Source organism: Jatropha curcas, chromosome 8, assembly GCF_041381405.1.
Source record: "Jatropha curcas cultivar XTBG-Jc1 chromosome 8, XTBG_Jcur_1.0, whole genome shotgun sequence".
In the NCBI taxonomy this organism is placed as follows: Eukaryota; Viridiplantae; Streptophyta; class Magnoliopsida; order Malpighiales; family Euphorbiaceae; genus Jatropha; species Jatropha curcas.
The window spans coordinates 7,817,502-7,889,590 of record NC_143158.1 but is presented as its reverse complement, the minus strand read 5'-3'; the positions used below and the strand labels follow the sequence as shown (position 1 = coordinate 7,889,590).

The 72,089-nt window shown below is 34.2% G+C and overlaps 4 protein-coding genes across 4 annotated transcripts; 2 read left to right on the top strand and 2 right to left on the bottom strand.

Annotated features, from left to right (window-relative positions):
- Window positions 1–28,005: 28,005 nt before the first annotated feature.
- LOC119369685 (uncharacterized) lies at window positions 28,006–32,982 on the top strand. The gene is made up of 16 exons (XM_089724568.1): window positions 28,006–28,304; window positions 28,392–28,449; window positions 28,539–28,660; window positions 29,002–29,052; window positions 29,141–29,260; window positions 29,590–29,709; window positions 29,795–29,930; window positions 30,568–30,738; window positions 30,930–31,070; window positions 31,217–31,323; window positions 31,434–31,515; window positions 31,633–31,774; window positions 31,896–32,055; window positions 32,142–32,258; window positions 32,386–32,512; window positions 32,591–32,982. The coding sequence occupies exons 1-16, from the start codon at window positions 28,192–28,194 to the stop codon at window positions 32,828–32,830; spliced, it is 2,007 nt and encodes a 668-aa protein (XP_089580694.1). The 5' UTR covers window positions 28,006–28,191; the 3' UTR covers window positions 32,831–32,982.
- A 9,708-nt stretch (window positions 32,983–42,690) lies between these two features.
- LOC105634333 (hypothetical protein) lies at window positions 42,691–46,391 on the top strand. The gene is made up of 3 exons (XM_012217178.4): window positions 42,691–43,228; window positions 44,896–44,971; window positions 46,076–46,391. Exons 1-3 carry the CDS (start codon window positions 42,872–42,874, stop codon window positions 46,195–46,197), a joined length of 555 nt encoding a protein of 184 aa, XP_012072568.1. The 5' UTR covers window positions 42,691–42,871; the 3' UTR covers window positions 46,198–46,391.
- Window positions 46,392–47,421: 1,030 nt separating this feature from the next.
- Window positions 47,422–49,235, bottom strand: LOC105634334 (large ribosomal subunit protein eL42). The gene is made up of 4 exons (XM_012217180.4): window positions 49,096–49,235; window positions 47,975–48,154; window positions 47,747–47,821; window positions 47,422–47,640 (listed from the first exon to the last, which is right to left on the bottom strand). The coding sequence occupies exons 1-4, from the start codon at window positions 49,096–49,098 to the stop codon at window positions 47,581–47,583; spliced, it is 318 nt and encodes a 105-aa protein (XP_012072570.1). The 5' UTR covers window positions 49,099–49,235; the 3' UTR covers window positions 47,422–47,580.
- Window positions 49,236–52,545: 3,310 nt separating this feature from the next.
- On the bottom strand, window positions 52,546–54,181 carry LOC105634335 (uncharacterized). Its single transcript, XM_012217181.4, has one exon. It carries the CDS (start codon window positions 54,100–54,102, stop codon window positions 52,807–52,809), a length of 1,296 nt encoding a protein of 431 aa, XP_012072571.1. The 5' UTR covers window positions 54,103–54,181; the 3' UTR covers window positions 52,546–52,806.
- Window positions 54,182–72,089: the final 17,908 nt, after the last annotated feature.

Below are 72,089 nucleotides of genomic sequence, written 5' to 3'. Positions count from 1 at the left end.
CTACTTTTCTAACTAGGTTAATGTTAAGGGAAGACTCTAATCAAAGCTTTTGGAAAGAAAAGTTTTTGGCTGGACTCCCTTATTTCCTAGGAGAAAAAGTTAGGAACAATATTAAACAACAATATGGTCAACCTATACCATACAATAAATTAACTTATGGTCAATTAATTAGTATAATTCAAAAGGAAGGTTTGCAGATTTGTCATGACTTAAAACTTCAAAGAACAATAAAATATGAAATGCAGAAAACTAAAAAAGAATTAGGATCATTTTGTAAACAATTTGATTATAGTTTAAAATCTCCACAGAAATGTGATGGACAATGCTTGCGAACACATAAATCTAAAAAACAATATAAAAATAAATATCATAAAAGACAATACAGGTCTACACCTAGTCAAGATAAATTTTATTCTAAAGAAAAATATAAACCCCATAGGAAGTCTAAAAGAAAGCAACAAGCTAAAAATTTCAATAAAACCTCTTATAAAGATTTAACTTGTTATAATTGTGGTAAAAAGGGACATACTTCAAAATTTTGTAAATTTAATAAAAAGTTAAATGAATTACATTTAGATGAAGAAGTGTTAAATAAAATCCACGAATTATATCTTGATTCTGAATCTTCGGCATCTGAGGTTATAGAAAGTGGAAATCAAATTGATGAATTAGGTACAACAACTAGTTCATCTAATTATTCTATAAATATGTTAACTAAAGATCAAAGTACGCTTTTAGAAGTAGTAAATTCTATAGATGACCAAGACACTAAAGCTAAACTCCTTCAAAAACTCATTAAAAGTTTTGAAGAAACCCAGATAGTAAAAGAAGATATAACTCCTAAAATTCAACATAATACTTATGATCTCACAACTATATTAAATAAAAATAAGCATAAAAAAGTAGAAGCAGAAAGTTCCACTAGTAATTTAAAAAATGAAGTTAGAAATCTAAAGAAGGAAGTTAGTGAATTAAAACGACAATTTCAATTTCATGATAAACTAATAAAGGTATTAGAATCTCAACTTATTTCTAGTTCTTCTTCTGATGAAGCAGAACCAGATAAAGATGAAATAAATCAATTAGATGAAGATGTAAATAGTAATTTTCTAAATTTATTACAAGAAATAACTTCAAGAAAATATTTGATAAAAATAAACATTCAGGTAAATGATTTTGCGATAGATGCAATTGCACTGTTTGATACAGGTGCAGATTTAAATTGTATAAAATCAGATTTAATGCCTAAAAGATATTGGTCAAAAACTAATGAAAAACTAAGTACTGCAAATAAATCTAAATTAGAAATTATAGGTAAAACAGATGCACAAATAGTAAATCAAGGTTTAGAAATAAACACAGTATTTTTGTTATCACCTCAAATAAATTATATGGTTATATTAGAAACCCCTTTTATAAACCTAATAACACCATATTCAGTTAAAGAGAATTGTATTAAATTTAAAATAAGAAATAGTACAGTTAAGTTAGAATTCACTGAAAAACCTAAGAAGAAGCAATTAAATCTCTTAAAAGCTCATTCAATTAAAATATTAGAAATCAATTCTTTAATTAAATCTAGAGAAGAAGATTTAAAAGATGCAAGAAATAATATGTGTTTAAACAAAATTAAACAACAATTAGAGACTAAAGAAATACAAGATAAAATCACAACATTAAAAGAATCTATGGAAAAGGAATTATGTGCTGATCATCCACATGCTTTTTGGGATCGTAAACAACACATAGTAGATTTACCATATGAAAAAGATTTTGATGAAAAAACTATTAAAACTAAAGCTAGACCAATTCAGATAAATCCTGAATTGATAGAGCATTGTAAAAATGAAATTCAGGATTTACTCAATAAAAAATTAATATCTAAATCTAGAAGCCCATGGTCTTGTGCAGCTTTTTATGTCAATAAAAATGCTGAAATAGAACGTGGTGTTCCGAGATTAGTAATAAATTATAAACCATTAAATACGGCTTTAAAATGGATTAGATATCCAATTCCTAATAAAAATGATCTTCTAAAAAATTTATATAAAGCAAATATTTTCAGTAAATTTGATATGAAATCTGGATATTGGCAGATTCAAATTGATCCTAAGGATAGATATAAAACTGCATTTACAGTTCCATTTGGTCAATACGAATGGAATGTAATGCCTTTTGGACTAAAAAATGCTCCTTCTGAATTTCAGAGGATTATGAATGATATTTTTAATCCTTATTCTAAATTTTGTATTGTATATATTGATGATGTACTTATTTTTAGTACAACTCTTCATGAACATTTCACACACTTAAAAACATTTTGTATGATAATTCGGCAAAATGGTTTGGCCTTAAGTAAAACTAAAATGGACTTGTTTAAAACTAAAATCAGATTTTTAGGTCATTATATTGAGCAAGGTAAAATTCAACCCATAGAAAGAACTTTGGTATTTGGAGAAAAATTTCCAGATGAAATTACTAATAAACTCCAATTACAAAGGTTTCTTGGTTGTTTAAATTATGTCATTGATTTTTACCCTAATTTAAATTGTATGTTAAAATTATTGCATGATCGATTACGAAAAAATGCTAGTCCTTGGACGGAAAAGCATACTCAATTAGTTCAAAAGATAAAATCTTTAGTAAAAGAAATACCTTATTTATATATTCCTAATCCTACAGCATTTAAAATTGTTGAAACTGATGCTTCGGATATAGGATATGGTGGTATTTTAAAGCAACAACTTGATAATAAAGAGCGCATAATCCAATATACTTCAGGACATTGGACTCCCGCTCAAGTTAATTATTCTACTATTAAAAAGGAAATTTTAAGTATAGTCATTTGTATAAACAAATTCCAATCTGATCTTTTAAATCAAAAATTTTTATTACGTATCGACTGCAAATCTGCTAAAGATGTTTTACAAAAAGATGTTCAAAATCTTGCCTCTAAACAAATTTTTGCACGATGGCAAGCATTATTAAGTATTTTTTATTTTGATATTGAATTCATTCCTGATAATAAAAACAATATTCCAGACTTTCTTACTCGTGAATTCTTACAGAACAATGGGCAAGAAAAAGGATAAGGGAAAAGCCATTAAAGAAGAATTCGACTCACCCACTAAAGCTCTTTCTGAGCATTCTGAAGACCTCACTAAAACCCTAGCCTTAAACACTAAAACCTCTAAAGATCTTCAAAAATGGATTGAACAACTTAGTCAATCTCCTGAAGTTTTAAAGGCGTTGCAAGGTATAGCATTTTCTTCCACAGAGGATGCAGGTATGTCTTCTAAACTTAAAACGATCGTACCCGTTCATGGTACGGCTAGTCTGTCTCAAACGGTAGACAGTAAAGACTTATCAAATCCGTTGATGGCTGTGGATTTGCCAAAAATCCAGTATACTCCTCAAGTATACATAAATGGTTTGTTAAAACTATTTTTGATTATGAAATTGAGATCGAGGATGGGTATAATAATATTAATCCTTGGTCAATTTTAAAACACTATTACCCTGAGGATTGGTATTTTACTCCAAATGATCTTTCAAAACCTCAGGACTATTCTCATAATATCTTACTTGATACTGACTCTGTAAAAATTAAACATAATTTTGATCCTAAAAATAAATCTATTATTTTGTACTCTTCCATAAAAATCCAAAGAGTCATTCATCCTAAAGATTGGCCAGCTCCATCCCTTTATACTCCAGTAAAATTCAAAGTTTTATATAAGCATGTGCATAGTACTACTTATAATTATTTTGACTATAAAGAAGCATGGGAAAAAGTTTTCTATATTCAAAATCCCACTGCTACTCATTCGTGGTTAATTTATTTTGATCAGTCTTTTCGTACTGATTTAAAGATTCCAAACTGGTTTAAAAAATGGTGGCAAACAAGGGGTTTATCTAATGATATTCTCCCTCCTCCTATCATCTCTTTATATCAGTACTTTAAAGCCCATTATAAACCTAGACCTGAAGAAGCCCATATTCCATCCTTAATGTACTATTGTATGGCCTTCTTTACGCCCTGGGTATATCAATGGTATTTGGACACTCAGTATGCCATAGGAACCCAAATTCCTATGTTGGAAAAACGACACAAGATTAAATGGTGGGGCTCTTTCAAGAACTCTACCACTGAACTTAAAATCGATCAATGGATTAGAACTAAACTTTCTGGTACACCTGCATTAACCTATGCTACAACTCTTGCTTTAAAGGATCAACCTACATTTGGAATCCAAAAAGCACAGTGTCAAGCCAGGTTAGCAGCGGCTAAAACACCTGATGAGTATAAAAGAATTTGCCAGGAAATTTTCCAGCAGCTTTCCACAGGTTCAGATTCTCCAATAAAACCCTCATCAAGCAAACCGCCAGCAGTCTCTTCAGATAAATCGTCATCCAAACCCAGTCTTAAAGGCAAAGCCAAATGGGCAGACATGGCGTCCTCATCTTCGTCAATATCATCATCTTCCCTTGTTTCAAGTAAAGATAGCAATGATGATATTCTTCAATCAATAATAGTAAAAAGTAAAACTGACAAAAAAGAAAAAGGAAAAGCAAAGTTAAAACAAAAAAGCAAAGTGAAAAGAAAAGAAAAGAAAAAGAAGGACACTTCGTCCTCATCTGATTAAAAGGCAGAAGAAACCTTATTCCTTCATGTGTCTCTACAGTAAAAGGCAAGCTCCTATGGCCGACCAAGCACTATTTCTCTACAGTAATTCCGTGGTAAACAGAGTAATGTGCATCAACAGTAAAAATAAACAGTCTACTGGAAAGAAGATTCTTTGTTTTTTCTATATAAAGGGAGCCTCTCCCCTTGTGAAGGCATAAGTTTAGTTTTAGTTATTAACCATAATACCTCTCTCCTTCAGTGCTCCTAGTTCAAGTTGTAAGAGTTCAAGTTGGAGAAAGTCTAAATCTAAAACGCTTGTAAGTTTTAAATCTTGTATTTATATTTTATAAGTAAATAAAGTTTGTATTTTATATTAAACTGCTACGAATATAAGTCCGTGTTTACGGCACCTTTCTCTTCTCCCACCACAATCTGACTTAATTCTGGGGATCCCAGGTTAAGGTTGCAGGAACCCTAAACCTTTGTGCTAAATTGTTGATTAAATTTGTCATAAGTATGCTCTGTGGATGCAGCTTAGTCTGATCTTCCACATTAGAAATATTGTGTAAACTGTATGTTAATTCTGAAGTAAAATCATACTTAATGAATTATATAAGTATTCATATAGACCCAATTAATCATAGTATTTTAGTTCACAGTTATAATTTATCTTTAAATATTTGTATCTGTATTTATTTAAATCCTAGTAATAATCTTAGCTCTCTACATATGTATGACTTGTAATTCTTCAGTCTTAAGTCTTTAGTCTACTTTAAAGTCATTAGTCTTTGTTTAAAATTAAGCCTTAAAGTCTTTATCTTTGGTTTTATTTTCAAAGATACGATAAAAAGGAAAAAAGCATAATTCTTTAGTTTAAAAGCATAAGTCTTTAGTCATAAAGTCTTTAAGTCTTTAGTCATAAAGTTTTTGTTGGTCATAAAGTTTTTGTTGGTCTTTTAGGTTTTAGTTTTTGTTGGTATATATATATATATATATATATATATATATATATATGAATGAATGAACCGACCGAATCAGGAGATACTGGCACGCCCTAAGGATAGACTGGACAATGCTCCATAACGTCATTCATCAACATGTATGAGGCCATGCAATGACGAGTGACGTATCTCACCCACTGCATATCCTCGGATAGTAAGTCTGGTACCACGGAGGCAGCAACCCTATGGCTCGTCCCAAATCTCGACGATGATGGTGGGCCCCGTTCCTGCTCCACTTGCCTAGTCGGCGGTGAAGGATAGGATGCATTCACGCTCCGCTCAGAATCGCTAGCGGGGGAGTATGAGGATGAAGGTACTTGAGAACCCATATTGATAAGATTTGGGGAAAGGAAACAATTTGCCAAAGCAAACGACAAGGAACAAGGAAAAAGGTATGAGTGGGGTAAATGGGCCACCACCACCCTCCTCCCCTATTTATAAAATCATAATTTTTCCAAAAATATTTTAATGGTCCCGCTATACAACCTTCCATTAACTGAACCCAAGACACCAAATGCTCCATTTTGATCGCGCATAAACCAAAAATAATAAAATTTCTCTCTCTCCTTACTCTCTCATCCCTCTTTCAATCACGACACCTTCCAGCGACTGAATCCATCTTTGTCGAAATTTTTTTTTTGTCATCGATGGCTGTTTATGAATGAAATTAAACCTTCTCCCAAATCTTTTGCTCATAGGACCCATTTTTATGGAGATTTCTATTTCACAAATTTTCCTCTCTCAAGTGAGGGTTCATAAATACTTTCATTTTCGAACTTTTTACTTTAATCAATCAAACATCTCCTTACTTTTATCTTAATCTCCATCTTCGATCATTTACAAAAATTCATATCCTTTAATAATCAATAGATTAAATAGAAGAATCAATTTGGGATTTCTAGATTTTCTATTTATCCGATGTGGTGTTTATGGCTTTGTGATGTTTGAGATTTTTTTTATTTCTTCATATTTTAAGTAGGCATTTGCTTTTGGTGATGAATAATTGTTATTATAGAAAGAGTGAGAGACAACCGATCAAAACGAAGGCTGAGAATAGAGTGCTTATTAATGATTTATTAATTTAATTTAAAATTAACTTCTAAAAAAAAAAACAAACTAGTTTACATTTATCTGCGTATTCCATGACATTAGGGTTCATATGATATTATATATATGTATTTTTCTAGTATTATTCACTGAGTTTAGCATTCATATTCACAACTATTTTTTTCACGGTCAGCAGTGGCAGAACCAGAAAAAGTGATTAGAGGGGAGAAAATTTTTTCTCAATATTTAGAAGGGGCGATATTGAAAAAATTATTATATTATAAGTAAAAGGTAAAATTTTCTATATTTTATAAGGTAACTTTCAAAAAAAATTAAAATTAGGGGGCAGCTGCTGTGAACCCCTTCCCCAAATGTCATAAGCATGTGACGCATATGATGAATGAGAAGAAATGCACGTGAGTGTGTGAGTCGCCACCTTGTTTAATTATTTTAGGGTAAACTAGGAAAAAACCCTAAGTGACTCCAATTTTAATTAACCTAGTTACTAGATTAATTATCCCAATGTTTAAAGCACAGTCTGCGAACCCGAGATGGATCCCGAGACTATGTCATGCTGATGAACTAACCGATGGATGAATGCTTTGCAAGGTGAATGATGTAATTGGACCAAATGAAATGTTTATGTGATTTTGACTTGCCACCCGGGGTGAAATCCCGAACGTGCCTACGTACTTCCGTTTGGATGGAAGATCAAAGTCAACGTAGTTCGATAGGCCTTTTTAAAAGGGCTTTGAAGGTGTATGCTTAATGCATGAGTGCGTATGCTTTGTGCATGAGTGTGTATGCTTTGTGCATAAGTGTGTATGCTTTGTGCATAAGTGTGTATGCTTTGTGCATGATTTAGTGTATGCTTTGTGCATGATTTAGTGTATGCTTTGTGCATGATTTTTGTTTAGGCATTTTGCCAAAAGATCGATTGATTCGATTAGGCGTTCATCGCCAAATGTGTTGGTTTTAATGGCTTTTAGCCAAAATGATTTTGATTTAGGCAATTGTTGCCGAAATGTGCGATTTAGGCGATTGTCGCCAAAATGGTTGATTTTAAGGCCTTTGGCCAAAATGTGTTGTTTTAGGCAATTAGTTTGCCAAAAATGTGCGATTTAGGCGATTGTCGCCAAAATGGTTGATTTTAAGGCCTTTGGCCAAAATGTGTTGTTTTAGGCAATTAGTTTGCCAAAAATGTGCGATTTAGGCGATTGTCGCCAAAATGGTTGATTTTAAGGCCTTTGGCCAAAATGTGTTGTTTTAGGCAATTAGTTTGCCAAAAATGTGCGATTTAGGCTTTAATGCCACGATTATCAATTAATCGGGCGTTCGAGCTTAATCACAATTTATTGTCGAAACGTGATCGATTAAGGCTTTTAGCCACAATTATTGATTAATTGGACTTAAGCCAGATTTATTCGAAATAAGGCAATTGAACCATAGTTATTAATTAACTAGGCTCTTTTAGCCAATATTGTCGGATTTAAACTTTAATACCACGATTATTGATTAACCGGGCATTTAAGCTTAATCAAATTAATTAAGGCAGTTTATTTACCAAAAACATAATGACGTGGATGCATTTATGCAATTGTAGAATTATTAAGAGTAGAAGAGAAATATGCATGAAGTGCTAAAATTAAATAGGCAGAGTTTTGTTTACATACCTGATTTAATCGACGACCGCTTCTTAACTCCAGATTAAGCTCCTCGCTTAGGAAATATTAATTAATTTTAATTTGTTTAATTTTAATGTCCAAATATCACAATAAAAATTAAATTAAATGCAAAAAGCGGTAAAGAAAACGCAAGGAGCGTGAGAGGGAGAAGGATTCGTCCATCAACACAGACAGGGGTGTCGAAATTGGACTGAAAATGGTCTATTTATAGGCCATTTTCGGGTCCACGGCGGCAGGTGCCGCCTGGCTCGGCGGCAGCTGCCGCCCAAGAGGCTGGGCGGCAGGTGCCGCCTGGGAGGGCGGCAGGTGCCGCCCAGTCGGTGGGGCGGCAGGTGTCGCCCATGCTGGGCGGCAAGTGCCGCCTGGTAGGGCGGCAGGTGCCGCCCAGTCGGTGGGGCGGCAGGTGCCGCCCATGTTGGGCGGCTGCTGCCGCCCAGGCGGTGGGGCGGCAGGTGCCGCCCATGCTGGGCGGCAGCTGCCGCCGTAGCTGGTGGTGGCCACCATGTCTCGCTCCGGGAGCTTTTTTGGGAGTTTCCGACCTCCAAAAATCATTCCGGGACCAGTTCTGCGATCCTCGTGAAATTCCGGACGTTTCAAGTACCATATTGACATATTTTCGGTGAACTGTCCAAAATGGCCTTCGGTCCGGCCGGACTGTTTGCAGTCCGGCATTGACACTGTAGAAAAGTCAAAGTTACTGTAGCAAGGTCAAAATTTGAGTATTCACAGTTGCCCCCCACTGGCTATCATAAAAATGATTTATGAGAGCCAGTGGCCGTCTGAAGGAGCAAATTTTGAAGGCGAAACTCGGACCTTGGGCCAAATTGGGATTATGGGGCCTTGGGCTGAGTTGTGAATTTTCGGACCCTAGGCCGAGTTTTGAATTTCCGGCCTTAGGCCGAATTGTGAATTTTCAGGCCTCTGCGGCCGAATGTGATTTTTCGGGCCTCTGTGGCCTGAATGTGATTTTTCAGGCCTCTGTGGCCTGAATTGTGATTTCTCGGGCCTCCGTGGCCTGAATGTGACTTTTCGGGCCTCTGGGGCCTGAATGTGATTTTTCGGGCCTCTGGGGCCTGAATGTGATTTTCGGGCCTCTAGGGCCTGAATGTGATTTTTCGGGCCTCTGTGGCCTGAATTGTGATTTTTCGGGCCTCTATGGCCTGAATGTGATTTTTCGGGCCTCTGGGGCCTGAATGTGATTTTTCGGGCCTCTGTGGCCTGAATTGTGATTTTTCGGGCCTCTGTGGCCTGAATGTGATTTTTCGGGCCTCTGTGGCCTGAATTGTGATTTTTTTTTTTTTTTTTTTTTTATGAAATGATCAAATGCATGGAATTATATTTGCAACTTAAAGATGTTTTAGCCTCTTTAAGGAGTTAAAAAGAAATTTTGCCTCTTAGAGGACTTGAAAAGATGTTTTGCCTCTTAGAGGGCTCGAAAAGAGATTTGTTTTATTTTTGTGTTTTTTTTTTTTTTTTTTTTTTTTGAGAACCAAGGGTCCACCTAAAGTCGAAATGATCAAATGGCTTGGTTTTGGATGAAGAATGGTTGGCTATTGGTTAGGGTTTCACCCGAGGTTTTATGTAAAAAGAGGTCGACGGTAGTTGGGTTTCACCCTGGGTTGTGTATGTTAACACTTGCCCCTGAATCCGACCTGGAGGATTTCGCCCCCTGTTTGATGCCTTTATTAGCTGAAATAGAATTTCTTCTTAATGAAAGACTAGAAATTCCGTGATTACTTCTGTGATGGGAGAATGGTGAAGGTTCTTATCACTTCTTGCCCCCAGAATGGTGCTGACCATGGAATACTTCAAAACATTGGTGTTGTACTTGTCCAATCGATTGAGGAATCAAAGAGAACAAAGTCACTTATATGACTCGAGGAAACAGACAATGTTGATGACATCGCTCGTCTGAAAGGATCGAAGAAACGATGGTCCGAGTGGAGACGAGGTATTAAAGAATTACCTCTCAAAGAGTGACGCTTTCAAAATGAACTTTTGAGAATGACTCAATTTTTTGTTACTCCTTGTGGAATGACCACTGGTGATGGAGACTTGATTTTAGAGACTCGATTTAGAGACTCAAATTTTTCTTGTAGTGAATTTTGACTCGAAGGAACTTAGTGTTCATCCTACAAAAATGGACTCTCTAAAAGAATTCATGAAAGCACTTTTTTTTTTTTTTTTTTTTTTACCTAGTAGCCACCCTTTCGGGTTTTCGACTCTAGCAGGCTCTTTGCCCTAACTTTTGCCTAGACCGCCCTTTCGGGTTTTCAGCCTAGCGGGCTCAATTCTTGCCTGAAGCCGCCCTTTCGGGTTTTCAACTCCAGCTTTTATTTTTTTTTCTTCGCTTTTTTATATATATATATATATATTTTTTTTTATATATTTTTTATATTGGCAAAGAGAAAATGCTTTTTATGATGCAAACTTATGTTTGTGACCGCGCCTTTGTGGCTGCCTACGTATCTCCAAGAACTCTTCGGGGGATGGGGAGAATCAGGTCTTTCGTAGTTCCTTCTGGGATGCGAACTTCGTGCTCGGCTGGTGCGGAATTCATCTCCGACTTGATGTTAGTGCGAAATTCCTTTCCGTCTTGGTGCGGAATTTATTTCCGACTTGGTGCGGAATGACTTGCTGTTGGGGCAAAATTCAATTCCGACTTAATGCTGATTGTGGAATTCATTTCCGATTTGATTTCTTCAGGATTCCTTCCCGGCTTGATGTCTTTGCAGGAGTCCTTCCCGGCTGGATGTTGATGCAGAATTCATTTCTGTTTTGATTTCTTCGCAGGATTCCTTCCCGGCTTGATGTCTTCGCGGGATTCCTTCCCGGCTTGATGTCTTTGCAGGATTCCCTTCCCGACTTGATGTTGATGCAGAGTTCATTTCTGACTTGATTTCTTCACGGGATTCCTTCCCGGCTTGATGATGTTGAATCAACTTATTGACTCGAGCTCGTATGGTAGTGATGACCCTAGGCGAATCTGATTTTGTTGTTGTAGTGGTTTTACCACTGGTTGACTGAAATATGACTTGTATTCATCACAAAGAGTTTTGAATACCCACATTGTGGTGGTAACTTGAGTGGCTTGAGTGTCGAAGAAGCTTTTATGCTTTTGTGGCTTCGCCATGTTTGAATTCTTGAGGTTAATTTGAACTTTATCTTCCTCTGAATTTGAAACTTATTTCCTTAATGGTTCTCCTCTCCATAAGGAATTTTGAGGAGACTCTTCCTTTTCCTTGTTTTGAGAAATGACCCTTGTTTATAAGGACACTTATACTTGTGCCATGCTTGGCACTTGATTGTCAAGGCGTTTGTTGTCATCCAATTTGTGGAAATGACTGCTTCTTTTAACTTGCTTTTTCAAAAATGTGAGCAGCCGCTTGGTCTTTGTCCTTATGGCTGAAATGACTTGTCATCTACCCTTGATGGGTTTGAATTTAACGGAGAACTTGCAGTTGACTCGTTTTTGACAACTTGATTTCCTGTAACTTTATCCTTGATTTCTTTCTTTTGTGCAGAGGTTCCTTTTGACCCTTTTTTTTTTTTTTTTTTTTTTTTTGCTTACTTAGAAGCAGCCTCTCCATAAAGAATTTCGAGGCAACTTGATTCTGAGATGACTTGAGTAGTATATGGATAGCATTGCGACTTCGTGCAGACCCAACCCAATTCCAAGCATAACTTCTTTATTCTGTTGCTTTTAAGCTCAAAATTCAGACACCTCTCTATCGGAGCATCTTCCATTCTTGGGTTTTCGGAGAAACCATTCTGGCCCTAACCCCTTCAATCGGCTTTGTCTCAGTACTGTTTGAAGTCTTGCGTACCCTTTGCTGGATCCTTTCCATGATTACCCTTCAAAACTTCCCCTTTGATGGTGCTTCTTAAGATGCCCCCAGCTTTGATTGATGCAGAGCAAATGAATGGATGAATGCATTTTTCTTTGCCAATTTTTATTATCTTTTTTTTTTATCATCATTTTTTTTTTCATTATTTTTTTTTGATTTTTTTTTTTTTTTGCTTTCACAGGAAAAGATAGAGAGAGAGTATAAACATGATTGGAACGTAAACTGATCCCTCTTTATTGATAAGACAAAATTTGTGTACAAAAGACACTTAGATTTACAAATTTGAATTGAATGAAAACTTGAATGGAAATGAAAATGAAAAGAAAAAAGAAACTAGGCCCTAAAAGATAGACTCTAGGTGGACTATGATGGACTAGGATCGGATTGACTGTAGTGACTTTGTTCTTCTTGATGCTTCAATCAATCAGACATGTTGTTGTTGGTCTTGAACAATTCTTTTGTTCTTTTGGAGGTTTGATCTCAACCTTCTCAGACACAAACTTCATTCATTTCTAAGAAAAGTTCGAAAGGATCGAACGATTCTTGTTCAGCAATTTTTTTTTGCATTAATCCCATGGTTAGGCAAGGGATTGGTTGTTATTCAGCTTGCTCTTGGGGATGATAGATCCATTGTCAACCAGGTCTTGTAGACGGTTTTTCAAAGTCCAGCATGATTCGGTCTTATGCCCATGTCCTTGATGGTACTCACAGTATTCATTGGCTTTGAAATTCCGGGGCAGGGGGTTTGGTAATGGCCTTGCTTCTAAGGGCTTCAGTAAATTTGCTTTCATTGCTTCTCGGAATACCAAAAGGATTGGTATGCCGAGATCAGTATATTGCCTCCTTGGCTGATTGTTTCCCAAATTCCCAACACGTAAAGGATTCGTGGGGATTATACTGGCTATTTCATTTGTCTCACTAGACCCAGCATGATTCTGCTTCTTGTATGAGTCTTCTTTGAGCTGACCCAACTGGATTAAGTCTTCCACCTTAGTTGCAGTCGCAATGAGCGATTGGAACGTAGGCAAGTACTGTGTTTGAAGCTGTGACTGGTAGACAGACAGTAAATTCTTGATTATTATGTCAACTTGTTCCTGTTCAGAGGGTCGGTTGATCATTTGAGCAGCTTTGGCTCTCCACCTCGAAAGGAATGAGGAGAAGGGCTCATTGTTCTTTTGTTTAGTGGTTTCTAGCTCCCTCCGGGTAATATCCACTTCGGTATTATAATGGTATTGCGTGTTGAAAGCATTGCATATGTCCTCCCAATTCTTCATTTTGGAATGATCCAAGCTTACAAACCATCTTAATGCAGCACCAGTCAAAGATTGCTGAAACAACTGAGCAAGGAGCTCGCTGTTCAGGCCAAAGGGGTTGAGGGCACCCACATACATTTTCAGGTGCGTTTTGGGACAAGTGGTTCCGTCAAACTTATCCATGTTGGGCATCTTGAATTTTGTAGGTAATCTTGCTTTGGGGAACAAGGACAAGGAGTCCATATCCACCACTTCTTTGTGTGTTTTAAGGGCAGTAACAGATCTTTCTAACAATTCCAGTTTTTCTCTCATTTTCTGAGCTTCCAACTCAGAAGCAGTTTTGGAGGGCATGTCTTCCAAGTTAGGGATAGGGTTTGAGGATGCAGATGTAGCACCAGGTCCTTGATTGGAGGCAGCATTACCATTTCCCCCAACTGGAGCCCCATTTCCATTACTACCGCCTAGTTCAGCTAATAGGGCAATTCTTTGGGCAGCCAATGCCTCATTCATTCTAGCCCCCATTTTGGCTTCCAGTTGTTCAATGAGGTTTTGGATGTCGGTGAGTGATGCCATTGGTGCGGTTGGTGAAATTGGTCTTGTGGGCGAGAGCTCAGTTGGCGTTTCGGGTGCAGGTGGTCTTTGGAGGGGTACCTGTGAAAGGACATAGTCAAAAATGATTAGACTATCCTATATAAGGTGTTTTCATAGGGGATGCGAGATAGGGTAGTGTAAGGGTAAGGTATTTGGGCTTGACCCTTGTGATGTGGGTTGGTATGACCAAACAATGTAGGGTAGTGTTGGTAGGCTAGGACACCTAGGACCCAATGGGGTGTGATATGTAAGGTAGAGTGCTTAGGGTTGGACACCTCGACTTTTCGAAAGGCCCCAGGTTCTCAAAGAATTTTTTTTTTTGGGCCTTAGGGGCCAAAATATGAATTTTTGGGCCTTTGAGGCCAACATGTGAGTTTTTTGGGCCTTAGTGGCCAAATTGTGAATTTTTGGGCCTTATGGGCCAACATGTGAGTTTTTGGGCCTTAGTGGCCAAATTGTGAATTTTTGGGCCTTATGGGCCAAATTGGGAATTTTTGGGCCTTTGTGGCCAAAGTGGGCATTTTTGGACCAAAATGTGATTTTCCAGGTCTTAGGGACCAAAATGTAAGTTTTCAGGTCTTAGGGACCAAAATGTGAATTTTCAGGTCTCAGGGACCAAAAATGTAATTGTTTTTAGGTCTCAGGGACCAAAACGTGATTTTTCAGCTTTGAAATGAAATTTTTTTTTTGTAAGAGTCTTTTTTTTTTTTAATCATTTTCCAGACCCTCTTTTTTTTTATGAAGTATGGGATGAATGCGTGAATGCGTACAACATCACAACATAATTCATTTTTAATGGAATGATTCAGCATCATCGGGTGCATACAGTCCTAAAGGATAGGTTCTATAGGCTATGACACAAATAGAGAATTGGCTTATTAAGGGACCCTTGAACCTTGAGTAAGGATATACCTAACCACATGTGAAACAAAGAGTTTCGCGTGGGTCCAACGGTACGCATACTCATGGGCCACCCCCAAAAGGATTAGGGACGGTTTGCGGTAACAGGGAGGACGCTTTGGCTGTCCGTCGACATAATCAAAGAGACCTGCCGATCAGCGCTACTTGCTATCCAGACTCAGAAGTTTGAACAGAGAGAGAAGAAATTCATTTGAAATTCATTTTTTTATGCAATGGAGAAAAAGATTCTCAATCGTGCAAATAAATCAACAAGTTTTAATGTCTTAATTAAATTTTTCAATTAAGTTCAAATTTCCTCATCAAGTATTCTTAAAGAAAGAACACTTGATTCGTGCTAGGATACCCTGCAAAACAAAGCATTGTAAAATAATACCCTAAAGAAGGGCGGGTTAGTTTACACAACAATCGTAGTCCGCTTTATGCAAAATGATTACATAATTCCCCAGTGAAGTCGCCAAACTGTGAACCCCTTCCCCAAATGTCATAAGCATGTGACGCATATGATGAATGAGAAGAAATGCACGTGAGTGTGTGAGTCGCCACCTTGTTTAATTATTTTAGGGTAAACTAGGAAAAAATCCTAAGTGACTCCAATTTTAATTAACCTAGTTACTAGATTAATTATCCCAATGTTTAAAGCACAGTCTGCGAACCCGAGATGGATCCCGAGACTATGTCATGCTGATGAACTAACCGATGGATGAATGCTTTGCAAGGTGAATGATGTAATTGGACCAAATGAAATGTTTATGTGATTTTGACTTGCCACCCGGGGTGAAATCCCGAACGTGCCTACGTACTTCCATTTGGATGGAAGATCAAAGTCAACGTAGTTCGATAGGCCTTTTTAAAAGGGCTTTGAAGGTGTATGCTTAATGCATGAGTGCGTATGCTTTGTGCATGAGTGTGTATGCTTTGTGCATAAGTGTGTATGCTTTGTGCATAAGTGTGTATGCTTTGTGCATGATTTAGTGTATGCTTTATGCATGATTTAGTGTATGCTTTGTGCATGATTTTTGTTTAGGCATTTTGCCAAAAGATCGATTGATTCGATTAGGCGTTCATCGCCAAATGTGTTGGTTTTAATGGCTTTTAGCCAAAATGATTTTGATTTAGGCAATTGTTGCCGAAATGTGCGATTTAGGCGATTGTCGCCAAAATGGTTGATTTTAAGGCCTTTGGCCAAAATGTGTTGTTTTAGGCAATTAGTTTGCCAAAAATGTGCGATTTAAGCGATTGTCGCCAAAATGGTTGATTTTAAGGCCTTTGGCCAAAATGTGTTGTTTTAGGCAATTAGTTTGCCAAAAATGTGCGATTTAGGCGATTGTCGCCAAAATGGTTGATTTTAAGGCCTTTGGCCAAAATGTGTTGTTTTAGGCAATTAGTTTGCCAAAAATGTGCGATTTAGGCGATTGTCGCCAAAATGGTTGATTTTAAGGCCTTTGGCCAAAATGTGTTGTTTTAGGCAATTAGTTTGCCAAAAATGTGCGATTTAGGCTTTAATGCCACGATTATCAATTAATCGGGCGTTCGAGCTTAATCACAATTTATTGTCGAAACGTGATCGATTAAGGCTTTTAGCCACAATTATTGATTAATTGGACTTAAGCCAGATTTATTCGAAATAAGGCAATTGAACCGTAGTTATTAATTAACTAGGCTCTTTTAGCCAATATTGTCGGATTTAAACTTTAATACCACGATTATTGATTAACCGGGCATTTAAGCTTAATCAAATTAATTAAGGCAGTTTATTTACCAAAAAAATAATGACGTGGATGCATTTATGCAATTGTAGAATTATTAAGAGTAGAAGAGAAATATGCATGAAGTGCTAAAATTAAATAGGCAGAGTTTTGTTTACATACCTGATTTAATCGACGACCGCTTCTTAACTCCAGATTAAGCTCCTCGCTTAGGAAATATTAATTAATTTTAATTTGTTTAATTTTAATGTCCAAATATCACAATAAAAATGCAATAAAAATTAAATTAAATGCAAAAAGCGGTAAAGAAAACGCAAGGAGCGTGAGAGGGAGAAGGATTCGTCCGTCAACACAGACAGGGGTGTCGAAATTGGACTGAAAATGGTCTATTTATAGGCCATTTTCGAGTTCAGGGCGGCAGGTGCCGCTGACTCGGCGGCAGCTGCCGCCCAAGAGGCTGGGCGGCAGGTGCCGCCTGGGAGGGCGGCAGGTGCCGCCCAGGCGGTGGGGCGGCAGGTGCCGCCCATGCTGGGCGGCAGCTGCCGCCGTGTCCGGCGGCCGGCGCCGCCGTAGCTGGTGGTGGCCACCATGTCTCGCTCCGGGAGCTTTTTTGGGAGTTTCCGACCTCCAAAAATCATTCCGGGACCGGTTCTGCGATCCTCGTGAAATTCCGGACGTTTCAAGTACCATATTGACATATTTTCGGTGAACTGTCCAAAATGGCCTTCGGTCCGGCCGGACTGTTTGCAGTCCGGCATTGACACTGTAGAAAAGTCAAAGTTACTGTAGAAAAGTCAAATTTACTGTAGCAAGGTCAAAATTTGAGTATTCACAGCTGCAGTGTTCCACCATTTAGGAGAAACTATTCAATCCAGAAAGTTTATCTATATTCCTATTCATGTTCATATGATGATCAACTTTCATAATTTCATATGAAATAAACTCCATTTAAATAATTGAACATGAGTACCTAGTTTCCCTCATATAAATAGTTTCATGTGTATCCAAACAACGGGAATGATTCCATTGTGTTGGATTTTGAACTGGGCATAGTTACATATTACAATGGGCAAAATTTAGTGTGATAATGGAAAATAAAAACCAAGTGGAAGTTTCTCTCAATAAAAAATTGGATATTTCCATCAATAATGGTATAGTTCCCCAAAGATAGATAAGATTTACGTATTAATCTCCAAGATTTAATCACATTAAACTATTTAGTCATATCGTCCAAAAAGTATATTTTTAGAGGTTAAATGTCTCAATATGTAACTATTTAATTCTTCGCTTAATATCATGTTATTATAATTTGGTCTCTTATTTAACAACTGAAATAACACTCTTTAGAACGAGTACTAGATGGTGTAACATAGCTGAACTTTAAAAATTAATCGATATATTTCCCAAACAAGATGGAACCGAGTTGATATTACCTTTTCCTTTTCACTTTGATTATTGGACTTGATGAAACTCGATCTGACCCAAGCCTGAGCCATTTCATGAGTGAGTTTGGATAGTATTTTTCACCAGCCTGAAATTGTGGTAGGCTTGTAACACCCCCCGCCCGATCCCGAAAGACCCGACAGTGGATGCCACATTCGGTGCCGGAGGCACGGTCCTAACCTACATAGAAATCATACAATCATATTATGAATTAAAAGTGACTTAGTCTTCAAAAGTTTAGCAAGTAAATTTTTTTTTTTTTTAAATGCTTTGGGAGAGTCCTACAGAAAAACTGCAAGAGTTTCCCCTAAAAATAGAAGTTGCCAAACATATGAATACAAAGCACTCTCAAATTCAATCTCCAAACCCCATCAAACTCCAATAACAACACAATAGCACTTCTATAATTTCATAACTACATAAGTCCGCAACAACATTTTAATATTCATCAATTCAATACATTCATGTAAACATATTAACTTCTATTTATCTCCCAATATATATATACACCAACAAAATTTACAATAACATGCTTAAGTCATAAATTAAATAATATAATCTCCAAAAAATGTACTATTTATACATGCCATAATTCTTAGTTACATAAAATACTAATCAACTACCAAAATATCTCTTCAGCTCTGATGCTACTCTTCAGGTCTTTAAACAGCAAGCACAATCTACAACCTGCGCGTGATAAAAATCAACGCGCTGAGTGGATGACTCAGTGGTGCTAAATAACCAACAATTAAATTAACAAGAAATAGCCAAGGCAAATCTCGCAAGTGCTTTAATTATATAAATACCGAAATTGCATTAATGTAGTGAAAACACTGTGAAAGCAATAAGAAGATTATAAGTATAAATATGTCGTCATTCTTTTATAGCAAAAATAAAATTTCACTCTTTTTAGTTAAGGCTCATACTAATACAGAATGAATATAAGCAGATTTAATCGTGGCCTATGTTAGCGCCACCCCCATCACACAATCGTGGCCTATGAAAGCGCCACCCCTCTCACACATTCGTGACCTATGAAAGAGCCACCCCCATCACACAAATAAGCGCATCCGCCTATTTATAAGGGTTGATAACCCTAGCATATGATCATAGCTTTGTATAACCAAATCAATCTCATCATACCACATTTCAATCATGCATAGTAGAGCCCAAGCAAAATCATTCTTTCATAAAGGGCTTTATTACTTATTCAAAATTCTGAATCAAAACACTTCATTACTGAATACCCATCATTTAAAAATATCTCAACTTACAACTTACAAAAATTACCACATTCTTCAAAAGAAATGCTTCAAATAGATATATATACTTAATATAGTATAAAAGTACATATATCAAGAAATTTTCAGCATTTTCATTAACTTGACCTTTGCTGGGTTTTTAAAACATAACTTTAGTTATGGGTCTCCAAATTGACTGAAATCAGATTCATTAGAAAGCTAAGACGAAATTCTACAAATGTTATGAAGGGACCACAGCCCAGATCCATCGATAAGATAGCAAAAAAAAGCTCAGAACACAAACCAACAGATCAGACCTGATTCAGCAGAACCAAGTCCAATGTTTATTGAATTCCTATTCAACCAAACACTCAAATTAAACCAATCCAGAACGAGAGAAGTCTCAAGACACAGGGAAACAACTTTTGTGAAGAACTCAGAACCTAATCTTGTCATTATAGTGGTCAAAATGGGCACTCAATTCAGTGATGCATGTGGCCCGACACAAACAGAGTTAGTTTGGGTGTTTCAGCCATAAGTTGAGTTATATATCTCCAAATTGGACACAAGAGGATGGGTTGGAAAGCTAAGAGGTAGACCTACATCTTTTATGAAGGATTTAGACACAAATTAAATTTAGAAAGGATCGAAAAATGGTCCTTCATCTCACTCAAAAACACATTTTCCCCAAATTCAGCTTACTTTAACCATGAAAGGAACATGAATACCAAGGATACAAGGTAGAAATGTCTACCACACCATACATACTCATCAAACATCACCCAAGAGCATGTAATTGCAACCAAAATTCAACAAATCAATCATTTCATACAAAATCCCAAAAGATACACATGATAGCATAAAGGCACAAACTCAAAAATTTGAGTAAGGTAAGTGTGTTTATAAGCACTAACCTTCAAAACAAGCTTTAACAAGCTTGAATCAAAGCTTCTCAAGCTTTGGTCTTGCCCTTATCCTTGGTAGAAGGCTCTCCACCCTCTACAAGTAAGAAACTCAAAATCAAACAAAGAGAACAAATAAAAGAAGTAATTGGAGCATGATTAAGCATGTATATGCTAAAAGCCAACTCTAAATCCAAAAATAATGAGATTATCATAAAATCACTTACTTGACCCAAGTAGGAAAATCACCAAATTCCTTGAAATTAGTCACCAAAAATGACTTCTCTAGCTTCACTCTCTAAGATTTAGTACTTAAATCAAGTTGGATGGGTGAATTTGATGTGTTTACTAAGTGTTTACTAAGTAAGGATTGAAGAAAAGGAAGAAGAAGAAGAAGAAGAAGAAGGAGGAGGAGGAGGAGGAAATGTGTAAGAAGAAGAAGAAGGAAAATTTTGTTGCTCAATAATTGATGGTTGCCTTTAATAAAGCAACTAAGGGGTATTTTGGTCTTTTCTCCAAATTGGAGGGTGTTTTGGTCTTTTCTTCAAATATTCTCCAATTAAATTCCTTCAAAATATTATTTATCTCCACAAAACTCTCTAATTTATTCCCTAAAAATAATTCCTCAAATTTCCTCCATAAAAAAAATAATTGCTCAAATTTCCTTACTTAATATAACACCATAATTCACTATTCACAAATTCTCTAAATTCTCCAAAAATATTCCTTACTTACTTTCTACCCATAAAAACCATGCATACATGCTCCAAAAATGGTAAATAAAATATAAAACATAAGTAGTAATTTTTCCGGACCAAAAATAATACCAACTTTCGGACCGGTGGTACTATTCACAGACCGGTAAACTACTATTGAAACACAGGAAAAACAAGGCGTTACAGCTCTCCCCCCTTAAAGAATTTCGTTCTCAAAATTCACCTGAATTAAACAACTGAGGATGTTGTTGTCTCATAATATCTTCACTTTCCTATGTAGCTTCTTCGGTCTTATGGTTTCTCCAAAGAACCTTTACCAAAGGAATTCTCTTATTTCTTAGTTCCTTGATTTCTCTAGCAAGTATCCTCACTGTTTCTTCCTCATAAGTTAAATCTGGCTCTATAGTCACAGATTCCACTGCTATTACATGTGATGGGTCGGACCGATACCTCCTCAACATAGATACGTGGAAAACATTATGTATCCTATCCAGGTCTGGTGGTAAAGCTAGTCTATAGGCTAATGGACCCACATGCTCAATGATCTCATATGGACCAACGAACCTAGGACTAAGCTTCCCTTTTCTTCCAAATCTCAATATCTTTTTCCACGAAGATACCTTAAGGAAAACCTTATCTCCCACTGTATACTCTATATCTTTCCTCTTCAAATCTGCATAAGATTTCTGACGATCTGAAGCTGCTTTCAATCTATCTCTGATAATTCTGACCTTTTCTTCTGTATCCCGAATCAAATCCGGACCTACCATCTTGCCCTCACTCAATTCTAACCAACACAGTGGAGTCCTACATCTCCTACCATATAGTGCTTCAAAAGGGGCTATCTGAATACTCGACTGATAACTGTTATTGTAGGCAAATTCTACAAGTCGAATGTACTTCTCCCAACTGCCCTCAAACTCAATAGCACAAACTCTTAACATATCCTCCAAAATCTGAATAACCCGCTCTGACTGACCATCAGTTTGAGGATGAAAAGCTGTGCTGAAATTCAGCTTAGTACCTAGGGCCTCATGCAGCTTCTTCCAAAATCTAGAAGTAAATCTCGGATCTCTATCCAAAATGATGGAAGAAGGAACCCCGTGTAATCTCACTATCTCATCGATATAAAGCTCTGCATATTGCTCCATGGTGAAGTCAGTCCTAACAGGAAGAAAGTGTGCCGACTTAGTTAATCTGTCAACTATTACCCATACAACATCTTTCTTTTTAGGAGTTAAAGGCAATCCAGTCACAAAATCCATAGTAACCTTATCCCTTTTCCACTCTGGAATAGAAGTAGGGTGTAACAAACCAGAAGGAAACTGATGCTCTGCTTTCACTTGCTGGCACGTCAAACACTTCGACACATAATCTGTGATATCCCTCTTCATCACCGGCCACCAATACTGTGATTTCAAATCCTAATACATCTTATTACTGCCAGGATGCATAGCATAGGGACTACTATGAGCTTCCTTTAAGATACTCTTTCTCAACTCTGAAATTTTAGGCACACAAATTCGATCCCCAAAGTACAAGCAGTCGTCATCTTTAATCATAAATCTCTTTTTCTCACCCTTTCTAACTAGGCCTTTCCACAAGGTAATAGTCTCATCACCCTGCTGTGCATCTCGAATCTGTTGTAGTAGGCGAGGTTTTACCATAAGCTCTGCTACAAGAGCACCATCTCTAATCACAGATAAGCGTGCATTCATAGCACGAAGAGCAACTAATGCGCATCTGCCACTACATTAGCTCTACCCAGGTGGTAATCAATGGTGAAATCATAGTCCTTAAGTAGCTCTAACCATCTACGCTGCCTCAGGTTAAGCTCTCTCTGCGTAAGCAAATACTTAAAGCTCTTATGATCCGTATACAAGTGGCATTTCTCACCATACAAATAAGACTATAGCTGCTAACTCCAAATCATGAGTAGGGTAGTTTTTCTCGTGTGGTTTAAGTTGTCGGGAAGCATAAGCAATCACCTTGCCCTCCTGCATAAGCACACAACCCAAACCATGATGCGAAGCATCCCTATAAACATCGTATGGTCTGCCTGGAGCTGGCTGTGTCAAAACTGGAGCCTCAGTAAGCATCGCCTTAAGCTTCTCGAAGTTACTCTGGCATCTATCAGTCCACTCAAAACGGATATCCTTACGGAGAAGTCTAGTCAAAGGAGTCGCAATGAGAGAAAATCACTTGACAAATCTTCTATAATAACCAGCCAATCCTAAGAAATTTCAAATCTCTATAACATTCGTAGGTGGCTTCCAATCAAGCACTGCCTCAATCTTCTTCGGGTCCACCCGAATACCCTCTGCAGAAATAACATGCCCTAAGAAAGCAATCTCAATCAACCAAAATTCACACTTACTAAGCTTGGCATATAACTGTCGGTCTCTCAAGGTCTGCAGAACTGTTCGTAGGTGGTGATCATGATCCTCTCTAGTCTTAGAGTACACCAAAATATCATCAATAAAAACCACCACGAACTGATCCAAATACGAATGGAAGATCCGGTTCATCAGGTCCATAAACACTGCTGGGGCATTAGTTAACCCAAATGGCATCACTAAAAACTCATAGTGACCGTAACGTGTCCTGAAAGCAGTCTTAGGTACATCTGATGCCTTCACTCTTAGCTGATGATAACCTGATCTCAGATCTATCTTCGAGAATACACTAGCTCCTCTCAACTGATTAAACAAATCATCTATCTGAGGCAATGGATACCGATTCTTCACAGTAACTTTGTTAAGTTGTCTGTAATCAATACACAATCTAAGTGAGCCATCCTTGTTCTTTACAAAAAATACTGGAGCACGCCATGGAGATACACTAGGACGAATAAAACCCTTATCAAGCAACTCCTGAATCTGTATCGTTAACTCTTTCAACTCAGCAGGCGCCATCCAATACGGAGCAATGGATATTGGTGCAGTACCAGGCATAACCTCAATACTAAACTCAACCTCTCTCTCAGGAGGTAAACCAGGCAACTTCTGGAAACACATCCGAAAAATCACATACTGTGGGTATATCATGGACACTAGGAGATTCTGACTCTGGAGCAAGTACACAGGCTAAGTAGGCCTCATAACCATGTTGGATCAGTCTTCTAGCAGTAGAAGCAGAAATAACATTAGAGAGGTAATCTGACCTGTCACCCACAACTACAATCTCCTCACCAGATGAAGTCTGGAGTGTAGTCCTCTTAAGTCTACAATCAACAATGACCCCATGTCTAGACAGCCAATCCATACCCAATATCACATCGTACTCCCAAAAAGGCAACTCTATCAAATCACCCGGAAATACATACTCATGAATGACTAAAGGGCAATCTCTATACACTCGATCAACTACTACACTCTGACCCAAAGGGCTAGTAACCTCAACGCTGTGCTCTAATGTATCAGCATGCATACTACCCAATCTACCCACATGTATGCATATGTATGAATGCGTGGAGCCCGGATCAATCAAAGCAAGCACAAAAGTGTCAAAGATAGAGAAGGTACCTGCGATGACATCCGGCGCATCCCGCTGCTCCCTGGTCCTGATGGCATAAGCCCTCGCCTGTGCTCTAGCCTCTGGTCTCTCCACAGTCTCAGAAACTGGTCTCTCACTCCTCATACCATATCCCTCACTACGGCCTCTACCTCTGCCTCTCTGAACATAGGGAGCTGGCCTCCCAACCTGGTGAGCTGGACTGGTCACTGTCATAGGACAATCCCTGATCATATGCTCAGTGGATCCACATCTAAAGTAAGGTTTCGTAGTGCCCCAACACACTCCAACATGTCTCCTGCCACACTGAATGCAAATTGGTAGACCTGGCCATGCAGCACCCCCGCCACTAGCAACAGATGTAGCCAGAGGAGCTGATCTCGTAAATATACCCCGACCAACTGTCTGGCCCGATCTGACCCCCATCTACCTTCCGCCTCTAAATCTCTTGCTACTAGACTGGACCCCTAAAGTCTGTCCAGACGTAGCACTTTGCAATCTCTTATACTGACTGCTCTGCTGGGTCCTCTGACCTCTGGCCTGTCTCTCATTCCAAATAATCTCAAGCTCTGAAGCAGCCTTCACCAAACCAGCTAATGTGGTGTGGGGCTGGGATGTCAAGTGCATCCTATACTCATCCAGTAACCCCTTCTGGAACCGCTTACACCGATCTGCCTCAGTTGGGACCAACTTAGAAGCATACCTACTCAACCGCAGAAACTCCCGCTCATACTTGGAGACAGTCATCCATCCCTGCCTAAGCTCAAGGAACTCTGCTATCCTCTGATCCGTGTATAACTCCCCCACATATTTCTCCTGAAACGCAGAGAGAAAGAAATCCCAAGTAACATCCTCGGCTCTCGCTGTCTTAACCATAGACTCCCACCGTAGGTAAGCCTCTTCCTTTAGCAAGGAAACAATACAAATCAATCTATCTGGAGGAGTACACTGCATCTGGTCCAAGATCTTCTCTGTAGCTCGGAGCCAGAATTCTGCTGCAGAAGGATCATCATCCCTCCGACCCATAAAATCCTCAACACGATACTTCCTCAATCTCTCTACCGGGGACTGAACTGGAACAGTGGCTGGTGCGACTGGAGCCTGGGGAACAACTCCCGCAGCCTGCCTCAATGCAGCTACCAACTGCTGTACCAAATCACCCTGATTAGGCCCCGCAGGACCCACAGTAGCCTGTCCTACAGCCGAGGCACGCTCTGCATCAGAACCCAGAATCCCACCAGCGACACCACCGGCTGGCATACCACACTCTAACATAGCACCCTCTGGAGGGGCATAACTGTCCACCTCCGCATCCGGCAGGTGCTGAGACATCACTAAAAACCTACAAAGACCAGTAGATTCGCATTAGAGAGAAATTCCTAACACAGGCTAATATGGCATGTATTTAACTTAACTCACTTATATCCTTACTCCAAATCGGATACACTCTCATACCAAATCATATATTCTAGAATCGTCTAAACCTATGCTCTGATACCATAAAATGTAACACCTGCCGCCCGATCCCGAAATACCCAACGGTGGATGCCACATTCGGTGCCGAAATCGAGCGGCGGGTGTTACAAGGCTTGTGGGAATTGAAGAACTTAATCAGACAAAAAAATAAAAAATAAAAAAGAGTTGAAAATTGAAAGATGAAACATTAAAAATTTTAGACCACGTTCAAAATATGTCCTAACATTAACAAAATATTGTTTCTTTTCCCTATATCATTGTCTAGGCTCTCTGAATTCAAACCAAGGACGTAAAATTGCAAAAAAATTTTAAATAATTAATGCTCAGTCTTCTTTTTTTAAAAAAAATTATGATGTACCAGATTTATCATTTTTGTTATTGAATTTATTAGTTATATAATTGATAATATCATAATATAATATCATTCAATGTTGGAAAAAGAAAGATTTGTGAGTGATAAGAAAGAGGGTGGGATGTCTCAACGTAGCTAGTAATCAAAACTATAATAGCACACTTTACATCTCTATCATACCAAGTCATTAATATCTAAACTAGCTAGGGACATGAAGTTTGAATAATTAATAATTTTATTAATATATTAAAATTTCAAGATGTAGGCCAAAATCCATCTATAGTGAAATTAATTACCCAACATAATTCGTTTATTATGATGATTATTTTAGTGGGAATGCAACGAATTCTGTAGATCTAGAGTAAATAATCTCTTAATATTCCAAGTTAATTATTTCGTGTACTCTTTAATTGTAATTTTTTAATTAATTGTAATTTGATTAATCGAAACAGAAATGAAAAATTACATCCAAAAGTCAAAATTTCAGTTCAACAGGCTGTAAGGGTGACGCCCATAGAAATAGGTATGGAGCCATTTGTTTCCTCAATAAGTTGATCAGCCAAATGCAATAAGAAAGAATTTCTTGTGTGTCATATACTACAAAATTATTGTCAGATTATATGTTATTGTTGCGTGTTAAATACTTAATTAAACCTTGTAATAATTTTCAGTTCCCGCAGTAATTCTCTAACCATATAGTATAAATCACGTAGCACTTAATTAATTAATTGACATTAATAATTATAATAAGATCAAACGCTAAACCCTAACTCTGATATACACAAAGGAAAAAGGAAAAAAAATTCTGAAATAAATCTTTGATCAAATTGCTTATAGCTATTATTTACAATAAACACAGTAGCCTATTGCAAAGGAAAATCTAATCTCATGAACCAAAAGAATTAATCAGACCTTAAAACATTATTCGCATTCTCTTGCATCAAAAGAGTTCTTCTTGACCATAAAATTAATATTATTTTTCAAATTGGACTTTAAAGTTAGAAATTTTAATTGTTTTAATGAACAAAGTAAGATTTTGGGCTCAAAAATAAAGAGATTCAAAAATTAAAAATCAGTAGACTGAGTTTTTAAGAGGCCCATATTTTGAGAAAACCCAGAATTTGATTCAAATCACACTAATTACCAGTTTGGTTCACCGATTGTCATCGGTTTACATTGACTTTTGAAGCTACAGATTTTATTATCCAATATCGATCAGACTCTGGTTGAACCGGCCAAACCGGTCAGGTTTTCAGAACAATGATTTCTAATTAAGAAATTACATAAAATTCTATGAGATTCATTTCACCTGATTTTATCGCACAATTTCAAATGATTTTATCACATAAGATTAATTTAACTTGAATAAGACCTAATTATTGTTGAATATTTTTAATAGATTTTTACCTATCATTAAGCTTGTTACATTCCTAATCTAAGCCATTTTTTTATGGAAAGATTAGTTGTAAATCCAACCATAATTAGAAAGCTAAAGAATGCATTTGCTAATCCTCTCTTGGTTATGAAACCAAATACCTAAATTAATAATTTTATAATTTTAAATTTGTGGTACACATTATTACCATAATTTTCTCAATTTGCGTTGGTTATTACCCTATAATTGGTTATTCATTAATTATAAATACTGTAAAGATTATCTCATTTTATTGTAGTTCTCTTTAATATTCATAGGCTTTGTTTGGGAAGGAGAGGAAAGAAAATATTGAAGGAAGTGCAGATCTTTCTTCCTTTGATATTTTCTGCACTTCCTTCAATATTAAAGGAAGGGATAATCCTTCCCATTGATTTTCCCTTCACATATTTTCATTCTTCCAAAATAATCCTCCTTTCCGAACAAAGGGTTAACACATGAATATGAAGAAATTTTATTCTATTTGCATGCACTTGGAAATATTTGCTTGCATATGGTTACTAAATGTAATGCAAGTGAGTTTTTGTTCTCCACTCAATTTTTCTCACAGGTAGGAATTTGCTTATTTCAATTAAAAAATTATTTTACATATCTTAATTAGATTTTTCTTTAGAGTTAACATTTTCTCTCTTTGTAGGAAAATTTTGAGCAGCAACTTTTCCTCTGGAGTCATACTGCATGAAGAGTCTAATTTTGTAATTATGAATTCTTAAATTTCTTTTCTTTTTTTAAAAAACCGATTATTTTTCACGCATATGTATAACAATTGTAAATCTTTTTTTAGGTGGTGATCGATAATGGAATTGTTCAAGTCACTCTATCCAAGCCAGGTGGTTTTGTCACTGGAATAAAATATAATGGAGTTGAAAATATACTAGAAACTAAAAGGAAGGAAAATGATCGTGGGTATGCATTTATACTTATCATTTTGGTTAAAACATTTTTAAACTTTTATTAATATATCTTAATAAGGTCGAGAGTTCAAATTTTATAGATAGACTAAATACTGGCTGAAAATGTTCTATCCATCAGTGGACGGTCGGACATGATCAAGATTTAGTCCTAACCTAGTGGGATGGAAATTTTTGTCGGGTTAATATAAAAGGAAAAAAAAATCTTAACAGTATGTGACAATATTGATAAAATAAACTATTCATTTGTTAGATTACTTACATTTTACAAGATTCAATTCCTTAATTTTATCATACACTAATTATGTCTTAACAAAAATTTAATTCTCTACGCAGCTATTGGGACATTGTTTGGTACAAACCAGGGGCTGAGGACATTTTTGACCAGTAAATTCCCTCTTGAACAAGTAACTACATCTAGAGGACTTATTTACATGTTGCTTCTAAACTTGAATTGTACATGAATAATTTACAGGTTACAAGGAGAAAATTTTAGTGTTATAACACAAAATGAAGACCAAGTGGAAGTTTCTTTCAACAGAAAATGGGACATTTCCATCAAAAATAGCATAGTTCCCCTAAACATCGACAAAAGGTATGATTTTTTCATGATAATGGAGAGAATTGGTAGTAGTGTTAGCACCGGTTTGAAAATCTAATGGAGAGAATTGGATAAAAACAGGTCAGAAAGTTTCAATTTTGTACCAAACAAAAATTGAGAGGCTGAGTTTGATTCCAGATCCTATTTTCTACTGTTTTAACTGGAATCAATTGAAACTATTGATGAAAGCAACAGTTATGAATAAATAAATAAATCACAGAAGATTGAATGGGTCTCATGGTTCTGATTGGAACCAAAATTGATAATCCTAGGACTAGTTTAGAAGATCAATTTCAGTCCTAGTTCTGATTGAATTTTTGTAGGTATATATTGCGGCGTGGGAGCTCAGGATTTTACACATATACTATAATGGAACGTTTAGAAGGGTGGCCTACCGTCAGCATGGATCAAATTAGGATTGTTTTCAAACTACAAAATGAAATGTAACGAAAGTTTTTGTTCTAATTTATGTTTACTATTGAAGCAATTTATGATACATAGATAAGGTCTATAATTTTCAATGATTAGGTTCAACTATATGGTGGTATCAGACAACATACAAAAGATCATGCCTACATACCAAGATCGGGAAAATGGTCAAGCTCTAGCATATCCTGAAGCTGTTCTCTTGACCAAAACAAGCAATCCTGAATTGCGTGGAGAGGTATAGGTTTTGGATAGCATGATCATGGTTGGATCTTCAACTCAATTTGATTTCGTTAAAATCACTACCAAACTGTAGTAAACGGTTTTTAATTTCAAATTATAATAGAAATTGTGTATTTACAATTCGATTTTGATTTTTCATTTTTTGAAATCGGAATCGACGTACTTGATTTAAAATCGGCGATTCCATTTGCAACTGTGAAAAAAATATTTTCAAAAAAACTCTCAATTTGCTTTTTCATTTTATTATAATTTTTTAAAATAAATTTGAAGACTTTTTGTTAAATTGGTTTAGAATTTTCAATAGTACTATTCTATTATTATTATTATTATTTATTCAAGATATCATTTAAAAAATAGCTTTAAAAAGTGGAAAATTATTAACTAATTTGATTTTAAATTAGTATGGAAATAAAATCTACGATTCTGAAATCGAAATCAGCGATTCTGAAACAATGTTCATGCTTAATTTTGAATTTTGCTATTTATAACTACATAACCAAACTATATGTTGTAAATAGACATATAGTTTAACCTTGATCTTTAACTTTTACCTTTTTCTTAAACATGTATGAATTCATATATCATGAGTAGGAATTTCTTTAATGTTATGATATAATGGAATATATATTCAGGTGGATGACAAGTATGAATATTCCATGGATCGCAAAGATAGCAAAGTGTATGGCTGGATATCAAAAGATCCGGCAATGGGATTTTGGGTGATCCGACCCAGTGATGAGTTCTGTACAGGTGGACCTTTTAGACAAGAACTAACGGCTCATACTGGTCCATTTCTTTTATCTGTAAGTTTATTACCATAAGCTTATTGATTGAAAAAAGAATTATTTTGAAGTAAAAGCACAAATTAGAATAACATTATTTTACAAATTTCACCGTTAATTCGTGAACTATAATTTTGACATTATTGAAAATAACGAAACCTAAAATCAGGTTTATAACTAATATTTTAAATATGATTTTTACGCACATGCAGATGTTTACTAGTTCTCATTATTTGGGGGAAAATACAAAATATGAAGAGCCATGGAATATGGTTTTTGGACCTGTTTTTATTTATCTTAATTCCAACTCAACTGCTGATGACCAAGCACTTTGGAATGATGCTAAAAGACAGGTAGATTATTAACCCATGACATTTTTTTTGAACTGAATGAAAATATTTATTACGAACCGAATGAATATTTAATAATTTTTTATTTTTAACTTCATTATCTCAAATTTTTTTTTTTTTTTTTTTTGCTCAAATATGTCAACAATTAGATGTCAGTGGAAGTTGAAAGTTGGCCATACAATTTTACTCAATCAGAAGATTTTCCTTATTCTGATAAACGAGGAACTGTCTCAGGGCAAATAACAATGCAAAATGAGTATGTCATAAGCTTTTTATTTGTTATTATTCTTTCATTAATACTAACAATCTTTGAATACTGCAATAACAAATACCTTTACTAATTCAAACTTTTATACTATTAATTAGAGGGGATTCCAAATTGGCAAGTTTTGCTTATGTGGGCTTGGCAGCTCCAGGAGATGTAGATTCATGGCAATTTGAGACCAAGGTTAACCCTGCATATCCTTTATCTCTTCTAATTATCTATGAAGCGAAAATTGGAAAATCTTACTTCCGTTACTAATTAACTATTTTATATATTTTTTCTTTTATTATTTTCTTTTAGGGTTATCAATTCTGGACTCAAGCAAATAATGAGGGGTCTTTCACGATTGAAAATATCCGAGTTGGAACTTACAATTTGTATGCATGGGTTCCTGGATTTGTTGGAAATTACAAGTATGGTGAGAACATCACCATTACACCAGGTACCCTCTGCTTTCCTTTTTCCTTTATCTTTTCTTTTTTTTTTTTTTTTTTTTTTTTTTTTTGGCTTTAGTTCTTCAATTTAATTTTAAAAATTAATTTGTAATTAATTTCTTAATGCAGGAAGCAATATTAAATTAGGCGTCCTTAACTATGAATCTCCTAGAAATGGGCCAACCATATGGGAAATAGGGTATCCCGATCGATCTGCTGCTGAATTCTTTGTGCCGGACCCAGAGCCAACACTTACAAACAAATTATTCATCAACCAACCAAATGAAAAGTTAGCTCTCACCAACAATTATCAATTCCAAATCTTGGCACGTAAATAATATTTTATTCCTTAACATAACTTGTTTTAATGTGTAGGTTTAGGCAATATGGATTATGGGATAGATACACTGACTTATATCCTACAGAAGATCTCATATACAATGTTGGCACTAGTAACTGCAGTCGAGATTGGTTTTTTATTCATGTTCCGAGGTGATTTATCTCGTCATTGATCCAGAATTTTTAAATTAAAGACATTACAATCCTGAAGACAACTGTAATATTTCTGGACCAAAACTTGTTGGTCTAGATCTAATATATATTGTTCTTTGCATTGTAGAAATACTGGAAAAAGTGCGTACGAACCAACCACATGGCAAATAACTTTCGAGCTCAAAACTGTGATTCGAACTGGAAATTACACATTGCAATTAGCTTTAGCATCTGCAACCGAAGCTGAGATACAGGTATTTTAAATCCTCTCTTATTATTACTTGCAAACTTTTGCTAAAGGGGAACTTAATTTAAACTTTTTCATAACATAGGTGAGGTTCAACGATCCAAGTGCGAAGCGACCTCATTTCACAACAGGGCGAATAGGCAAGGACAATGCAATTGCAAGGCATGGAATTCACGGGATCTACAGGTTTTATACCGTTGATGTGCCTAATGATGTACTTGTCGATGGAAAAAATACAATTTATTTGACTCAGACAAGAATTACCGCAATTTTTCAAGGCGTAATGTATGATTACATTCGTTTAGAAGGGCCTACTAGTAGCTGATTTGTCAGCTAGAAATTTTTTAGTCATGTATACATACGTTTGAGCAGGACGAATTGCAATATTAATGTAAATGAGTCAATCATGTATGGCTTATCTTTTCACGTTCTGTAATAAATGTGGAGAGTAAAAAGTCTCGAGTTTGGAGGATGTTATATACAGGGGAAAGCTACTCTTTATTATTGTTCCGGAATAGTATTCTGGCTCATTTGGCATCCAATATATGCTAAAAATATTATTGCTTATGAAATTCCCCCTTATATATATATATAAACATAAGAAGATTAGGGAGTCAAGGAGAAATCTAGTGTATTTCTTATTTTATTGAGCTTTCAGTTCCTTACGATGCACAATATATTCAATATTATGATGAATCACTAGCTAGAAATTCCATAAATCACCTATAATAATGAATGACATGCTTATTAAGAATGCCTGAGACTCCTCTGCTCTCATAACGAGACTTAATTGTTATTCTATGAATGAATATATATAATATATCATGGCAAGCTGATATGTCTATGGAAATTATAATCAAAGATTAAAATCTATTTGTGAAGGGTTCGAAGCACATTATATTTTATTTGAATAACAGACTTTAAATGCAGATATTTTAATGCTCAGGAATTAACTTACTTAAACTTAGTTTATAAACTGATCCATGGAACAAACTAATGAGAAATAATTTTTTTCTTAAAAAAAGAGTATTTCTGACCGTTCAATGAAAAAAAAAATGAAAATAAATTTTAAAAACTCTCTGAATAGAATAAGTCTAAGCAATTCCAATCTCGAACAAGATACATAATTGAAGGTAGTATTGTTTCTGAAATTCATATTTGTATAAAACAAACATAAATACTAAAAAAAAAAACAACTCATTATAAAATTTTAAATTTTAGGAGGGTGAGGTTCATTTATTCATCTTATCCATCAGCTAGGAAGATAGAGACAGTCAATAGCTGTGGAGATGTGGTCCTGCCTTCCTTCCTTCCACATAAGAGCATGGAAATGAATTCACGAAGGTCAGATGATCAGAACATCACATGGTAAAGGCACAGCAGATCAGTAATGTCCTATCTACTCGTGCACTAATCATTAGAGATAATGGAATGGGCTTCCGATTGGCCCATTTATATACATACCTTTTTATTTATGCAATGATTTTCCTACAACAAGCCTTTTGCAATGGCATGTGGTAATAAATATTTCTTCGGTTACTAAAATATTTTTAAATAATTCATTTTCTTTTATGTCCCACCGTAGATGGTAATACATGTTGAATTTTCGTGAGTTTTTTTAAAGGGAAATACTCTTTGCATTAATAAGAATTATAAACAACTACTCTTTCTGTCCCAAAATATAAGTCAGTTTAAGGTTTTTATACAAAAATTAAGGAAACAATTGACTCTCTTAGATTATAACAAAACCAAGGGTAATTTGACCAAATTATCCTATATCTCAAAACTAATACTCCCTCCGTTCCAAAAAGATAGTTCATCTTTACTTTTTGGTTTGTCACAAAATATAATCCACTTTTTTTTTTTACATTATAATTAATTCTTAAATTCTCTATTATACCTTTATTAAATTTTATCTTATTTTTAATAACTCTCATTAATTCTTACTTGTTACCCCCTCGTCCCATTTTATTTGCTTGCTATTACCCTTTTGGATGTCTCAATTTAGATATGTAAACTGTTGACTCAATGGTCAATTGTATCTTGAAATTTTGATGATCATGCAAAATAAATAAATTTAATATTTTTGTATGTGCTGATACTAATTTATGGAAATTGCTAAAGAAGGCAAGTCTCTACAAATCCACGATTTTGAAGACCATGAAAGGTTATTGAAGATTTCTTTTTAGTGGTTAGTATCTTAGGATATTTTGTAGGATAGAGAGAATATTCTTTTATAAGCATAAAAATATTTTTCTTCTCTCTCAAAAGGATTTTCGAAAATTACATTAATAATAAAAGTCAAAGCTTAATCTTTTTAAATTTATTTACCTATTTGAAAAAGATTTTGGCTTAATTATTTTTGGTAACAAAATATTTGAAAGAGATTTGCATATCTTTTATTATTTTCAAAAATTACCTTAATAATAAAAGTCAAATCTTGATCTTTTTAATTTTACTTATCTATTTGAAAAAGATTTTGGCTTAATTATTTTTTGTAACAAAATATTTGAAAGAGATTTGCATATTTTTGCATTTTTGAAAATCATTTTATAAAAAGGAAAGTCAAATCTTTTATTTACTCTACTTTCCTAAATGAAAAGATTTTTGACTCAAATATTTTTGGCAACAAATATTTAAAGATCTTTTCATATCTCTTATTTTTGAATGTCAAAAATATTCCTTAAATTAAAAGATTTTATGCTTTCTAAATAGGATCTTCATCCCTCTATATAAAACGTTTTTCTCTTATGAAAACGTGGGTATTTTATTTTAAGAGTAAGAGTCCATTGATCATATGTTTTAAATCTCTCAAAGCTCTCTCAAAAACCCCTTTATTTCTTTTCGTCTTCTTGCTTCAAGAAATATTTTGAAAGAGAAAAGAAAATTTTATAATAACATCTTTTAAAAAACAGTTTTGTTCTTTAAATCGATTTTCTAATCTTGATTTTTGTTTTTTCTGTACCTATATTTGCATTTCTCTCTATCTATATAGATTCTGTAATCTATTGTAGACAGGCTTTTTAATTAAAAACTTTTGTGTAATAGCTTAGGTGAAAAGCTATGGTGGTATAGGTTATCAAGTGACATTCTCCTTGTGTGGGATTCTAATGTCTTGATGTGACAAAGGTTGAGGTTGAGGTTGACTAAAATCTTTGGAAAATCTAGTGGGACAAAGGTTAGATCTAGGTGTTGATCTATTTCCTTGTATTGTTGGTTTGTCTCTTACCCTTGAAAAGAGATAAAACATTGAAGAATCTCAAGATGAGTCTTAAGGAGTAGATGTTGGCGAGTTAGTGTCGAACCACTATAAGTCTCTGTGTTTATCTTCTTTTTATTTTTTGAAGTTCTGTTTGATTTTATTTTATTTACACATCTGTTAACTTTTTAGAACTGCAAAATTGCTAATGAATTTCTGTTTCTGAACTTGAATAAGCTTTATCTTTATTGAACATTAGAACTCTGGACTTCTGTATTGTGAATACACCAAGTTCTAATCTATTCTTCTATATTCAGTATATTTCACAATTTGAGTTTTAATCAGTTTGCTAAGTTTACTTAAAGTTTTGTGAAGCAGTTTAGAAATTCAATAACTGTCTCTCACATACTCTTTAATATTTGTTTAAACTTTATGAGGTAGTTCAAAAACATAATAACTTTCTTTCATAAAGTAGTTTTGAAATTGATTAAGATATTATGAAGCAGTTCTAATCAATAGCTGCTCTTTACAAAGTCTTTCTATTTTCTGCATAGAGTTTTGTGAGAAAGTTATAATCTTTATAACTTACTCTCACAAATGCATTCTATTTCTGCTGTAATAGAATTCTAATTTTATTGTTAAAAGTTAAATTTTTATTTTTAGAAAACACAATTCACCCTCCTCTTAGGTTGTGCCATACGTATACAGGACCCATATAAATAATTATTTTTCTCATAATAACCTTTATAATTATTTATTAAATGAAATACTTTTATTAATATCTTAATGAGTTAAGGGTGAAAAAGGGCAAAATAATTTTTTTTGACTAAATTCTTAATATGCGTGTTTTGTAAACCATACAAACAAAATGAGACAAAGGAAGTATTTCAATATAATAATTGCTTATGTGTTATTTAAGATAAGCATAATAGAAAAGTTATATGAATAAAATTGTTCTTTAACGATAATAGTTGCTACTTTCTTAATCTGTGTGAAAATAGAATGTAGACTATCGTTTTGGGACGGAGTGAGTAGTTACTTGTGAATGATGGTAACATTGAAAAATATCATTTATTACTCAGTAAAATACTCAAAACGATTTATATTTTAGAATAAAATAATCACCAAAAAATAATTTATATTTCGAGACAGAGGGAGTAACAAATAGTTTGAGATTAAATTCTATATCTAGAAACGAGCATAATTGTAAGATGTACTAACTAGAGAACAGACAACTACATTAGCTTGTCTCCCTTTCCATCTACAATAACATGTCTGGACAGTCTTTAATAACTAAACCAAACTCATAATCATCACGTCTAGAGGATTTAATAGCTAGAAATTTCATGAGTTGTGATGAAAAGAAATGCAAAATGCATAAATTTACCCTTGTACTTTACACGAAAAATTTTGTAGCATCTTTAATTTTATGAAAGACTTATTATGCATTTAAAGTTATGAATTTTAATAATATTGTACACATTTTCGCACTAACAACAATAGTTTTTTTGTCCCAATGCATAAATTGCCCATGAACTATCGCGATTCTCCTGGTGGACCTTTGAACTTTGGCAGGGTTTCTATTATAATCTTATATTGACAAATTTTTTAGTAACCATGTCAGTCACCAGGTAAGTTGAGGAGAGTATGCATTCAATCGTGTTTGAGAGCGTAAAGGCTCATTTTATCAGCCACGTAAGTGTCTAGCATGGCATGAACAATTGACTAACTTTGAAGAGGCATCAAAAGCTTTGTTCTTCTCAATTTCTATCTCCAAAATCGATCGGAGCGACAATATTAATCTCCCTCCCCCTCTCAACTTCGTTGTGTTTCTCCAACTAGAATCTAGCTAAATAGGGCGAAATTTGTAAGGAATTGAGAAGCTTGTTACAAACAAGAAAGTTCGGGTTTAGTCTCAATATTTTAAATTTTCTTGATTTTTTCTGAGTTTTTTTTTTTTTTTTTAATCACAAAAGTAGTATGAGTCTTATTCTTGGACAAGAATCATATTAATTGTTTCTCTCTTCATTGATTTATTGTGGGTTATGTTATTAGATCGAAACTTATGGGGTTTTATAATTTTTTTTATTATTATATGAATTTTTTATCATTATAATAAGTTTTTCATTGATTTCTTTTGAATTTGCAAAATTGACAAGTCTTATTATGATAAAAGATGGTTTATCGCCAATCAGATATGGTCTGGTTGGTCTTCCTACGTTTTGTTGAAGATGTGGGAAGTGAGAAGTTCGAGTTCTGAGTCCTCTTCACCATAAACCTACGTTTTGTTGAAGATGTGGGAAGTGAGAAGTTCGAGTTCTGAGTCCTCTTCACCATAAAGTTATCACCAATTTGGTGAATGTCATTGAAAGGAGAGGGCTACCCCCTGCTGTATAGCTCACAATGTTATTTCGGCCCATTGGGCTTCCCAAGTATTAAAAAAAAAATGGTTTATTCAATTTTGTTTCCTATTTTCTTTTCTTTAAGTTTATGCTTCTTTTTCTGCCTTAATTTTTTATATTTTTTTAAAAAATAAATAACTTTTTGAGAAATTTGGGATCAATTATTTTGCTGAGAATTTATGTTGCAAAAGATCACTTTGATCCATGTTGTTTTTACCCTTCTAGAGAAGTCAAGCAAAGGACTGTTGCAGTAGCAGAAAGAAGGAAAGGAATAGAAGAGATCTTCAAGAAGCGAAAATAAGAGGAAAAATTTTTTTAAAAAAAATGGTACAGTCAGCATTATTAATCTAGGTGGATTAAAATTAAACACACATAATATTATTAAATGCACATCAACACATGTGTAACGCACATCTTTTTTTCTATTTTTCTAAGGAGCATAGTTATTGAAGGATTTATTAGTACAAGGTCATTATAGAAACTCTGTAAATAGTTTAAAGGCAAATTTATACATTATGTCATATATTTTTTTTAATATTTTTAGTTTTTACATGTAAAATACTGATTTAACGTGTGATTAACATGATTATTAGATTAATAATTTTTTTATGTTTTTTAATTATTCATTAAGTGTTTAATTCAAATTTTGCAAGTTGTAGTTAAATGAGTGCAATTTTATAATAAAATTCGAGGGAGACAATTTTTTTATTTTACAAAATATATGATTAAATTTATGCATTTTGCCCTAAAAGAAAAGTTTAGAATATAAGAGTAATCATGATTTCTTTTTTACTTCTTTTTATATTCACTCAATCATTAACTTTTTTTTTTTTTTTTTGGTTTCAAGTAATTATAATTGCCATATTAGATTAGAGAATGGCAATAACATATATTAACAACTCAAATTGTATTATTCTTTTTTTTTTTCACCTCATTACAATTGCTATGTAAGGTAAGAGAAATCCAAATAACATATGTTGGCAGGTGAAGCACCAGTACTTGTATTGCATGCCATGATCTTCAATATATAATAGAAATTTCAATAAAAATTTTGACTTTTAAAAATAATCTCTTTGAATATATGACAATTACTTAAACCCCCAAAAACTATTAATCATTATAATTTTTAATTTTTAATTTTTAATTTTTATGCTTTATTTTATTAACTCAAAGAGTTAAAAATTTAAACTCAAAAAACACAATCAATACTAAGAATTCATATAATAGTTTTTTTTTTATTGGACAAAAGAAATTTGAATTTAAATCTATTATTGTATCGTTTATTTATAATTCAAATGATTCATTAAATATTTTCTTTCTAGATTTACTTTTCTATTATTGTAACATTAATAGTCCATGTTAACTTCAAACTCTGTTTTTTAAATTTATTTAAACCACGAGAATTACTATTTTTTAAAAAAGGAAATATAATCTTTTTAATCTTTATTTTTATTAAAATTTTATATATTTATTATTATTTTTAATTCGTATGCAAAACCCTTAAAATGAGATGTAAAAAAGAAAAAAGAAAATAGAGGGAGTAACAATTTTTGATCTGGGGCCGAGCAATAGGACATGTCAATTTCATAAATTTAAAACCTTAGTGGTGTGTGCATGTGATAGTGAGAGAAAAAGAAGACTCTGATAATAAAAACAATAAAACAAAAAAATGAAAATGAAAAAGAATTGAGAAGAGAATAAAGTCTGAAGCTCTGAGAAAAAAGCTGTTAGAAGCACTGTGATCATACTCTTACCTCCGTAAACTCATTTATTGCTCTCCTCTCCTTCTGCCACTTAAACTGAATTTTCTTTATTCTTTTTCACCATCTCTCCAATCAAAAAAAATCCAATTGTTTTCGTTCTATTTTTATTGTTAAAATACGTGATTTAATTTTCATCAGTTAAACGGTTGAATAAAATTCTATTTTTATTCATTAATTTTATAATAGTCAATAAAAAATAAAAAATTTCTATTAAATAATATATCAAAAAATTTTAATAAGTATTTTTTTATTTATATTACACATTAAGATAAAAACATATATTTAATGTAAAAATTAAAAAAAATTGCATTGTTGACCATTATATATAAAAAATAAGTATATATCCTTAATGGTGATTTTACATTTTTACAACAATTTGTACCAAAATTTTACCAAATAACAACATTAATCCGCTAACTATTACCAACCACCAACTATCAGCTATTTTGAACAGTTAAATCAAACGAATCTTTAGAAGGCATTTGGTTCGGTTGATTTTTTAAATTAACAACCCATAGCTAATAGAAATTTAAATAGTTGTCGATCCAATCAAATGCATTTTAATGTTTGTTCTTATTTCATGTGCTAGTTGATTTGAGTATAATTTTATTTAGATTCCTTTTAACCTCAGAAAAATGACTATTTATAAAATTTTCAAATTAATATTTTTCATGACTATTTTATTTATAGTTATTTAAAACCATTAATTTTTATTAAATATTATTTTTAAAATTTGATTAATATTTTTATTTGTATAATACATTAGAATGAAAAATAATGTGTTTACTTTAAAAATAAAAAATATATACATCTTTTTTTTTTTTTTTTGAAAGAGAAAAATATATACATCATGCATCATAATATATAAAAAGACAATAATATCCTATTTTGTTTTTTAAATGTTAACTAAGTGACATCTCCGTTCTTTAAGTGGAGTTTCGAGTTCATTTTTCTTTCTTTCTTTTCTGGTTTGGACATAATATAGATTTGTGCATCTCGTTCAAAACCAAAAGTCCGCAAACTTTTTTTTGTCTTTTTTCCATTTTGTTTTATTTAATAATTTTAGATTGAAATTGACTCCAAACTACTTATTAAACATTTTTTCTACCTTTATTTGTCGGATTTAAAAAAATATTATGTTCTAAAATACTTATTATATTTGTAGTTTTACAAAGTAATAAATCTTTTATAAGACAAAAATTTAGGAGAAGAGATAGCAATAATCTTTAGGAAAAATGTTAGAATTTGAAACAATTGTTCTAGATTTTAATTGGGAATCAAAATTTTAATGCTAATTGTAATCCAAGTCTTCTCTAATTTAAATTAGACTGATAACTACTTCATTTAATCAAAATATTACTGATTTGTCATTTTGTTTACTGTGTATGATCACAAATACTCTCGTTTGGATAAAAACGCTATTTATAATTGGTTTGGTATATAAACTCATACACGGTATGGTTAAGTTGTCTACGTTTGGTTTATGGATAGTCCCATACACCAAGCCAATCAAAGAAATTTTTAAAAAAATGTTACTGCTTTGTCATTTTTTTTCAGATTATAAATATTTTCATTTGAATCAAAATACTAATTTTAATTAATTTGGTGCATAGATAGACCCTTACACCGAGTATAGGTAAGTCTTTCTTAGACCCTTACATCAAGTGTAAGTAAGTCTTTCTCCATGAGAAATTTCTTGTATACGCCCTCACAGATGAATAATACCAAACACCTAGGGGTAGCCACGGTTCAGGAACCACCCGGTTACGGTTTCTGAATGGTTCCAAAATCGACGGTTCTCCAACTAATTTTCTAAGCGGTTTGCATAATTCTAAAAATAAAAAATCTGACTTGCAGAGATACCCTTAATATAATTAAACATTATATAGCCATTTACTATTGTTAAGAAGGTTCATCTAGAGATTTTGATAAAAAATAATAACAAAATTGTGAAATCGATTGGAATCACCAGTTCTAACGGTTGTCAAACCTTTGATTCTAGCTGGTTCTCAGAATCGACGAATCACGATTCTAAAAAATTAAGAACCGGAACCAAACCGCAATCTCCCAGTTCTGGCCGATTCTAGTTCCCAACCGACAGTTTTAATTTCAAAAACCAAAATTTGGCCACCCGTGCATACACCAAGTCAATCATAAAACAATATTTTTCAAACATATTACTCCCTCCGTCCCATTTTATTTGCTTGTTATTTCTTTTTTTCGATGTCTCAAAATGTTTGTAAGGTATCTAAATTTATTTATCTAAACAATTACTTTTCCATAATAAATTTTATGATTGTTCATTAAACGAATGATTTTTATTAATATCTTAATGAGTTAAGGGTGAAAAATAATAAAATAATTTTTGTTAACTAAAATTTTAATATACGTGTTTTGTCAAAATATACAAACAAAATGGTACGGGTGGAGTATTATTTTATTTATTTATTTCTTTTTACCTAAGTATTTCTTCTACTTGTGCCAAAAGGCCAGTTGAGTAATCTATGAAATCACTTTAATACAGAGCAGTCGGTTTCTGAACATTAACCAAAGACAAAGACAGGAAGTTGAAAGCATTCAAAAGATGTATACACTACAGAGACAAACAGAAACTGCCTCTGCCACCCAATTCCTTGTTAGCTCAGTCATAAATATAGCATGCAACTTTCAACTTGCAACTGGATAGTAATAAAAATGATTCTACCAACAACATATTGGTTGAAATGGTAATTCACTTTAATCTCCCGTAAGAATTAGAACACAAATTCAATTTTCAGAAAGGGCATTTTGCTAAAAAAAAAAAAAAAAAAAAAAAAAAAAAAAAAGCTCTAATACCTAAGTCAAAGCTCATCTTAAGATTCAACTCTTTTTATACACTCTCTCCTACCTAAAAGATCCAAATTTCTCTATTAACCTTACCTTTTCTCCTCTCAGATAGACAAGGCATCCACCTATCAATTTACCTTCAAGAACACCCTTCTCTCTCTATCTCAGGCTCAACCATGACCACCAAGAAATCAAGCAAGAAGATGAAGGGATTTATGTGCCAGTCTAGGGCAGCAACTGCTATTTGCACAGCAGGTGATCCACGCTCTATGATAGTGCCAAGAACTACTAGTGTAAAGTACTCAAGACTTGCAGAGCCTTCTTCTTCTTCTTCATTGAAGTTACTTCCACCAGCAACTAGTAGATCTGTTCTTGTTTCATCCATCAAGAAACAAGAAAACGATAATAAGTATAATGATAATGATAATATTAGCAACAAGAAGAAGAGTACAAAGGAATATTATAAAACTAGATTACCAATGCAGAAACCACCTTCAGTTTTGCCTTCATCTGATCAGCAACAAGTTTTCCAGGTTTGATCCATTCAAATCCTTTTTTTTTCTTTTACATTTTTTCCCTGTTATCAAACGACCACTCGTTTTAACTGTTGCATTGGTTGGTTGGCAAATTTCTTAATCTTAAATTGATATACAATAAAGATATGTGTATATATATGTATTTTAGTAACTTATATATTCAAAAAATTACCTCATTTGAATATATTTTTTAAATTATAATTTTAATATGAATACTTTTTTTTTCTTACTTTATTTAATGAATACTTTTTTTTTCTTACTTTATTTAACCAGTATGATTTTGGCTTTTATATATAAATTCACACCTAATATTTTACGAAAATAATTATTAATATTTTCAACTTTTTATTCAACTATTAAAATAGTATCTCTGAGACACTTTATTTATAAAATTATACTTATCAAACATAATTTTACATATTTCAATCATTGGATATATGTTCAACAAATATGATCATTTATGTGTATTTTAACATAAATTATTAAACAGTGATTTCACATTTTTAATTATCTAATAAATATAATTTTATAAGTTTAAATAAGCATGAGTTTGAGTGTTTGGTAAATGTAATGTTGCAGACTAAACATCTGATAAGTCAATACAAACATTTAAAGTATCACTAAATTTTCCTTATAAAGTTTAAGTATTGATTTATATATTTATTTGGCCAATTATTTTTTTATATAAAAGTTAATTCATTTCTCGTGGTAAATTTTGACTATAAAATTTTATAAAGGTAAATTTTTTATTTTTTATTTTTGGACTATGAGGTCAATAGCAATAGCATATTATTACTTACGCTCCGTTTGAAAGAAGATGAATTAGAATAACAAAGGAAAATAATGATGAATTGCTAATTTTCTTTCCATTGTTATTTTTCACCCTTGTGTTTGGATAATAAAGGAAAATAATGAAGGAAAGGTAAAATTTTAAAAGAAAAAATTATTAATACTGATATATTACCATTTTAACCTCACTTATCCTTTTAAAGGACTGTGATGATCATATAACTTCAATATTTAGTTAAAAGTAGTTTGAGTATTTGAGTTCGAGAAACTTCAACATTCTACCATTATTTTCTCTCCCGAATAGAGAGATTCTATTTGTGTGAGATGAGGAAAATAAATTAATTTTTCTTTCCTTCATTATTTTTCCTTCTTTTCCAAATAAGATAAAATTATTTCCTACAGTTATTTTCCTCGGCTATTTTTATTCCTAAAAAAAATACCTCCATCGAAACAGAGTGTTAATTTGGTGCAAACTAAAAAGATTAATACAGTTTTGTGGCATGTGAAAGGAATATTTGATAAGCATTAGCACATGACAACACAAGGAAAGGGCATAAATTTTCTGTCCAATTTTGGATAATGTTGTTCAAACTTAACCATAAATAAATAAATAAATAAATAAATAAATATATATATATATATTAGCAGACATTCCAACTACCTTACATCATCAACCATATTGTGCCAAATCTAGCATTTTTGGCCACAAAATTAAACAAGAATCTTTTCAATTTTTTTTCAATATGGTACAAGAAGTTTATATATGTATATATACTTTTTTTTGTCATATGTTAAATTTTCCAATATTAATTTTTATTATTTTCCCATTATCATTGTCAAGATACAACAATTAATTAATTTATTTTTGCTTGCAGGTTGTTGTCATGAGAGTTTCTCTTCATTGCCAAGGGTGTGCTGGGAAAGTGAAGAAACATCTATCTAAAATGGAAGGTGATTAATTTTTATTTATTTATTTATTTACAAAAAAAATGTGACTAAAATATTACTTAAATGTGGGTATATAGGTAAATAACATACTTATATACCCAATTTAAGCAATAAAAAGTTTACTACAAATGGAAATGGGTACCATATTCATCATAAATGCCCTATCCATATATAAATTTACTACATCTATTGTTCCAACCAAATTTATTTAATTTAATTCTAGTTAATTAGTAATTTACTAGAATAAATTTTTATCTAATTATTTATATATTGTAAAATTAATAATTCTATAAAATAGTTAAGTTCACTTTTTATTTAATCAACATTTTATAATTTAATTTGTAATTTTATAAAATTATTTCTTTTATATTTAATCATTTATTTACATAAATAAGTTTGAATACTTAAGTTATTAGAAATTCTACCTTACTTGAACTTAACAATGACTCTAAAATCCATTGTGGCTTAACAATGATTTTAAAATTCTATCTTATTATCCTTGTGGCTCTCTGAATTTTACGATAATCCATCGTGAGCACCATGCACTAAGACATTTCATTAATAACTATATCCTTCCTTAAAATGAAATATGAAAGTATAGGATCATGATTGAATTTTATGTGAAAGTGTAAGGTTACGATTGAACTCCTGCAAATATATTTCATTTTAGTGAAGGGTATATTTATTATTGAAATATGTTAGTGGGAAGTCATGATTGAACCCTACAAAATTCAGAGGTCATAAGGATAATCGTTAAAAGTTTAAGGTTAAATTTATGCGTTAGGCCAATTTAAAATGTAGTTATTATTGTTATATTTCGACTTATCTAAAAGACATTTTTAAATTTAATAGCTAAAAAGGTAATTCTCATAAATCTAATCCTTAATTAAGGAAAAAATTTAGAATTTACATGTAAAATCTGTAGGATTTAGTGATTCAATCAGACTAAACCACTGGGTTTTGTTTTATATAAAACAATATGATTTTTGAATTTCATAGTGCTTAATTGATAGATTTTAGATTCCTTAAATCAAAAGATGCATGTATAAGAAATTTGTAATCCATTTCCCATTTTTGATAGCTAATGTTTTGTTTATGACATGTTAGGAGTGAGTTCCTTCAGCATCGATTTGGAGACAAAGAGGGTGACTGTGATGGGACGTGTTTCTCCTGTGGGAGTCCTTGAGAGCATTTCCAAGGTTAAACCAGCTGAGTTTTGGCCTTGCTGAAGACAATAATTGAAATTGAACCCCATTTTCTACTTAATTACCTTTGTTTTGGGTAATTATTTTATTTAATTAAAATAAAAGAAAAGAAACTGTATCATGTAGACAGAAACACTGATACCAATAGGTATTGTTGTTGTTGTTATTTCCAAGAGCAGCTTGTACAGAAAGCTATAAGAAGGTTGTTGCTAAAAACATTTGTCAGCCCTTCAACTTTTACAAATTTTCCTGCTGAGCTTTTTTTTTTATCTAATAAATTAAAAAATTAAATATGTAAATAAACAGCTCAATTCTTTATTTTTAAAAGATTTTGATTTAAATTAAAATCTGAAAAATTTTTAAAATATTATTTTATACAATATTTGTGAAAATTAAGTCTTAAATTCAATTAAAATCCTCCTTAACCCAAGATATACTACTTAAACTAGACTCAAACCATTCAAAAATCAAAAATAAATTATTCAAAATCTCAATTGAACCGGACCGAATCAGACTCACTTATAACCTATAGGAGCAGGTTTAGGAAAAATCATTTTTTTCTCTTCTCCTTATTCCTGCCAGATCGGTGATTTCCCTCTCTCCTCATCTCTCCGTTTTCCAACCATTTCTTGACCAAATCTGACGAACTTGGACTCTAAATGCAACTATTTGTCACAAGAAAACTTGTTTTGGCCTTGGATTGCGTGATTGGCAGCTTGGTGCGAGAGAAATCAGCTACAGAAGAGTTCGGTTACTTAGCTCTAATTGACCTAACAATGGAGATACTCATGTAACAGAGCATCCAATTATATATAAATAGAAAAACTAATAAATTCTATATAAATTAGCATCCAATTAAGCACAAACTCTAGCAATTAAAAAGAGTCTGCACCTAAAATAAACCCAACCAAACTGTATGTCCAAAGTTCCAAATTTTTAGACAACGCTGAATAGCATTTTCATGCTTATTATATGATATAATAAGCATGACATCGATATTCACACAGCCACCAAGCATTTATTTAGAATTTTGAAGCAAAATCATAAATGTTAACCTCCAAACACATTATTTATAAGCACATGTAAAGAAATCATCTGACAAGAAATTATGTTCTGCTTCCAATTTAATACTTCCAAGAGACTATTTCAGCTATGAACTAAGTTACGCATGCATATATATAGATCCCATTCATGATATGCATAATTGTTACTGAATCATTGAAAAATAAGTTAAAAGAGCTTTGCCAATTCTAACTAAAACCCAATTACTATTAATTGTCAAAAACCATAAAAAATAAGTAGTAGATGTCTGGAAATGACAGAAAAGAAATCAACAATGAAGTGAACAAAACTTCTAGATTTGCTTCAACACTAAGTACATCCAAAACACATACATAAAAATAGAATTTAGAAAAGTGAAGTTCCCTTCCCCTTCTTGTCTCCACCAATCTCAAAATGTTTGCACCTCTGCAGAAACAACAAGCAATAAGAAGCATTTCAAAAACAGCTGAAATGGATTTTCTAAGACAATAAGTCACAATAAGCAAAAAAGTTGTTTAGACAAAAGGCATACCTTAATTGGATGCTGAGACACGTGCTTGCAACCTTGACATTGCAACCTCAAAACAATTTTCTTGGTAGTTTTGGCCTGTTCAAAAGATTACAAAACATTTTATCAGGCCTAAAACTCCTAACAGTAAATAGTGAGATCACATTTACAAGTGGCTAATGCTAAGATGGAATTCAATGATGTACAAACAGTATTAAGTAGCAAATACTAGATATCTAGTATTGAAAATACCTTCTTGTGGAAAACAGGCTTAGTCTGGCCTCCATACCCAGACTGTTTGCGATCATAGCGCCTTTTCCCTTGTGCAGCAAGACTATCCTTTCCTTTCTTGTACTGGGTAACCTTATGCAAGGTGTGCTTCCTGCACTCCTTGCTCTTGCAGTATGTCTTCTTTGTCTTTGGAACATTCACCTGTGAAACACATGATATTATAATTAAACAAGGGGAACATTTTCAAGCCAAATCTAGAGCAGAAACAAAGACAGAGGACTATAGGAAATTCCAATTTAGCATAAGTAAATTCACAGTCCAACAAGAAACACTAAACTACATATGGAAATATCCAACAAATGGAAAAAGGAAAACACCTACATATAAGCCATCAGGTAACCATATGATATTACCAACACAATCAATCATTTGAAATTTCCTTCACTATTATTACTGAAAAAAGTAAAAAGAACCAAGTTATAGTTGCGCTTTTCAGACCTGTTCGCTTACCCCATGCTTGGTATGATTAATTATAAATACAGAATTCATTTGAAATTGATAAATGTTGGTTTACTCATTAATTCCATGGATTGAATTCATCAAATTGATACGAGTACTTCTTTTGATACCAAAGCAAAAATATCAAAATTACAAATAAATTCCACAACTTTTGAGGAATTCATCTCTACCAAACAATCAATCACACCAAATTAGTATAATCCATGACTATTCAAATCAAATCTAGAAAACCAACTTTAGTTTCAGGATCTTGTACTTCTACAACTGCTTGACAAAGCATTAAACTTTTCCTATCGTTTTTGTGCATCTAATTCCCTTTATCAAAGCCAGCCCATTCAACCCAAATGATAAAAAAGATAACGCTACATTCATTCTGCATTCACGAATCTACTTCGCAGCTAATTTCTTCATTAACAACAAACCCATTTCGACCAAATGAATAAATACACCAAAAAGCGCAGCTCTAGATCCAAGAATCAATTCAGGGTACAAAGAAAAACAATAAATAAAGGAAAGAAATGAAAAGAAATACTTATTCATAAGACAGTAATTTTAGGCATTAAACATCATAAAATTTGTCAAACAAAGAAAGAATATTTAAGAAAAGTTGAGACGCAAAATACCATTTGTGCTGAACTTGATAAACCCTAGAGTGCTGCAACTTGAAGGAAGGAGGCGTTTTGAACGTCAAATGTAAGATTTTATAGTGCTTAGCTAGTCCTTGTCTAGGGCTTCTCTTGCTCTCTCTTTGAAATTGGGCCAGGCCTTCTTTATTTATTTGCTTCTAGCATTTTGCAAGGTTTCTTTAATATTGATTTTGACGATTAATCTAAAAGGGAAATTGTTGATTTTGCGCCCTAAATTTGGGTGAAATATTCAAAAATTAAATTTTTGGCAAAAGAAAAATGCTCAAATATGGATTAAATATTTTTGAGTCCCTAAATTATGATCAAATTAATACTTATGTCCCTTAATATTTGAGTAATTATTTTGAAGCACCTAAATAATGTTGTTGTTGTACTGTGAAGTCCTTCCATCCAAATTCTTACTTTTTTTCCGTTTATATAGATTAAAAAGTGAATAATTACTCAACATTTAGGGATCTAAGTGTTAATTTGATTATAATTTATGGACTTAAAAATATTTAATCTTCCACTTAATATTTGCTTTTCAGCCCATATAAATGGAAAAAGGTAGGAATTTGGATGGAAAGGCCTCACATTGCAACGACAACATTATTTAGGTCCTTTAGAATAACTACTCAATTGTTTAAGGACCTAAGTGTTAATTTGATCACAATTTAGGGATCCAAAAATATTTAATCCCTCAAATATTAATTTTTTTGGCTAATTTCCTACATAACTTGTGTAAATAGGGTCAATTTGCTCGTGTTTTGAGTTGGGGTGAACATTTTTTGGCCAATTCGGTTTATTTTATTAAATTTTTCAACCGAAATTTTTTCAACTTAATCGAATTTAACCAAACTAATTTTTGAATCGAATCTAATGGAATCATTTTGGCTGAATTAATTTTGATCATTAACCGAACCGAAGTTAAAGAAAATGAAAAATTGATTAATCGAACGAATTTAACCAAAATTTATAATTAACTGACTTTAACCGAAATAAAAATTAATTAAAATTACTAATCACTACTTAATCAAAATAAAAATTAAAATATTCTTAATTTTTAATTTTATTATCTATTTAATTAAAACGATGTAATTTTGAGAATCAATTAATTTGGTTAAAAAGTAATTACTTTTTAGCCGAGTACTGGAAATTTAATTTTTTTTAACCGAACCAAATATTAACCCCTATTTTGAGCTGAAAAATAAAAGCGGGTGACGCTTCTGAATTTTCTCTATACAGCCTTTTTTTTTAATCTAAAAAAAAAAAAAGTATCCTCTATTCAGCTTTATAACGCTACCGTATATTTTATTTTTTTATTATTGTATTATTTTTTTAGTCTTACGAGAACGCCCATAAAACCTCTTACTCCATGTTAATTCAACCCATAGCTGTTCATCTCTTATAAAATATCGCCGGAAAATTTTGGTTTTAGAGAAAACCGGCGAAAAAAGCCAACTACTAGGCCCAGTATATAAAAATGAAGCGACGTTCCCTCCGTCCCATAAAAATTATACTCTGTTCTATTTTGATATGTTCCAAAATAATTGTCCACTTTTATTTCTAGTATGCATTTAAAGTTTTTTTTTTCCATTTTACCCTAAAATAAATTCACATTTTGCATGCAGTTGCATTTAGTTACATCTGTAAGTTTGAAGCTAATTCATTATGTGAATAAGGGTAGAAAAGGAAATGTCTTCTTAAAATTTGTAGGAAAAAAAAATATGGCGATCGTTTCAATCTTTTTAATTTTGGTCTCTCTAAAAATATTCCAACGGCATTAGTTTTAGACTCTATTATTGTTTCTTTTGTTTTGCTCCTGCTCAGTCATGGTCGAATTGACTCGGAACCTATACAAGACAAGCAAGCTTCCCTTGCATTTCTGTTTCGAGAAAGGAAATGCAAGGATTTATATCTTAAATCTAACGTTCAAATGTATATTGATTTGCAAATGGCTGTGCCAAAAATGTCAAACACAAAAAGCATCAAACCATTGACTTAATTCATTAAATTAGATAAAGGCAAGTATATCCATTCAATTTTCTTTAAGTAACACTTAAATAATCCCACTCAACATGTAAAGTACTTGCAAAAACATAATCTAGAGGCAAGTATGACTTCACTAAACCTCAATCATCCTTAGAGAAATTTTTCTTCACATTTGAAGTTTGAAACTAGAATTTTCTGCAGTATTAAGAATACTAACGAGCAAACACCAAGCAGCTAACATATAATTTTGTTTTTCCCCATTTTCAATTCATTTTACCTAAATATCAATCTGAAGAATATAGGAAATTTAAGGGAACTTGCACTGCTAGTCTTTTGAAATGATTAAGCACTTGAAATTTGTGTTCCCAGTGAAAAATTACAAAAAGATCAACATGACTAGCTATCCAAAAGGAAATTTATACAACTTGGATTTTAGAATTCACATATGAAAGTTTTCTTTCTTCCTATATCAATCCAGCAAAGAGCGTCTGAAAAGAACTCAGCAGTCAGCTATGAACAGCAGAGTCTTTCACTAAGCAGACTTCCTAATAGCTAGCTCAAGGAAAGGAGGATTGCCCTACTCTTGCCCAAGCATGAACATCTTGAGCGTGAAAGTTTGCAAGGTGGCCCAACATTGAGGCAGAGTAGGGTCTTAATACCATATTATAAAATGGACCATGCCGAACTCACTCCCCAAACGCTTGTTCATGGGGAGGAGGATTCTCCAAGTCTTATATTTCGAATACTAGACACCAAATCAATGTGGGATAATACAGATGATTGCTCTTAGAGAAAGTCTTAAACAGTTGTAAGTCTATTATCTACTATTGATCAATATAAAAATTGCAGCACCTGATTATTTGTATCTCTTCATAGAGTGGATTTGTTTAATAACTAAACCAATATATCTTCCACAGAGTAAGAAACCAGCCCCAAAAATAGCATTTCCATAAAAGATTTTACATGTCAGTTTAGTTATGTTATTTATACAGGGACTTGAAAAGAGAAGTTTAAAATCAAGAACAGAATGTTAAGTCTAAGGCTGCTACATCAGCATTCTAGTCACTAGCTTTAGCATAGAGAAGGTGGAATCTCTATTTGATATCGTATCAGTGATACGTAGTAGCAATGGTCTACTATGAATATTATCTATCTACATACATTAGTAATATTTTGTTTACAAGTATATGATTTTCTAGTTTTACAGGCATAAAGAGTCCTATTAGAGAAGAAAATATATTTCCTCTTCTTTTCAGTTCATCAAAGCCAACAACAAATACAAAACTCAGAATCATGGGAAAGGCCAATACATGGCAAACAGTAGTAGACTGTTCGCAGAATCCACTTTAGGCAAGATTATGTCTAATATCTATATTCCATACTCTTCCAATGGAATGCCAGCAACATAAATTTACATTTAGTAAAACAATCCTACGATCATAAAATGAAAGACGATTATGTTCAAATAACAATGTGTAGCTCTCATTATATAGTCTAGTACTAGCTCAAAAGAACAATCAAATCCTATAAATAAGAATACCCAATAAATTCCAAAGGCTAACATAACAATAACTGGAGTACAAGTATAGGCAAGCATGCATTAATATGGGCATTCAATTGCACATTTGATACAGCACAAACTTACAACTAATAAAGATTGGCCAAAGAATATCCATTACCTCCAAAGCAAATCCCTGTCCCTGTCTGCAAAATCCCTCACTTTGAAACCAAAAGAATTTCCGGTTTCTTGGCTTTACTGGGGGTGTTAGCATTGGAAGAAGCATTGGCAGCAGCAGCCTTTACTTCCTCCCGGCCTCTCTTATCAAGCTTAATAAGACTTCGTGTGGCTAGTATTGCTTGTGGAGCCAAATCATGAGACCCCCTTGCATACAAACGTCTAACTGCTACAGAAGCTGCATCCTTAACATCTTGTGAATTCAACGGCCCCAATAAACAATGTCCCAAAATTCTCAACAATGGCTGCAAAATCTCCAAAGGTAAAGGAATCCTCACCCCTTTTGTCTCTAAATCCTCTTTGCCATTTTTTTCCAATCTCAACTTCTCCATTTCCACTACAACATCATCACTCTCATGCCCATGACCATTATGATTATTATAATCATCCCTAAAGTTCCTATTCATATCCTCCAAGAAATACCCATTTTCATTTCCATTTTCAATTTTAATTTCTGTGTCACCATCAAATCTATTTTTACAAGCACAATCTTGTCCAGCCCACTCACTTGCATATTTACACAATTCTACCTTAGACCAACTCGGCATTTGCGAGATCTGCTTGAAATAACAATCAAGTACAACACCAACAATAACCGGCCGCTTTGTAGACTTCACCGCACTATGTGGTTCTAGAGGCTGCGACAAAACCCCAATAGACGGCCGAGAATGATCAAGTCCATGTGGATTCTGTTTGTTTTGAGGTATATGGTAAAGCGACGGCTGTGAAAGATCAGGAATCTGGATGAGAACCGGTTTTCCAGCCCGTGATTTCACCTCGGAAGAGTAAATGGCGAGAAGAACAGCCTCGAAACCTGCAAGAGAAGGAGCGGAAGTAGAATCCGATGAGTGGATCCGAGAGAGATATAATCCTAACAGAAGAGGAATAAAAGAAAGAACAATTAGGCGGAGCTGAGGATCAGAGGAGAGGTAGGTTTCGTAAAGCCATTCGCACAGAGGATCAGAACCAGAACCAGAGGAAGGAGAATAGAGAGCAGAAGAGAAGAGAGAATACGCGTCTGCAGAGGAAAGGAAAGAAATTGCTGGGCGGTCGGAGTCGGCGAGAGAAGAAAGAGAGAAAGAAGACGAAGGATCGGAAGGGAGGAGGGAAGAAAGAGAGAGGATCCGAGCACGAGCTTTGGAAATGGCTTCCCACCAGGACTGCATTGGGTCGGTAGTGGTAGTGGTAGTGGTGGTGTTTGAGGAGGTGGTGGCGTTGGAAGTAGGATGAGCAGTGGAGGAGGAGGTGGAGGAAGAGGAAGGAGAGTAATTGTCCATTATCGGAAACGCCGAAACGTTGGTGGGTTTGACGATGACTGACCGTTTGGACAAGAAATGGAGAAATGGATTGGACTTTGGTTGGGGTCCCCAAGGAGTATGACTCGGGTACAGTTTTGAGAAAAAGGTTCAAAATTCGATTTACTCCTTATCTTTTCAATTATGTTCACTCAAGTCCAATTTTTAAATTGTGGCCATAACCATGTCTCATTCCGTTAAATGTTTACTATTTTTTATTTTTTTTAACAAGAATTAAAAAAATTATTAAATCGCTTTAATTTTAGAATAAAATAAAGATAATTGACTAAATTAGCTTTAAGTAATGTTTATTTTATTAAAATAAATTTCAATGCAAATATTTAGATAAAAGTAAAATTGAAATAAGATAAATAATTTTATTTTGAGTTTTTAAAAATTTATTTAAATAGAAAAAAATTAAAAATTATCCAAACTAAAGAGTAATTTTAAAAAATTAGTCCCCATGATTCGAATACATATCAATTCTCGGGCTCCACTGTTATCTGCTACATTCATTATTTAGTCCCTGAATTATAATGAATTGCATAAGTTAGATCCGGCTTTGAAAATTTAATTGTATACTTCTTATATTATTATTCCATTACACTAATGAGTTGTTCCGTTAAAACTCTTTTAAACTCTGCGTTAGTCAACTTAAATTTACTAATAAGAAATAAAGAAGGTCAAACAGTTTAACGTTGCTTAGTACAAACAAGTCATCACACTCCTCTACAGCGATAAATATATAAATATACTCCTAAATTTTTTTAAAAAATTCTATAATATTTTGAAATTTGCGAATAACTTATTACGCCACTTAAGATATAAAAATCGATAACTTTACACGTTTTACGGAATAATCCTAGAATAACTAAAAGAGCGTGTATACACACACATTAAACGACAGCTTTTCATTTTTCATTTTCCTTCATATTTTTCTCTTGTCTCTTTCTGTTATCTTTTTTGCGATTCTCTTTCTCTCTTCCTCTCGCTTTGTGTCTCTCTCTTGTTCCTCTCTTTCTCTTAGCTATTCTTATTGAATCTAGATGGTCAAAGATTCATACAACGCCAAATCGAGATGGAGAAGAACTCATATAAGGGCATTTGTGTGCAAATCCTAGTCAATTGATAAAATAGGAAAGACAAGCAAGATGGGTTAATCCCAGCTGCAGTTTATTATTTTCATCAATTTGTGTTTCTTTTATTTCTATTTTCTTAATTTTTCTGATATTTCCATCTCTTGAATTATTTTGTGATTGTGTTTTTGAATTAGGATCGTTTTTCTTCGATTTGAGAAAATTTTTTCTTTAATTTTATTATTTGTAGAATATTAATGTATAAAGATTTTTTTAAATGATTTTGAAAGAAGGTGAACAAAATAAAATCCTACATTATTCTTGTTCTATAAGAAGCTCGTTCTTCATCTTATATATGATTTTCTGCATTTGAAGCATAATGCTATAACTTTTGATTATACAACTTATTTTCTCAGTGAGAACTTGCAAATTTAGAGAAATTTTTCAGCTTTAACATTAATTTTCATATTAAGATTGAACGAATAATAAATCAATTAGCATTTTTTATTTGAATGCCCTTGATTAAATAATTTATTTATTTTAAATTTACAATTTAGAAAAATAGAAAAACAAAATTAGATTCTGGGATTATTTGCTTTAATTCCATTTATTGACTTGGCTAGTCCTTTTTAAAAAAGGGGTTGATTTTTAAAATTCAAATTAGTAATTTTTTAAATATAATTTGTTTCTTTCTATATATTGAATTCTCAAAGAAGTTCTATTCTTAATAATAATTTTTTATTTTCTTTTTTTTTTATAATTTGTAACACTATTAAGAAATTTTATCTCCCTTGCAATAAATAGATGGTCTCTTGATGATTAAACATTAATTTTCTTGATATTTTTTCTATTATATTCTACATTTATTTGACTTGAAAGAAAATGGCATTTATAAAAACAGAAAAACTAGAACTACATATTTCTGTTTTAGGTCACTTTTAGGGTTTAAAAAATTTACGTGTATATGCATATATTCATTTTTGTAATGCATTAAATACATAATATTGTCAGAAGTAATTATCATTATCAATTTAGATCTTCTCATTTTTCTTACCTAGCAATAAAAAATAATTTTGTATTATAGCTATATATAGATATTGATTTGGATTGAGGGAAGCGTTGGAAATTGAGTAGTGACTTGATTTTCTTTTTGGGCACTTATTAAGATTTTAAGAATATACTTTTATAAATGGATTAATTATAAATTTAGTGTCTCTATTTTTGAAAATTTTCTATTTCGATATTTCAACAGAAAATATTTGCAATTAAATATTTAAATTTCCAAAAAAATTTTCAATCAAATATCTCGGACTTACATGATAAGCCTAAAATACAAATAGAACGTGGATATTGTGCCAAAATGATTTTTTTTTTTTTTTTTGCTGACATGGATATTATACCACCATCTTTCAATTCTCGTTCTCTATACGCTTCCTAGACAAAAACGCTACTCTGCAACAACTCTCAAAATTTTCTTGATCCTAATTCATAAAAACAATAAATTACAATGCCCATTCAATTTCAAATCAATATCAACATTTAAATTTAAAAACTCAAGCCAAATCTATTTTTGCAGGACCAGTATTTACTCTCTAAAAACATATAAATTGGTTAAAAACAAAAATAAATTCAAGAACAACTACAGAAGTTAAATTAAGAACCAAACAATCTAAACCCAATAAAACATTAAAAACATAGAACAACTGAAAAACCAAAAGAAGAAAGTACAAAGCCAAAAATCGAAGAAAAGTGCAAAATCCAGAAAGCTCTCTATTTAGTAGCTGGGAGAGAAATAACAGAAAAGGTCGATTGTAAACTTTGAATCTAAACAATAGCTAACAAAAGCCCCCTATTGAAATACGAAATAAACTGCAAGCTATTAACTTTATTTATGCAAAATAACTTCACAGCAACCAAACAAAAAGAAAGCGAAGATCGAAAATCGAAGAGAGAGAGAGAGAGAGAGAGAGAGAGAGAGATAGAGAACTTGCCTGAGCGAGAAAGGGGGAAGGTGATAGTTTTTGGACAGGACAACTATTTTTAAGAACAGACAATAATGGTGCTCCAACATCAATAACACCTGGCACAAATTTGTTCGAATTTCACATACCTGCCCCCTTCATTTCTGCTTTTCGTGTTTTATCTAGTCCTAATTTATGAGCGTGTTTGAAGTTCTGGGGTTTAATCATGATGTTTCCGGTGATATCAGCGCGGCGGAATCATTTCAGTGGTTGTGGGTTTCAAGGAGGTGACCGGGGCAAAAGCATTTAAAGCTGAAAACGAAAATTTAAAGGGTTAAGTGTTGAGGGGTTTTAGGAAGGAGGAGACCAGAGAGTGGAAGATGGCTAATCTTGTGTTCATCGATGAAGAGATGGCGTGGTGAGAAGATCCAGTGCAAAAGAAAGTAACGAAGAGGACCATTTAGGAGATGTCCATATGGTTTTTTCATGCTCAACTGGTGTGAAAGATTCCAATGCTACAGAGGTTTTAGCAATTTTGATAGCCCTCAATTTCTTCTATATGGAAGGTTGGTGTAATTCTACTATAATCATCGAGTCAAACTCCTCCAATGCTATTCTTGGGTCATTATGTTTCTGCCACTCCTTGGACTCTTTGGGATGAGATTCACGACATCTGGGCTCTGTCTTCCAAGTTTGTTAAGGTGGATTTCTGCATATTCTCCGATCTGAAAATGCGTTTGCTAACTGTCTAGCAAAATAGGGTGTCTCTCGTGCAAATGACTTTTTCGCAAACCTTTTTCCTTCTCTGCAACCTTTGGTGTGAATAGTTGCCTCTACTTCAGTTATGGCGGGATCTGTTATTGGTTCACTGCTAAGTTTGCTTGTTTTGCTTTGTTTATGTTTTGCTTGTTTGAGCGTATTCTGAGTTGCTAAGTTTGTTTTTGGTTTAGCTTCACGGGAAGACAAATTAAGCATTTTAAAATAAAGTTCTATATTTTGAGAGATTCAAAAAGAAGAAGTGCCCTTACTGTACTGGGAAACTAAAGATCAAGTTATTAATGCTTCTACCAAAGCTTTTGTCTAAAGTTAAAGTTGAAGCTTTGAGAGATAAGATGAGAGTTTGCAGTATCAAAGACAAGAAAGAGTGTTAGAAACTGTCCTAGACATTGCAAAATACAACTGCATTTTTTAATTTAAGATGTTTTTATTAGAGGTTTTATTTTTATTTTGTAACTGCTGTTTAGGATATCAATTATTAATGTTTGTTCTTATCATGGCTAGAATTATGGATAACATATAATCCTTATCTTCATTTATTTTTTATTATATTTAAATAATTTTTTGTTTTTAATAAAATGTATTCCTTTTCAATCTTCTTTTCTATTCTGACATTGATGAACATTAAAACATGGCATCAACTTATCGTCAACTGATATACCTTTTGCGATCAATCCCAATTTTGATGTCTCAACCACTCGAACCTATTTGATTGTGCTCCCATCATGCATAGGTCCTAGATCATATGGTTATCATCCTGGTACTTATGGTAACTCATATGTCTTGCGTACTACTTTGAATTTGATTTTTGTACCTAACTCTTATATTGTACACACAGGTAGCCATGATTAATGTAGGAAAAAGGCTATGGGTGATAAACTTGAGGCACTTGAAGGAAAATCATAAAAGGGATATTGTTCCACGTTCATCTTGTGCATCCATTATTGGTAGTAGATGGATCTTTTCTATTAAGATCAAAGCCGATGGATATATTTCTTAAAAGATGTAAAGTTTGTTTGGTGGCTCAAGGCTATGAACAAAAGTATATATAGCATTAATTAAGAATAAGCATTTGCTCCTACTACTAAGATAAGGGTCGGAGGAGGGAGATTGGAAGAGTCCAGACCCTCAAACTCAAAACAAAATTTAAAAATTTACTCATAAACAGTGCTAAAAAATTATTTGTTCTTTGATTTGGAACCCTTTAATTTTGAAAATTTTCTTTTGGCCCCTTCTAATTTCAGATTCTAGCTCCGCCCCCCACTAAGATGACAATTCCAGAGTACACTTCTAGTTATTACTTCTATACTAAAATAGTCTGTTTCTCGTATGGATGTAAAGAATACTTCTTACATGGAGATTTAGAAGAGTTGAGACCAAGAGGTCCCATGTTGGATTTTTCACAATGTAACATTTAATATTAATTTGTATTTCTTCCCTTTAGTTTCTTGATAGGCTTTCAAATTATTATAACTGCAGCTGATAATGTAAAATATAGAAAATTCATTATATAATCGAATAGTAAAAAAAAACAAAAAAAAAAGGCAAAAATAGAAGAGTTGGTGCATACGAAACCTCCACCCACCTGTGAGTGAAGATATTATCATTTGTACGACATGATAGGTGGCAGTGGTGACATCTACACGTGTACTTGGATAATTGGCTAGCCCATGCTTGCACATAAATATATGTGTAATATTGTCAACTGTGAGGATGGATAGAAAAAAATATAATGAAAACACTTTTCTCTTGTTATATATCATTTGATTTGGATTACAAGGATAAAAGAATATATATATATATATATATATATATATATATATATTCTTTTATCCTTGTAATCCAAATCAAATGTTTTTTACATAATAGAAATATCATATTCTCTTGAACCTTTTAACTTTAAATCTTTGGTTTTCATTATTAACATTTAAAACTTGTTTAAAGAATTAGATTTTGATTTCTGGCTGAAAATAACTACTAGCAGAGTGTCACGACCCGATACTATGGGCCGGACCGGCACTAGGGCCCAGGTAAGCTTAAGGCCCCCGAGGCCCGTAGTAAGCCTAAACTATTCTACTAACATCAGTCACACCAATGAATAATAACAGTAAGCCCATACCCGTAGGGTTTAAATATAATTATTATACAATCCGGCCCAAAATTTAAATATCTCAATTGAAGTTTAATTTTGGGCCTAATACGATAAGTCATATTCAGGATATGAGTATACTAGTATGCCTACGTCTAAAATATAACACGTCATTCCAAAAAAACGCATACGGCAAGCCTAATTAAAATACACAATCCTATAACTGCGGAATTCAATAATAATCTGATAATAGAGTAACTTATACATCCAAAATTAAATAGCAGAAATATGAAGGTTACATTTATAACTCTGCGGAGGAGATTGCAGAGCTTCAGTCGAATCAGCTGCTTCCTAGTACCTGGGTGGTTTGGAGAGAAGGGGGTGAGTTTTGCAACTCAGTGAATAATAATAAATAATACACACCACATACAGTCACACGAAATGCACCCTAATATACTAAATGATCACACCACAATCAATCATATGGCATAACATCAGCACCCACAAACAATTTCACCTTCAAATAATCACATCACGTGGAAATTAGTCAGTGGAGTCACCGAATCCCCCGATGAGCCGTCCTCCCACATGGCCCATCCTCTCACATGTGCACCAGGGAGCCGATCCCCCATACTGGCCGACCGGTCTAATCCTCACTTGACCAGCCCTCTCATTGTTTTTCCACTATCTCTTTTCTTTCCTGTACCAACAGGAGGTAACCCGGGCGTCTCCATCAAATCTAGATCATCAGGCGCTCACAACAGGAGGCCACCCTGCGGGCTGCGATCAGATCTAGATTATCAGGTGCGCCCAATAAAGAAACCAACCTGTGGTTTTCCATATCACACAGATCATAGCAGCAGGTGCACACGGGGGCGCCGATCTCCCATTTACCCGGCCAAATTTCATATCATATTCAGGATCCATATCACATATACCATTCTCACAAACCCATGGTGACTCACTTCATCCCAATTCCACATAAACAAATCACAATATATGCACAACACAATTATTCAAACAATTCTTTCAACGTACCACATCAAATACATCCAAATATACAATTATGCATCATAAATTAAATATGAGCTTTAATAAAATACATATATAGATATAAGGTTTGTAAAGAAAAATGCTATATAAATGCATGTTGATATGCATTATTTATTATTACTCACAGTGGTCGAGAGCGAGGTCCTAACTTTGATTCTGTCCTGGAGGAGCACTAGATGGACCCGGGCGATCTAAGCAAAGTAAGAATGACATCGGAAAAAAAAAAAAAGAATTATATCAGATAAAATATTTATTCATCACACTTCTAATCTTAACCTATTTAATTTCTATCAATAATTTACTCTTTAAAATAATTAAATTTCTATAATGAATTTTATTTGCCACCGAAATTCATTTTACTTTCTACCGAAATTTCGGCAGCATCTCCCCTAAAAATTGGACTATCCACCTGTTAAAATATCAACAATATATATCTAATATTTGCAAACCACACAGCCCATCCATCGGGCAATCAATCAATCCAATTTTCCATCCTCCATAAATCTCGACATCACCACACAATTAAAATTATACATTACCATAATCATTATATCTAAACTACCTTAATTAAATCAACACTAAAATTATAAATCTATTAACTAATCACAATTACTAAATTAAATTAACTAACTTAATTAACTACAAGTAATAAGATTAATTTAATTAACTAACATTAACTTAGCTAGATTAATTAATTACAAATGATAATAACATTAATTTCATTATCTAATATTACTAAATTAATTAACTTCAAATAATAAAATTAATTTAATTGACTAATATTACTAACACTAGCTTAACTACTTAAACTAGCTACAAACAATTAACTACAACTAACTTAACTAATTAACCACTAACACTAATTACTAACACTAACACTAACACTAACTTGACCAACTGAATTAACTACAAAGCATTACTTTATTCATTAAAACTAACTTAACTAAATAGATCAGCTAAATTTCATTCACAAATCTTAAAATTTTACCCAATTTTATAGTGTTGCCGGAATGCGATTAACCGGAAATGGGGCTGACGGCGTGGAGAGAAGCGGAGCAGCAGGCACGGTGGTGGCGCGACCAAGTGAAGGCTGTGCTGCTGCCGTGCGCTGCGCGATCTGGCAGAGGGCGGAGCTGCTGGCAGTGGCGTGCGACGTGGGAGGCGTGAGCTGCTGCTGTCTCGCCAGGGACACAGGCGCAGTGAGGAAGAAGGGAAGGAGGGAAGAGAAAAAGGAAGATGAAGAAGAAGAAAAGAAGAAGAAGAAGAAGAGGAGGGAGGAGGGTGGTGGCGCTGTGGTGTTGCTGGGTGGTCGGAGGCGTAGGGAGTGAGTGAGGAGAGGTGAGGCGTGTGCTGGATATAGAGGGAGAAGAGCTTTCTAGATGGTTTGGGTCGAACCGGTTCGATCCGGTTCGGTTCGACCCAAATCTTCAATTTTATGACTGGTTTTCGGCTTTTTCAATCGGTTTTTGGTTCGGTTTCTCACAGTATTCACACTAAAATATTAATATTAATTTCCAGGCTGTCGGTACATTAGATTTAATTAGAAAATCTTTTGAAAATATAAATTTGGGTTGTTTCAGTCTTCCCCCCTTAAAAAAATTCGTCCTCGAATTTTGAAACAGGCAAGATAAGATCATAGTATATATATGAGGAACAAAGAAGGATCGTACTTAACAAAAGAGAATCCATTACAATTGATCATTGTTGGTACAAAACGCTTTACCTGGAAGGAAAAAGATGAGGATAATTTCTTTGCATTTCAGCTGCCACTTCCCATGTGCATTCCTCCATCGAATGATTTCTCCATAAAACTTTAACCATAGGAATCTCCTTAGATCGAAGTTTACGAATCTGGAAATCAAGAATGCTAATCGGTATTTCTTCATATGTCAAATCTTCACCCACCTGAATCTCCTGCGGCTCTAAGACATGAGATGGATCAGGAACGTACTTCCGTAGCATTGACACATGAAATACTGGGTGTACATGAGAAAACTCATTAGGCATGTCCAACTGATAAGCCACTTCTCCAATTCTTGCAACTACAGGATACGGTCCAATATACCTCGGAGCTAGTTTTCCTTTCTTACCAAAACGGAGAACACCTTTCATAGGAGATACCTTCAGAAAGACCAAATCTCCCACTTGAAATGTCACCTCTCTGTGCTTAGGGTCAGCGTAGCTCTTCTGTCGATCAAATGCTGTCTTAATCCTGTCCCGAATGATAGGAACCTTTTCAGATGTGATTTGAATCAACTCAGGCCCTACCAGTTGTCTATCTCCTATTTCCCCCCAACAGATAGGAGACCTGCATTTTCTGCCATACAGAGCTTCATAAGGCGCCATGCCGATACTTGCTTGGTAACTGTTATTATAAGCAAACTCGATCAATGGTAAGTGCGTGTCCCAAAATCCTCCAAAATCCAATACGCACATCCGAAGCATATCTTCCAGGGTTTGAATAGTCCTCTCAGATTGCCCGTCAGTCTGTGGATGGAAGGCTGTACTAAAGTCAAGCTGAGTTCCCAAAGCTTTCTGCAACGACTGCCAAAATCTCGAAGTGAACTGCGTTCCCCTGTCCGAAATGATAGATACCGGAACCCCATGAAGGCGCACTATCTCTTTAACGTACAACCTTGCCAACCTGTCAGCATTATAAGAGGATCTCACAGGTAAGAAATGAGCTGTCTTGGTAAGTCGATCCACTATCACCCAAATTGAATCATAGCCTCCTGGCGTTTTCGGTAGTCCAACCACAAAGTCCATAGTGATCCTTTCCCATTTCCATTCTGGTATCGGTAGTTGTTGCAGTAATCCAGAAGGTCTTTGATGCTCTGCTTTTACTTGCTGACAAGCGAGGCATTTGGACACAAATTCTGCCACATCCTTCTTCATTCCAGTCCACCAGTAATTCTCCTTCAAATCCCGATACATTTTTGTAGTACCCGGATGCACATTATAAGCAGCATAGTGGGCTTCATCTAAGATCTCCCTTCTAAGATTATCAACATCAGGTACACAAACACGAGTACCCTTCCTGAGTACACCATCACTGTCTATCAAAAAGTCTCCTGACCCACCAGTAATTACCTCTTGCACAATTCTTTGCATTTGCGGGTCTCTATCTTGTGCAGCTTTAATTCTGTCAAGCAACATCGGTCTTATTCTGAAATGAGCCAACAAACAGTTTGAAGCAGGAATTTCTAAGTTAAGGCCTTCATCAAGCATGCCATCCAATTCCCGAATTAACGGCCTTCTTTCAACCGAAATGTGAGCTAAGCTTCCCAAGGATTTTCGACTTAGAGCATCTGCTACTACATTAGCCCTTCCAGCATGATACTGAATGGTACAATCATAATCCTTAAGGAACTCCATCCAGCGCCTCTGTCTCAAATTTAGATCTCTTTGCTCAAAAATATACTTTAGACTTTTATGATCAGTGTATATTTCACAGGATACACCATACAAGTAATGCCTCCATATTTTTAGTGCGAAAATGATTGCTGCCATTTCCAAATCGTGAGTGGGATAATTCTGTTCATGCTTCTTCAACTGCCTGGAAGCGTAAGCAATGACTCGACCATGCTGCATTAAAACACATCCCAACCCCACTCTGGATGCATCACAAAACACCACATATCCTTCATCACCTGATGGCAAGGCCAATACTGGAGCTGTGGTTAAGCACTCCTTCAACTTCTGAAAACTTGCTTCACAAGAATCAGACCATACAAACTTAGCATTCTTCTGGGTCAATCTGGTTAACGGTGCCGCTATTCGAGAAAAGTCTTGCACAAAACGGCGATAATAGCCAGCCAAACCCAAAAAGCTGCGAATTTCAGTGACAGTAGTCGGCCTCGGCCAATCGATGACTGCCTCAATCTTCTTAGGATCAACCATGATTCCATCCTTAGATACCACATGACCCAGGAAATTTACACTTTCCAGCCAGAATTCACATTTGGAAAATTTAGCATACAACCGATGCTCCCTCAGAGTTTGTAGCACAATTCTCAGATGGTGTATATGGTCTGTTTCGGTTCTAGAATAAACTAGAATGTCATCTATGAACACAATCACAAACTGGTCCAAGTAAGGCTTGAACACACGATTCATCAGGTCCATGAAAGCTGCTGGGGCATTGGTGAGTCCGAAGGACATGACAAGGAATTCATAATGACCATATCTGGTTCTAAAAGCCGTTTTAGGAATGTCTTGTTCCCTGATCTTTAGCTGATGGTAACCAGATCTAAGATCAATCTTTGAGAAATATGTAGCTCATTGCAATTGATCGAACAAGTCATCAATTCTAGGAAGCGGGTATTTGTTCTTCACCGTCACCTTATTCAATTGCCTATAATCAATGCATAGGCGAAACGAACCGTCCTTTTTCTTCACAAATAGGACTGGAGCACCCCAAGGCGAAGTGCTTGGTCTGATGAAGCCCTTGTCCAACAACTCCTGCAACTGTTCTTTCAACTCCTTTAATTCCGCTGGTGCCATACGATACGGCGGCATGGAAATAGGTTCTGTGCCAGGAATCAGATCAATACAGAATTCAATTTCCCTGTCTGGGGGAAGACCGGGTAATTCTTCTGGAAACACATCGATGAACTCATTCACGATCGGCATACTTTCAACTTTACGAGTTCCTGTTGTGGTGTCCTTTACCAACGCTAAGTATCCTTGACAGCCTTTCTTCAACAATTTTCTGGCGCTAATTGCAGAAATCAGATTATAAGGAGCTATATTCTTATCCACCCTATAAACAAGTTTCTTGCCATCTGATAGATTAAAAACAATCTCTTTCCTTTTACAATGGACCTCTGCATCGTACTTAGCTAACCAATCCATTCCCAAGATCACATCAAAATCTATCACATCTAAGATAATTAAATCTGCAGGCAAGTCTACGCCTTCAAGAACAATAGGACAGTTCAAAATGACTAAATTAGTATAAATAGATTCACTTAAAGGCGTCGATATCAGCAAGGGAATGTCTAACTGATCGGGCACTCTGTCTACTCTCATAGCAAACCTAGGAGACGCAAATGAATGGGTGGCACCAGGGTCAAATAATACTCGTGCTTCCAAAGAACCAATAATGAAAGTACCTGCCACCACGGCATTAGATGCCTGAGCATCTCCCGGAGTCAAATGGAAGAGTCGGGGCTGTGCTCCAGCAGCATGCAAATTTTGTCCTGAACTCTGGCCTCTGCCCCTACCAAAAGAACCACGGCCCTGCTGGCCAAGAAGTCTAGTACCAGAAGCTGACGGTGTAGAGTAAGGAGGTCTGGACACACTACCCATGGAAGACTGGGGTGGCACATATCGAGACGAAGGAAATGGGCAGTCTCTAGCATAATGTCCCGTCTGATGACACCTAAAGCAAGCATTAGGATCAAGATCGCAGTCTCCTTTATGAGCCTTGCCACACCTGCGACAGACAGTCGCACTCGGTCTGCTGCTACCTGAACTGTGACCACTATTGGAACCACCTGAATGAGTACTCTTTCTTGGCCACTGTCTCCTTTTATCTTTTCTTCTGCCAAAATTTCCTCTTCCCTGAAGTTGAGAACTCGAAGACTGAGCACCCATAACGAAAGATCCACTCCTCCCTGGTACGCCTAAAGCCTCAAGTGGGGCTACAGCTCTATCACCCTTTCTGCCTGAGATAAGTCCATCAGAAATATATTTGGCCTCCATTTGCCTGGCTAAATCCACCACAGCATTAAAATCTTGTCCCTTTTGCTGGAACAGAGTCGCATATACGGCATTTAACCCGCTGACAAACCTGTATACCTTTGTGTCCTCATCAGGTACAGACCCTGGAGCGTACCTGCTCAATTCGATGAATCTGGTAGCATACTCGTCTACAGACAAATTTCCCTGAACCAAGGACTCAAATTCCCTCGTTTTGGCCCTCCTAGTTCCTTCTGGTATGAAGCGGTCAATAAAGAGAGAAGAAAACTGTTGCCAGCTCATCCCGTTAACAACAGGCAGGACATAATCTCTGAACCACATGTCAGCCATACCCTCCATTCTGCGGCCTGCAAATATGATGGATCTCTCGTCATCACAACCCAACTCAATGCAGAACTCTCTAATTCTGGCTAGAAAGGAATGAGCATCTTCGGTGCCTGTAAACTTAGGTGGTTTGTAACGAATGAACCTGTCATAAAGGTTATCATTAGCAGCCCTCGGAACAGTAGGTGGTGGAGCCGGCTGAAATAGTTGTGTTGCTGGATCAGGCATAGGTGGATGCATCTGTTGCTGTTGCTGTTGCTGTTGCTGTTGAGTCTGAAAGAACTGCTGTTGCTGTATCAACATTTCGTTCATAGCTGCTATAGCTCGCTGAAGTCCAGACATTAGTGTGCTCATTTCTGTAGGATTTTCAGTCAAATTTTCCTCGTTATGAATTTCCTGGATACCTTCCTCCTGATTATTTTCATTTCGAGTACGTCTACTCCTCCGGTGTCTCGGGTTGGTTGGATGCCCGGAAGAGGCTTCATCTGGAGCTTCTCGCTCTGTATTTCCGGATGTTCTTCTTCTAGTATTCACCATGCTGAAATTCAAAGTATAACACAAAATCTATCAGAACGTAACAAGACCAATCCTACTAACATCACTTATATATATATCAGCCTAGTATACAATATGACTCTAACGGTAATCACGCTGAAATGTAAGAGGCAAATGATACTATATCAAGACGTGACAGAAATAACTCCGCAGTCATTCCTAAAATCATAGACTTAAGCTCTGATACCACCTTTGTCACGACCCGATACTATGGGCCGGACCGGCACTAGGGCCCAGGTAAGCTTAAGGCCCCCGAGGCCCGTAGTAAGCCTAAACTATTCTACTAACATCAGTCACACCAATGAATAATAACAGTAAGCCCATACCCGTAGGGTTTAAATATAATTATTATACAATCCGGCCCAAAATTTAAATATCTCAATTGAAGTTTAATTTGGGCCTAATACGATAAGTCATATTCAGGATATGAGTATACTAGTATGCCTACGTCTAAAATATAACACGTCATTCCAAAAAAACGCATACGGCAAGCCTAATTAAAATACACAATCCTATAACTGCGGAGTTCAATAATAATCTGATAATAGAGTAACTTATACATCCAAAATTAAATAGCAGAAATATGAAGGTTACATTTATAACTCTGCGGAGGAGATTGCAGAGCTTCAGTCGAATCAACTGCTTCCTAGTACCTGGGTGGTTTGGAGAGAAGGGGGTGAGTTTTGCAACTCAGTGAATAATAATAAATAATACACACCACATACAGTCACACGAAATGCACCCTAATATACTAAATGATCACACCACAATCAATCATATGGCATAACATCAGCACCCACAAACAATTTCACCTTCAAATAATCACATCACGTGGAAATTAGTCAGTGGAGTCACCGAATCCCCCGATGAGCCGTCCTCCCACATGGCCCATCCTCTCACATGTGCACCAGGGAGCCGATCCCCCATACTGGCCGACCGGTCTAATCCTCACTTGACCAGCCCTCTCATTGTTTTTCCACTCTCTCTTTTCTTTCCTGTACCAACAGGAGGTAACCCGGGCGTCTCCATCAAATCTAGATCATCAGGCGCTCACAACAGGAGGCCACCCTGCGGGCTGCGATCAGATCTAGATTATCAGGTGCGCCCAATAAAGAAACCAACCTGTGGTTTTCCATATCACACAGATCATAGCAGCAGGTGCACACGGGGGCGCCGATCTCCCATTTACCCGGCCAAATTTCATATCATATTCAGGATCCATATCACATATACCATTCTCACAAACCCATGGTGACTCACTTCATCCCAATTCCACATAAACAAATCACAATATATGCACAACACAATTATTCAAACAATTCTTTCAACGTACCACATCAAATACATCCAAATATACAATTATGCATCATAAAATAAATATGAGCTTTAATAAAATACATATATAGATATAAGGTTTGTAAAGAAAAATGCTATGTAAATGCATGTTGATATGCATTATTTATTATTACTCACAGTGGTCGAGAGCGAGGTCCTAACTTTGATTCTGTCCTGGAGGAGCACTAGATGGACCCGGGCGATCTAAGCAAAGTAAGAATGACATCGGAAAAAAAAAAAAAGAATTATATCAGATAAAATATTTATTCATCACACTTCTAATCTTAACCTATTTAATTTCTATCAATAATTTACTCTTTAAAATAATTAAATTTCTATAATGAATTTTATTTGCCACCGAAATTCATTTTACTTTCTACCGAAATTTCGGCAGCATCTCCCCTAAAAATTGGACTATCCACCTGTTAAAATATCAACAATATATATCTAATATTTGCAAACCACACAGCCCATCCATCGGGCAATCAATCAATCCAATTTTCCATCCTCCATAAATCTCGACATCACCACACAATTAAAATTATACATTACCATAATCATTATATCTAAACTACCTTAATTAAATCAACACTAAAATTATAAATCTATTAACTAATCACAATTACTAAATTAAATTAACTAACTTAATTAACTACAAGTAATAAGATTAATTTAATTAACTAACATTAACTTAGCTAGATTAATTAATTACAAATGATAATAACATTAATTTCATTATCTAATATTACTAAATTAATTAACTTCAAATAATAAAATTAATTTAATTGACTAATATTACTAACACTAGCTTAACTACTTAAACTAGCTACAAACAATTAACTACAACTAACTTAACTAATTAACCACTAACACTAATTACTAACACTAACACTAACACTAACTTGACCAACTGAATTAACTACAAAGCATTACTTTATTCATTAAAACTAACTTAACTAAATAGATCAGCTAAATTTCATTCACAAATCTTAAAATTTTACCCAATTTTATAGTGTTGCCGGAATGCGATTAACCGGAAATGGGGCTGACGGCGTGGAGAGAAGCGGAGCAGCAGGCACGGTGGTGGCGCGACCAAGTGAAGGCTGTGCTGCTGCCGTGCGCTGCGCGATCTGGCAGAGGGCGGAGCTGCTGGCAGTGGCGTGCGACGTGGGAGGCGTGAGCTGCTGCTGTCTCGCCAGGGACACAGGCGCAGTGAGGAAGAAGGGAAGGAGGGAAGAGAAAAAGGAAGATGAAGAAGAAGAAAAGAAGAAGAAGAAGAAGAGGAGGGAGGAGGGTGGTGGCGCTGTGGTGTTGCTGGGTGGTCGGAGGCGTAGGGAGTGAGTGAGGAGAGGTGAGGCGTGTGCTGGATATAGAGGGAGAAGAGCTTTCTAGATGGTTTGGGTCGAACCGGTTCGATCCGGTTCGGTTCGACCCAAATCTTCAATTTTATGACTGGTTTTCGGCTTTTTCAATCGGTTTTTGGTTCGGTTTCTCACAGTATTCACACTAAAATATTAATATTAATTTCCAAGCTGTCGGTACATTAGATTTAATTAGAAAATCTTTTGAAAATATAAATTTGGGTTGTTTCACAGAGTGTGCTTCTGTCCAAGTTAACAATTATAATGCTTAATTAATATTTTGGAGATTATTGAAGAAATTAGAAGCTTTTTTTCAATATAATTGAAATTTGAATGCTATTTAAAAATAATATTTTATAATTAGTTTGGAAGAAAGTAAAAAAAAATGGACGATAGGATTAAGTATTCTAACGAAAGTAAATCTCAGAAAACATTAATTAATATTGTCAAACTGTAAAAACGAATTAATAATTTGGTCAAATGTTAGGATAAAATAATTATTTTCCCCGCATCAATTAGAAGTACAATCTTTTGTGTCAGGCTGTTAAGCTGGGCTATCCAGTTGGTGTTTTCACAGTTATATTTATATTGAAACGAGCTAAGAAAAGCCTAATTATGCTATTACATTTATTTCAAGATTTAACAAGCATATATTTAAAGGAAAATTTTTTATTTAACCGAATTTAATCAAACTAAGCTTTTAACCTAATCATTTTGGACGAATTAATTTTAATCATTAATTGCATTGAAGTTAAAGAAAATAAAAACTTAATTAATCGATTGAAATATGTAATTAACCATCTTTAACCCAAATAAAAATTAACCAAAATGATTAATCACTACTTAATCAAAATAAAGATTAAAATATTTTTAATTTTATTATCCACTTAATCAATTAAAAGGACGTAGTTTTTGAGAGTCGGCTAATTTAATTAATTTAGTTAAATTAACTTTTTAATCGAAAATCTAATTTTCTTTAACCAAAATTTTAACTTAACATTTATTCACCGAATCGAATTGGCGAATTGACCGAACCAAATGCTCACTCCTACATAATCTAACGTGGCAACAAGAGGAAATCTTCTATATAATATATAAAAGCAGGGTAATTTGTTTTATATGGAAGCCAAGTGTAAGTAGCACAGTTTGCCACTTGTCATTATTTTGGATTATTGAACGACGGATGTTGTAATTGGCACACATTTAGCACAATTACAAGAATTGTAAAAAGATCGTTATTTTATATTTTTAGATAATCCCTCTATTAAGATAATATCTAGAAAAAAAAAGATTATCACTAGCATTTAATTTAATATAAATTTATTTTTTCTTACAAAATAATTAATAAGTAATCCACACGCAATTTAAACAATATATTACTATTAAATAATATATAAGCAATTTAAAAAATATAAATTGAAACGTACATGATACGATAATTTTTGAAAAAGTAGAACATCTACACGCTTATATGACATACTACAGTAAATAAGTAATACATTAATATTTTAAATAAATAAAAAAAACAATGTATAATAAATTATAAACATAAAATAAATAAAAAAACTTAATTTCTTATTTCATTGCCACAAAGAATATTTAAAAATACTTCATTTTTTTATTGGTAATAAAAAACATTTGTTGATTACCTTGGCATATAGAGTAGTCTCATATACCAGGAGTTGAGTTGCACAAAAACGAGACATGAGATACGAAACCTATTGGATACCATAAT

Coding starts and splice junctions, on each gene's coding strand:
- LOC119369685 (XM_089724568.1), top strand. CDS start 28,192: ATGAATATGAAGAAATTTTATTCTATTTGCATGCACTTGGAAATATTT. Junction 28,450..28,538: donor TGCATGAAGAGTCTAATTTT/GTAATTATGAAT, acceptor ATCTTTTTTTAG/GTGGTGATCGATAATGGAAT. Junction 30,739..30,929: donor CTGGTCCATTTCTTTTATCT/GTAAGTTTATTA, acceptor ACGCACATGCAG/ATGTTTACTAGTTCTCATTA.
- LOC105634333 (XM_012217178.4), top strand. CDS start 42,872: ATGACCACCAAGAAATCAAGCAAGAAGATGAAGGGATTTATGTGCCAG. Junction 43,229..44,895: donor ATCAGCAACAAGTTTTCCAG/GTTTGATCCATT, acceptor TTTTGCTTGCAG/GTTGTTGTCATGAGAGTTTC. Junction 44,972..46,075: donor ACATCTATCTAAAATGGAAG/GTGATTAATTTT, acceptor ATGACATGTTAG/GAGTGAGTTCCTTCAGCATC.
- LOC105634335 (XM_012217181.4), bottom strand. CDS start 54,102: ATGGACAATTACTCTCCTTCCTCTTCCTCCACCTCCTCCTCCACTGCT.
- LOC105634334 (XM_012217180.4), bottom strand. Junction 47,822..47,974: donor AGCCTGTTTTCCACAAGAAG/GTATTTTCAATA, acceptor TCTTTTGAACAG/GCCAAAACTACCAAGAAAAT. Junction 47,641..47,746: donor TGTCTCAGCATCCAATTAAG/GTATGCCTTTTG, acceptor TTGTTTCTGCAG/AGGTGCAAACATTTTGAGAT.